Here is a 70,534-nt window from a genome sequence, read left to right as displayed (position 1 = left end):
GCGCAACTTTAAATAAATACAGACAACACGTTCTACTCAATTAAATGTTTTCTCCTACAACATCAGAGTGCAGCGCCACATTAAATACGTACTACAATGACAATAGTTTAAAGAGATTTGAAGCGTGTTTTATTTCAAAATGGAAATATGGTTTGGGGGGGGGGCGGAGCTTTGTGACGTCATATTTGAGGGGGGGGGGGTCTGACTTTTTGTGACGCCGTGTGACGAGGGGGTCGCGTGACGTCATTTATGGACGGCCCCCATAGCTCATAGGATTGCTCCAGTATAAATAAAGGTTCTCACGCGTATCGACCATCACCATCACTACACTCATCCCTTTGAGCGACGTCTAAATGCAAATTTTGATTCTGACATGCAATAACATAGGAATCGATTAAGAACGTGAGATGGAGATTTGAGACTTTCGGATTTATAGATTCCTCCTTGCCGCATCAAATACGATTCTATTTGAACAACTTTTATATGCTGATAGCCGCTTTCGCACCGGGGCAACAAGCACAGGTAATAATTTAACGACAAAAAAACTATTAAAGGCGACGTTTCTTTGATTTCCTCGAAAGGACCATTGCCCAAAACGTCGTCTTACCTGGTAAGATAAAAAAAGTTTATTTTCTATATTTTTAAAAGTAACTATTTTTTTACCGTTTCCTACACATTTCTGTACTGTTTGTTGTTTGCAACGTTTTGAACCCGTGCCCCATACTGCACATCTGCGAAAAAAAGAGCTTTATAGCTCCTCGGATTCTTCCATGCAGGATCAACACACATTCAGGTTCTGAGATATACAAAATAATACTGGTAAGGACGAAGTTGTAAACTGAGTGTATCAGCCTGCAATAGATTAATGTGTCCGTCCGTCCGTCCCCTTTCAATACTTTAACGAAGTGAAATCTCGTGCTGTTGGGGTGTAAAAATAAAATTGCGCAAAATTCCAATGTTCCTACCAGCCCACCCTGCAGGGACCTGTTAAAACTTTATTCTTTAAAAAAAAATTAACATTTAACTTTCGGCCACGAGAATTTGTTCGCGGGGCTGCCGCGGATTTCTAATCGCTGCCGCGGTGACGTCACCGCCTCCCGTGGCGACCGTTGCTAAGGCGACGAGCGTTTGAAGCCGGCCGAGGCGTCCTAGGCCCAAGAGCCTCTCCAAGTTCATATTTTGTAACGCATCAACTAAATTTTTCCGCCACCCCCCCCCCCCCCCGTCAGAGGTACTTTCACTTCTAAAGCATACCGGCAGCAGACGTCGCGGGATTAATCGCGCAATTAAACGCGCCAGCTTTTAACGTTTCGCGTCGGGAGTCGGGACTTGCGGCCTAGTACAGGCTTCTCTCGGCTCATGCTTTCCGTTACAAATAAAAAAAACTCTTAAACTGCTGCGATAAACATCTTCAACGACCCGATCCAAACATCTTCAATGTTTATCGTCTTAAACATTTTTTTTTTAGCAGTACGTGTTTTTTGTATCATTTGCATGGACTTTTGTTGTCTCCCTTCATATGAAGAAGCGCCTAACAACACGAAAACTCTGGACCACGACAACAAAGCGGTCCAGTGTTTTTAGTGTCTATCGTCTGTAACAAACACATCCCGGCTGTGACCGAGGGCGTCCTGGAATGCGGTTGATCCGCGTACATTATCGGGATAGTTGTTGGATGCACGCTCACCATGCATACCAGGTGCTGTAGGCTGCGTGGCTACGCGGAGGGAGGTGTAGCAGAAACGTCCATTGTACAGTACTGTAGTATATTCTTGGTTCTCTCGGTAAAGTCACCACGTAGAAGGGAAACATTGAAATAATAAAAATATAAAACAGTAAAATTCTCACGACGGTTCGACTTGCAACACCAAGCAATCATCATCAGGTGTGAAACATTTTCTTGCTGTGGTTTTCACACCTGATGATGATTGCTTTTGTTGCAGTCGAAACGTCGTGAGAATTTTATTGTTTTATATTTTTATTATTTTATTGTTTCCCTTCTACGTGACTTTACCGAAAGAACCAATAATATGAATCCCTGCAGTCACGAAAGCTTTAAATCAAAATTCAGTACTTTACTGTTCAGAGTGGTCCAGATGTCCTGTGACCCCCGATTAATTTACCCCAAACATATTTTCCCTTTGCATATTAACTTGTTTCAAATAAACCTTACATAAAACATTAAGTTTAGGATAATTAAATGGGGGTCAGAAGACATCTGTACAATATTTCTTCTTAATTATGAGTTTAATAATGGCTCCCCTTTTTGTTGAACCGTAAGACATTTAATAACGCCGACCGCATGGGCATTAAAAAAAAGTCCATTATGTTCCGAATTACGAATTGTTCGACTTACGAAAGGGTCTCAGGAACGAATTAGGTTTGTAAGCCCGTATACAATTTCAATTGTTATTGACAGGCTGTGTTGGTCCTCTGACGTTTTAGTGGTGGCAGCGTCGTCATCACCATCATCATCCTGATGACGACCCGATCCAAAGTGAGGAGTCCCCTGCAGAGGGTGCAGAGGAGCATCGACGACGTGAAGAAACGTCTCGACGCGCTCATCGCCGAGGAGCGAGACGGCGGACAGCGGAGCAGCGGCCCCGGCAACAGGGAGCTGGGACGGCGCTGCGAGGACCTCCGGGCGCACGCGGAGGGCGTCCGGCGGGAGCTCGCTGCGCTCGGAAAGGCGGACGAGCCGGCGCCCGTCTCCGATTACGACGGCAAGAAGGAGGAAGAGGGGCGGCGCCTGCAGCGGATCCTGGCGGAGCTGCGACAGCTGGCGCGGCGGTGTGCACCGCCCGACAGTCGTGAAGGCACCGAGAGCGAAGGAGAGGATGATGAAGAGGGAGAGGAAGGAGAGGATGATGATGATGAGGGAGAGGAAGGAGAGGATGATGATGATGAGGGAGAGGAAGGAGAGGATGATGAGGATGAAGATGATGATGAAGATGAAGAGGGGGAGGAGGTAAAGCAGGTGAAGGGGGCGTCGGTGCAACAGGCAGAGGAAGCGGAGGGTGGAGGAAGGCAGACGAGAGAGGTGCAACTTAAAACGTTTGTTGCTCTCAGCGACTTCACGTCGCAGGAGGCCGGCGACCTATCCTTCAGGAAGGGGGCGGTGCTGCTGGTGCTGAGGAAGAAGCCGGACGGGTGGTGGGAGGCACAGGACGAGCACGGCGCACGCGGGATGGTGCCCAGCACGTACCTGCAGCACCAGAAGCCGGGCAAAGATGAAGACGACGAAGAAGACCAGGATGATGACGAAGAGGATGACGAGGACGACGAGGAGTCGGTTCCTTCGAGCGAAGAGGAAGCCGGCAGCAGGCGACATGACACCTCGTCGGGGCGCGGCCTCAAAGCAGCTCTAGACGACACGAGCGCCAGCGCCGCTATGACAGCGATGGGCGCCGTCCCCCCGGGATTCCGCCCGTCCACACTGCACCGGCTGCTGCTGCTGCGCGGCGAGAGCGCGGACGAGTTCAGCACGCGCGGCCACCTCCTGCCACGCCTCGGCCCCTCGCAGCTCTCCTTCCGCGACCTGCAGTGGAGTGAGGAGCAGGGCGGCGTGAGGCCGCGGACGTGCCGAGTCAGCCGCACCTTTTACCTCGCCGGCGCCAAGGCCATCCCGCCGCCGGGACCCAGCGTGCAGGTGGCGAGCCTCCACGTGCGCGTGTGCCTGTTTGACGGGCGCCGCGTGCTGAGCAACGTGCACGCGGTGCGCGCCACGTGGCGGCCGCGCAACCCGGGCCGCTGGACCTTCTCTCCCCGCGTCGGCGGGCTGCTGCCGAGCCTCTTGGACGGCGAATTCTTTGCCCGCTCCGACAACGCCTCGCCCAATCTCGGGCTGCTGTTCGAGTTGGGCATCTCGTACGTAATGCGGTCGCACGCCGCCGCCACCGACACGTCACCGGCGGCAGAGCTGGAGCTCGGTGAGCTCAGCTGCGGCTGGGCCTTCATGCGGCTGTTCGCCGAAACCGGCCTGGCCATCGCCAGCAAGTCCTACGAGCTCGATGTGCACGGCGGCACCCCCTACGAGCGCGACGTCGAACTGGACCCCTCGGCCGCCGGCCGCGCCGGCGGCGCCCTCCGGCAGATCTTTTCCAACGCCAGGCCACGGCTGTTGGTGAGGGTGCGCACCCCGGCGGCGCCGCTGCGGCGGGCGCTGGACCGCCTGCCGCAGACGCTGGTGAGCTGCGTCTGCTACGTGTCGGTGCTCGTGATGTACCGGCAGCTGCTGGCCGGCGCGCTGCTCGAGGGTCGCGGCGACGAGACGGACGCCCGGCCGGTGGCCGACGACGTGCTGGCGTCGCTGGGCGAGCTCGTCGGGCTGCCCGACGTCATGGACGCGCTGCGCAGCGTGTGGGCCGAGCGGCGAGCGGGCCTGCGCCGGGCGGAGCGCGGAGACCGCCGCCTCATGGAGGAAACTTTTCGGCGGGCTCACCGCGACACGGCGCAGCTGCTGCTGCACCTGGCGAACCTCCCGCCGAACCGATGGGGCCACGGGCCGAACGAGGCCGAGAGGTGGATGGCGATCGGATCCATCCTGAGCCAGGGCCGCCAGGCGGGAGGCTCCCTGCTGGGACTGCTGTCGCCCGAGCTGCAACACGAGCCGTTTCACATCGACCAGGTGGCATTCTCGCTCACGAGGGACGCGCCGATTCATGCACGGGAGAGCGGTGGCGGCAGTGGCGGGGAGGTCGCCGATGCGGTTTAGACGGTCGTGTGGCGGACACCCGGATGAGATCTGGTGACTTGGACGCAGGGTTTTGTGGATGGAGATTGTGTGAGGCACCAAGCTACAGGGTACTGTAAAAGGCAGTTCTGCAAAATTGATTCTCTATACTATACGTATTGTTTAGGGGGGCAGAAAAAATCTACTCAGCTTGCCACACATAGTAATGTTCATCATGTCACCATAAAACTGATATTTTTAATTCGAGGTACTGGAATTTGGCCAAAGTCCAAAACTACATTTAACGTGATGACCTTCAATTAACTGCACTTGATAACCTGCTTTCATCACTGGCGGCTGCCTCGATTCGAACTCAATGTTTTTATCAATAAGTATTTGTTTTGCATTTTTCTCAGAATTTTATTCTAATTATGCTATCAGCATTGTGTTATGAGACGAAATAAATTTCAATCCAAAACTGTAGTAGCTAGTAGTGCATCACCCCGTATCAGAGAAAAACAACGCCAAGTATATGGGGTCACAGAACTACTGAAGTCACTTCCAGCAGACCTCTTTATCCACACTAGTGGCACAGCTTTCAATGCTAGGCAAATATTATTTGTTCCAGTAAATTGAACAAAAAAAATGTAATACTCAACAGCTGTAAGAAGCCAAATTAAGTGAAAACCAAACGTAATGTGATGGCAGTATTTTTGTGCAGTCATTGGAGGGTGGCGAGATAGTTAACAGGCGAGGTAGTTAACATACCGTCATGGTGGTGAGATTAATTACCTCTCCTGGTACGCAGGAGGTCGTGGGTTAGATCCTGACCCTGACACCGGTATATTTGGAGTTTGCGTGTCTCTCTCCCTGTGGTCGCCTGGATTTTTTTTCCGGGTCCTTCGGTTTTTCCCTCCACGTTTAGAATCAACGTCACGCGCTTAGAGTATTTGGCTGCTATAAAGTTACACATGATGATAAGCCGCTTCGTTGAGCTATTATATATGGCCAAATCACTTCTGAAAAAGAGAGCTGTATAGCTCAGTGGGCCTTACCTGGTAAAATAAACAATAGTTTATAGTTTATCAACTCGCCACACTTGAACGCCCAGGTTTTTTTGTAGGTGGCTATGAAACTCTGCTGGTTCAGTGCTCCTGATGCGTGAGCTGCCTGGCCGCGTCGCAAGTGGATTTTCTACACGGTTTTGAACGTTATCTCCCCACACGCGCTGGGTTTTCCTTTGGTTGTGTTCTTTCCTTTAACAGTTAGTGAAAAGGAACTCAATAATGTCCAAAGTCAATCCCTCCTGAAATTGAGTCTTGAAACTCAGCATTCTTGACATAGGCATTGATTGCCTCATCAGCTGTCACATTCGTGTGGGACCAGAAACTTGCCTGTGGGATTGTTGTCTTGGTACACAGTTTTCATTGCTGCCAGTTATCTAAATACAGGACCCTCCTGAAAATTACTCTTGAGGCTCAGGATGTTCTAGATATATCTGTATATACCACGTATGCTTTAAAGTCAATGTAGAAATGTTTTTGTCTCCAGAATATTGAAGCAAAATTGCGGTTTTAAAAATAATGCAATCCTATAAATTGATAATGGAACCCATGTATTTACGTTTTAAATAAAGTGTGTTATTTAAACTGTAACCCATGATTGTGTGATCCACTAAATCTTTAAGGTCAAGAGGTCATCACCGATGCCATTGATGTCACCACACTAAACCATTGTACAAACTACAGCCCAAAACCCACCCTCCGTGTAATACTCCCACAAGCTGGAAGATGGAGCTATAGCAACCATATCCGAAATCACCATCAGTCATGATCAATCCACTGCTTGATTAAGGCCTCCAAACCATTACCATCTTTCACAATCCGCTCTGTAATACTCCACCAAGCAAACCACTGCAAACCTACATGGCAGCAAAACGCACGCCAGTTTAGACGCTTCGCTGACCGACGGTGACCTTGTCTCTGAGAGGGGGGAGGAGGGAGCGAGGGAGGGAGGGAGCAGGTTTGCGGGGGTGGGGAAGGCCGGGCAACGGCTGCAGAGGCTCTCGGGGTTATTGAGCGGGCAAACGGAAAAGACCTGACGATCTAAAGGGACCGCCCGCCGTGCGGCACCAGCGGGGAGAAGTTGGGAGGGGGGAAGACGTTATTACCGCTAAGCTTCCTTTTGACCCAACCGCACCGCTCCTAACCGCGCCACGGCAAGCTTGGGGCGGTTTAATTTAGACTTCGCGATTCGGCCGTTTTTTTTTGTTTTGCTTACCCGTAATGACGGGAATTTCGTAATGCATTTCGAGTTGGAATGCTGTTGCAAACACGTCCGGATGGGTTGCCCCGAAGCGCAATGCATTTACAATTGCAGGCTGCGAGCGGTTTTGGGTAGAAGCCAGCGAAATTATTGGCGTTGAAAGTAGTAACAAAGCCGATTGGCTCAACCGCTGTAGGAAAAATACACGAGCGGTAACCTGCAGCGGGCGACCTCATCGCTGCCGCCTCTATGTTCGATCCGTACATCTACCGTGCACCTTCTACTCGCGGGCTACGGAACGCCTCGCTCCCAGCGATTTCGTTTTTCCTGAAAATCGCTATCTGCAGGGACATGAAAAAAAAAAGATGTTTCAGGAAAGTGGCGGGCGGCGTGGCTCAAAGGTCACAGCGCTGTGCTGGCACTGCAGGGACCCTGGATTTGAACCCAGGCAGTCGGACGTGATTAAGTGGGATTGTAAAGTGCGGTGAGTTGATGGTCTCAGCCTGGTTACCAATGACTGCGCACGAAAACAAAGAAAAAAGCCGTAACATTAAATTTAGTCCTGCACTTAACTTGGCAAAATTTCAGCTCTGAGAATGAAAAAAAATTCTGTTATGCCACAAACCTCTCTCACTCATATGCATGTGAAAAAAGACTGCCCACTATTGTGTCGACAAAGGTAACTGAATGGATCTGAAGTAGCTCTGTGATACCTACTTCCATGGGCCGTTTAGCTGAATTCCAGCTCTTTAAATAAAAATAATACTGTGATTATACCACCATGTGACATTCTCTCTGTAGCAAAGCGGGTGGACAAGTGCTGCCCCTATTGTGTGGATAAGAGGTTACTTGAAGGCCTCTCAGAGGTAGCGCTCCCCTGCGCGATATCTGAATGTATACTTTGTCTCGTGACATGACGTTGATAGTGCAATTGTGCTGCAATAAAAGCGTATTACAGCACTAACTGATTGGAACCTTCGTGACCTTGCCATCAAACCCAACACAACGATTACGCTGGGTGGTGGTCTTTAAGACTCGATCACCTGCAAGATAATCCCTTGTGCAAGGAGATATAACTACGAGACCTTGCCTGCTTGACTTGTAAAAAAAAAGCCCCACTTTTTCCTGCTTTAGAACGGTTGACGGGCCATCTTTCACAGCCGAGACTAACGACGGAGTGCCAGCCAAGCTAGATAAACACGCTCGATAGGGTGACCGCCTTGCAGATGGCAGCGATGAAATCAGTCGCTATATTGATCATTGCATCACAGGTCCACAATAAGATGGTAACGGCTTTGGGGAGACCTTCTAACGGCAGTGGACTGATCATGATTTAAACTGATGCAAGGCGCTTTGAGCGCTACGAGTGCAAAGGTGCCGTAAAAACAAACGGCAACAATAATAGCAGTAATAATCCTTTGTACGTGGTGAATATCGGATCACCGTACGTGGTGAATATCGGATCACCGCACGTGGGTCATCCGCACAGAGCCAGGCGGCATTTGGTTTGAAGCCAGATTTATGAGGTGTGTGTTTTTTTGTGTGGTCAGTGGATTCCACACTCTGCATCAGCACCGGGCTTAACCGCTGCTGAGATTCACAGTGCTCCGAATGTCAATGGTGTGTCTACAAAACCAACACGGTTACTGTTTAACACGTAGGGTTTCGCGACCAATATCATCCATAACAGGTTTTTTTTGGGTTAGATCGTGTAAACATACAAATCTGGCTGTCGCCTGATGAAGCCAGTTATAATTACTGGCGAAACGTCGTACTCAGATTGTAAATGTTGTGGCTTTGCTCTCCAACACACCGGTGTTGCTGTACTTGTAACGAATTGGCCACGTTCTGTTTACGTGACAAACCTTACTAATTGGCTGTGACGGGTGGTGGCGGGTTTAACGACACATTGATATATTTCCGTGATGCAACCCAAAAAAACCTGTATTATGGACAACACGGTCCTGTATTAAGTTTTATAAACACAGCGTTTGCTATGCAAGCGCAGTGCGCTAACCACCTCGCCGTCGCACCACCAATGTAGTTACGGAACTACATTATTGGATATGGGAATGGAGCTACGAGACCAGCACGCATCAGCCTCCTCTTGCGAGTGATGTCACAAGGGTCTTAAATGGCGTTGGCGCACTTCGGTAAATGTGAACAACACAAGTTACCGGCCTGCAAGTAGCGTGTTAATCAGTGTGTTGATTTCATGAACAAAATGCATTGAGGAAAATATTCGTCAGCCAAGTGCTTAAAATTTTAATCAACGATGACCGAGCAGATGAAAACCATCAAGCGCGACGATGACTACGACTGCTGCTCACTGAAAATTCAACGCGCGACCGATTATGATGAGATGGCATCACAGATGTCGACGAAAACGTTTGACAGCTGATGGCTTTAGCTGACTAAACTCAGATGGCGACCAGATGAAATCAACAGACTCAGACGCAACTAAAACTCTGCAGTTTTCTGTCAACACTGAAGGCTCCGACGAAAATAACAAATTGCTGGCTCGACTGACACCGGCGGTACTCAAACCGTCGACTCCGCGATAGCTGGCGCAGCGGCAAGCACGTCGACTGCCAGGCTGCGTGCGATATATCAGCCGAATTTAGCGCTTCCGTCCCTTCGGAAAGGAACAAGCCACAGAGCCGCTGTGTTCGGGGAGGACATATTTACGGTGGTTGCTGACTTTCGAGAGGGAGTGCCGATTATAAGAGGAAGCGGCAGTGGAAAATGTTTGGGTGAAATTAAAGCTCCCTTGTCTTGTTCATTAGACTCAGCATCCCACTCACTCTCCCCCCACACGCCCGCTCATTCTCACTCCCGACTTACCCACCCACTTCCCCACTTCGCTGGCTCACTCCCTCACCTACTCAATCTCTCACACACTCACCCCACCCACCCATTCACTCACTATGTCCCACCTGGTTGCTGACCCATTTCGCTTGCTCTCCCTCCCACGTGCTCACTAAACCAATCACTGACTCTCCAATCCGCTCAACTCACCCACTCACTCACCAACTCACTCGCTCACTCTCCCCACCTGCTCACTCACCCACGCTTCCATCTATTTACTCACCCAACCAATGGGTTACTCACTTACTCAGTCACCCACTCATCCATTCACCCACTCACTCGCTCTCCCACCTGCTCACTCACTCATCTGTCCTCTCATTCACCCACCCACCTGCTCACCCACTCACACTCTTCTCACACCTGCTTACTCACTCATCTGCCCTCTCTCGCACCCGCCTGCCCATGGAGAAACAGCGTAGGGCACTGGTGGGGGGGGGGGGGCCGCACCCCCCGCCTACCCCCCCCCCCCCAGTGCTCTCTACACACGGTGACGCGCGCGTTTGAAGCTGAAAGCGATACCGAGAAAAAACACAAGACATAAAATACTGACGTCATTCAGAGGCCCCGAACACAGCAGCTCACGCGTTATCACTGATCTCCATCGCACAGAACTCGCCAATCTCTCACACAGCATCCCCCTACACCGACATGTAAAGGGCAATGCGGCACAACCTCACGTATCCGACCGTCACACGTCCGCGCCGACCAATTAACCGGCCCACACCCGGTGCAGTATTGTTTGTGAGCGGTGTGACCGTCATGTGCTGTAGATGTTCACGAATCCAACGTTTTCACAAACACACAGCCACGGCTTCTGAATCTCGCGTACGTTTGCTTACCTCCAAAGCACGGCCAAGCAATTCCCTGTTGTTTACAGCAGTGCACACTTTTTTTTTTTTTTATTATCCTGCTAACCCCATCTGTGAGCAGCGCAATGCTTATTTTCAATTGACGTTCACAAATCCGACCCTTCTTCACATATCCGCCTATAACATAATTCCACAGCGAGTCGAATATATGCGACGTTGTACTCTTTTGATGAGATTCACTGACTTACGATAGGCTTGCTGTGGCAGGGTCGCCCAGAGGTGAGAGCGATGAGCCGGCACCTCTGTGAATCCTGGGTTCAAATCCAGGTTTCAGCTGCCTGTGGTTAAACCGGGGTCGCAAGTGTAGCGAGTTGACAGTTCTCAGCCCCGGTCACTAATGACTGCACACATTCAATTTGGTTCCGCAATTCATTGCGCAAAAACTCCAGCGCTGACGATTAAACACTCGTCACGTGACGAAGCCTCGCTCTCACATGATGAACGGGTGGGGAAAGTGCCGTGTGTGGACCGGAGACTCCTTGCAGAAGGGATCTCAGTCGGAGGTAGCTCTGTGGTATCCGCTTCCCCTCACGCCGAGGAGTACGCGCTTGCCCCACGAGAAATCCGAAGCGATTATTCGTCACGAGACACCGAAAGCACGGCCGTGGATAAAATCGGGGAACACATTAAAGAAAATATAGTTTTCAAGAATTATAAGCGTGACGGACGCGCACAACAGTGAAGCGTGCCGTCGTAATTTAACTGGAGGGCAGCAGCCCGTCCTCCAGACGGGGTTAATCTTTCCCCATCGGCTCAGCTGTTCTTCCCCTCGCTGGTATTTCCGCCGTTGGCTCTGCCCCCTCCGCTGTTGGCTGCTCCCAACACTCAGCAGACACCTGATGCTGCTCACGCAACACCGCTACCGGATACTGCATTGCGATATTAATACATACTTTAATACATTACTGCAATATATAATAATAATAAAATACAATCTTTGGAGGGGATTCTGTGTTATTTTACAAATTCCTAAAAATGTTTAAACCACCCATGGCAGGCAGAGACGTGCGTAGCTTACAGTGCAAATAGATTCCACTCATTCTCAATACGCTTCACTGCATCATTGCAATAAAAATAAATCACAGGTACCAAAGTCACCCACAATGCACCGCCAGATCTCGGAAGCTAAGCAGTGTTGAACAAAAAAAACTGTGCTTTGACGGGTAACCCCCATGCATAACAGGAGTTACAGGCTTCGGTGGCGATTCAAAGAATGGCAATTCTCCACGGAAAATACTGCCGATTGCAACAATCCTATCCGGCAAAGCTAATAGGTTCCAAGGATGGCGTTGTAGATTTCAGGCTAGCAGGGGAACAGATGCGTGTGTGTGTGTCTGCTGACTGTGTGAGCGTGTGCTGCTATGAATGTGTGTGTGCTTTGTGAATGTGTGCTGACTGAACAACTGTGTGAGTGTGTGCGACTCAGCCTAAAATGAATACCTGGTGCGGTGTGTAAACATCACCAGTTGGGAGTGGTGCTGGCCACCCACCCCCTCGTGTGCCGTGCCGGCCTTCATAAGTGCTCGCTAACAGCACTTGCCCTAACAGTCTGTAAAGACTACATGGGGGACATTTGGCTCTCTGTGTGAATGCATGTGCTGTGAATGTGTATGTATGTGTATGTGCAGACTGCGAATGTGTGTGCTCTGACTCTATGAATGTGTCTCCTGTGTGTGTTGACTGTACGTGTGTGAATGTATGTTTGCTGTGGCTGTGCATTGACCGGATGTGTGTGTGTGTTGACCGCATGTGTTCGATTTGTATATGCATTGACGGTACGTGTGCATATCTGTGCTGACCCGATATAGCGTTGGTGTCTCTTAGCCACATCTGAACACCTAGTTGGGGGGGGGGGGGGGTAGGGGGTGCCTGGACACCCACTACACCCATGGCGGCGAGAATTACCCAGGAAACTAGGGAACTACACAAATTTCTCACCCTCTCAACCCACTCGGTACGCAGCGCTCAAGCCTTGTAAAACGCAGAGATCGTTCCACGGCAACTGCGACACTTTCCCCACACGTCACGCCAAAACCTCCTTGCAAACCGACCCCACCCACCCGCCCTCCTCCTCCTGCTGCTGCTGCTGCTGCTGCTGCTGCCACCGCTACTGGTCAGTCCGGGTGACCCGCGTTTGACCCTTGCCCCCAGAGGGGCGCGCGAATCTGGCGCCGTGAACCTTGGAGCTGTAGACGTCCGGCAGGAGCGCAGCGAGCGCCTGGTCCAGCAGCACACCGGTGAGGCCCCACACTCTGTGACTGCCCCAGGCCGACGCCGCCGAAGCCGCCGACCCAGCCGACGACGTCGGCGCAGCGGAGGCAGCGTGGGGCGAGTGGCCCGTGCTGAAGAGCGGCAGCGTGTACGCGTAGCGGCCGCCGCGAGCGCGGAACCGCGTGTAGCCCTGGTGCGCGGGGTCGCACAGGTGGCGCAGAGAGACGAGGAACGCCTCCTCTACCTGCGAGGAGCAGGGCAGTAAGGGTGGAGGAGGGCGTGTGTGGTCGTTATCGTCGTCGTCGTCGTCACGATGAACACTGCCGTCGCTATCTTTTTGTTATTATCACTGCCATCTCCATCATCATCATCATCACCACCGTCGTCCCCATTGGGACCATCGCCATCATTAAAGTCGTCACAATCAGCAGCGAGGGGGGAAATTTAGCAGGGCCCCCCCCCTACATTTCATTCCTTGCAGCGGGGTCCATGCCAACCAAGCTACACCACCACCCCTATCCACTCTTAATTTTAAGTTAATTTATTTTTGTCAAGCGCCTTAGGATGCGATTGCATTTAGACACCAATTCAGAGAGTTCCCATTCTATCCCTCCGCGTGTGGAAAGAATAGGGCAAGGCCCGGACAAACGGGGGGGGAGAGAGAGAGAGAGCACTTCAATCCCACACTTGACAGACTCTGGTCATGCCTCGACAACACGCCTTGGGTTCTCCTCCTGGGGAAGGGGGTGGGGCAGGGGGGGGCGGTTAGAATTCACGTCGACACACCGAGCCAGATCCTACGGGAGCCTGGGTTCAAGATCCGGGTCACCACTTGGAGTAATTGGGTACCTTGTGCGTAGGAGGTCCCTTGCACTTTGTGGACGGGACCGACGTTTGTTAAAGTAGAGGCCAGGAAATCTCCAGAATGTCTACAAAGCAAACGTCGAACTGTCCAGGAATATTGGGGACCGTTTTTTTTTTTTGCGGTAACCATTTCGTAACACAGCCTCGTCAAAAAACAACTATTACACGCAAAACAAAAATGTAACCGTTATTGTTTCCCGTGATTTTGCAATTTGTGATTGAGCGAAGAGGTGGCGTGGTTGTTATTGGATAGATCGTGGCGGATGACAGAACCCTGTACTGTCTCATTGTTCAGCGTCTTCGGCGTGGGTTAGGCGGTTGCCTCACCTCGTCTGGGTTGGGATTCAATGCGTCCGGGTCAACTTCTCCCAGGTCCGCGAGCACCGGCCACACCAGCATTTTGCCCGTCTAATGAACCACGCACACCAAAGCACAGCGGCGCAAGCAAACTGGAATCGTCAACGACAACGACGACAGCAACAGCCGCTATTCGGCACTAAGTGGCAGTGACGTCACTACAGCGCTTGTGCCAGCGTAGATGTGGAAGGCTCGCTGCTGTCAGGTCACGGAACAGACCCAGGTGCTATGGGTTGACTGACAGGGATAGCTGGCAGATGCACCACCTGTGCTCCCCACTGTATGAATCACACATGCAACAACAACCGCCATTCGCCACTAAGTGGCTGTGACGTCACCACGGCGCTTGTGCCAGGCTATGTGCACGTTGAGGTCACGTGAAGTGTCGAACGCCCGCTGGCAGGAGGTCACGGGGCAGACCCAGGTGCCACACACTCATACTCACACACACGCACTCACACACACACGCACTCGCACACATGAACGCACACACGAATGCACACATGCACTCTCACACACACACACACAGCACCGCAAGTTTAATTGGCGGCCCCCCAAGCCCCGATGGGGAGCGGTGGTGAAGTGACAGCACACTGCGCTATGAACCTGGCGACCTGATCTTGATTCCCACTCATAGGCAACAAATATCTGAAACAGTTATATCGACTCAGCCTCAAATGACTTGGTGCATTGTGTAAACATCGCTGCTGGAGAGACAAAGGCGGCCGGGCGTGGTGCTGACCACCCACTCCCTCGTGTGCCGTGCCGGCCTTCGTGGGTGCGACTCGCTTAACAGCACTTGTCCCCAGACGAGCTTTGTGCGTTCGTGGCGTGTGTGTGTCGTACCACGTCTGGGACGGGGGTCAGAAGCCCCCACACGGAGTCAACGCTCACGTCCACCCCCAGCTCCTCCCGCGCCTCCCTCAACGCCGTCGCCACCGCATCCCGGTCCCCCTCTTCCTGTTTGCCGCCGGGGAAACTGGAAGATAACAAAAAAGACAAATATACCCGATGTAGCCACGCGGATGTAGAAAAATATTTTTTTTACGCGGGGAGATAAACGTGGGAAGATGCTGTCCGCATATTGCGGGTGCCACGGTGGCGAGATGTTACCTACCTCGCCTGGTATACAGGTCGTGGGTTTGATCCTGACCCTGACGCTTGTTTATTTGGAATTTGCGTGTCTCTCCCCGTGGTCACGTGGATTTTTCTCCGGGTCCTCCGGTTTTTCCCTCCACATTTATAATTAACATGCTTTAAGGGTATTTATTTGGCCGACATCATTTGTGGCCAGATCGCTTCAAAAAAAGAGCTATATAGCTCAGTGGGCCTTACCTGGTTAAAATAAAAATAGCAGCAGTACAGTATTTATCAGCGTTAGTGCGCCACCTAGTGGAGAGTAGTGGAATATTCATCAAATCTCTGTGGAATCTCTCTCTTCTGAAGAGCCATTGCCTGACGTTTTCTTTTAGGGCTGCTGCCAGTGCTGTATTACAGAAAAAAATTATCTGCTTATTTATTTTATTATTTATATTCTCCACAAGTACGCTCATGATTATTTTTGAGCCGTGTATTATGTCATTTTGCGTCGAACTAGGAGCCATATCGTTAAGAGACAGGTGGGTCTGCCTATAATATTGGTAGTTCATCAGCATTGATTCAAGCAAGCCTGACTGCTGATGAGACACTGTATGTCGAAACCAGTCCAGAGTTTGTCTTGAATGAATGCCGCTGAGATTATGTTTGAGAGGCAGACACGTGCAGGTTAGGTGTCTGTTTATTTATCTTTGTTCAACAGGGTTAGGTCACCATCTCGTGGCGATTGTTGGAATCAACACTAGCATCGCAAAGCCTGACTGTTGAGAAACTGAACATCAAAATCTGTCCGGACTTTTGCACTGAGCCCTGTGGCTAGCCTGTAATCCAGCACTGCGGAGGCGAGGGTTGGTTGATCACACGAATATTGGCATTGACTTGTCCCACGCCTCTGAATCAAAGGAAGCTGCGTGCATTACGAACTTGTAACTTTTTTAACCCGTGTGCTGCCAAAAATATGTGCGCCCTCCCAGAAGGCCGTATGTCCTGTAGGATGTGTAAATGCGTATTAGATCTTTTATTAATTCCTTGGTTCATCCGGTGCGTCTCAAGGCGCATTGGTGCGGTGACGGGCGCACACAGGGAGGCCAAGTCCTTCTCCTCCGTCTCCTCCTCACCAGACGTCCCCGCTATGCCGGCCGGGCATGGTGCGTGACCGCAGCGTGAGCAGCACGCTGGGCTCCCCGGCGTGCCGGCACAGTGACACCAGCACTGCGGCGTCGACACGGTTCCCCTGGGCCGGAGTCCACGTGGGGATGAGCGGCGGCGGCTGCTGCTGCTGCTGCTGCTGCCGCGAGGTCCCACGGTCCCTCCGGGCCAGCTCCCGTCGGCACCGCTCGCGGTTCGGCACGTCGAGGCACGATGCCACGAGGAGTTCCGCATCCTCCCGCGACAATGCCGTCCGTGCGGGACACCACGAGAAGGGGGGGCGGTGCCACGGCCCTGACGAAGGGGTGGAGCGGGGCGACGACGATTTGGAGGACGAGGGAACAATCTGCCCCGCAGGAAGTGGCGTGGCAAAGACGGTGCCGCTTAGGCAAGGCCGCAGGGTGCGCCCCAGGGCCGCAAGCCGCATCAACATCTCCCTGCGTTGCTCTGTCGCTCCGCTTCTGAGGGTTTGCTGCTTAATTCCAGAATCCCTCTTGCGAAGGTGGCAGCGTTCAGGTGCCCGTGATTCGGTTCTAGCAATGAAATAAAAAAACGCATTAAAAATACTTTGTGTTTATAAGGCATCCCTTAAACAATGCACATCAGAGTTGATTTGAAGCTTTCGCGACTGCAGGAATCCATACTCTTTGGTTCTTCCTACCTACGCGACTTTACCGAAAGAAGCAAAGAGTACACATCAAGAGTGGTATGCATATAAAGGGGGAAGGGATGAGTGCGAATCAACCAGGGAGAGAAAGACTAAATAGACCAGAGAGAGAAGGCCTTTTCAAACAGGTGGTGGGGTCTTAAGTATGGTCAAATAACACCCCCACAGCACATTGGGAAGCCCTCATACAGCAGTGGATTGACAAAAGGTCTGTACCAAGATCCCCGTTATAGCCTTAACAAACCGCTGATTCAAGTGCTGTTAACGAGCACCTATGAAGGCCAGCACGTCACACGAGAGGGGTGGGTGGCAGGCACCACGCACACCGCCTTTGTCACCAAAGTGGAGATGTTTACACACCACACTCTGTACTTATTTGAGACTTGAGTCGAACTAGGACAGGGAGGCACAGGACCGGTTGAGATATTCGTCACTGATATTGGGCGTGAGCGGGAATCGTACTCGGGTCGCCAGGTTCATATCAAAAGCGGTCATTCGCCACCAAGTGGCGGTGACATCTCGACGTCGCTTGTGCCAGGCCAGGTGCAACTCCGAGCCCACGCGGAATCGGAATCGCTACTGAGACTGGAGGAATCCGAGAGGCTACGAAGCTCTTTGCCCACACATGTCCAGTAAGTCACAGATGCCCAGTATGCGACAGGAGAGGTCACGGGACAGACCCAGGTTCCCGTTCGTTGACTTGAGGTGACTGGCGATTTGCACCACGTGTAACGCATGCACACGGGCGGCAGCAGCAGCAGCAGCCACATCTCGTTATGACATCGGGTGGCACGTGAGTGACATCGCCGACCTTTGACCGACATCACCCCCAAGCCACCCAAGCCAACCTTCACACACTTGTGCCGCTCCCAAGGTGCACGGCCGGGACCCTTGCTCCTAATAATCTGCGTCTTATCTCTGCGCGTGTCTTGGCTGTCCGTCCGCACGTGTGTGTGTTTGTCCATGTGTCTTTTATCTCGGTGTCTTGTTGTACACTATGTTAATTTCTGTCTCTCTCATGTTGTATCTGTGTCTCGGTGTATCTATCAGTAGTGTGCCACTCTCTGTTCATGGACTGTATTCTGTTTCTCTATCTCTACCTCTCCGTGTCTATCTTTTTATGTGTCTCTGTGCGTCTCTGTCTCTTACGGTCTCTCTAATACGTTTCTCTGTGGCTATTTCTCTCTTTGTCTCTGTGTGTATGCCTGCCTATTTTTGTGTAGACCCGTCTCTATTTCTCTTCGTGTACTATATATCTCTTTAGCTCTATCATGTCTCTCTGGGCCTGTCTCTCTCTCCCTCTCTCTGTCTTCCTCTGCATCTGTGTATGTCTCTGTCTCCGTGTGTGTCTCTCAAGTGTCTGTATATATCTCACCTCGTCTCCCATGTATGCCTCTTCGCAGACTTCGAAGAGAGCGTTTCACACTCGGTCGTCCTGCCAAAGATAAACAACAACAGCTGTCTGGCTGACAGCAGAGCACGTGCGTCCACATCGGAGGTTTCTCCTCCACATCTCAGGATCTTTCGAGTCGAAGGCACGTTATGATTTAGAACACGCCTGATTTTTGGCAGTGGGTGGTGGGTCAGGGCCCGATTAATCCATACTCTGCTGCACGTTCCGTCGTTTTCATGCAGGGGGGCGCTGTAAAGCTACGCGCACCCCCTGCATGAACGACGGAGTGGCAGGGACAGGCGATCGATCACGTTGGAATCGATCTTCAGACGGCGGTCTTCTCGCACTGCCAACAGCTCCACACGTCGCCTCATCTCCATCCCGCAATCCCCCGAACGGGTGAAAGTCCCGCATCGAACCGAGCCCCCCATCGAACCGAGCCCCCCAGCAAGGCCATCGTCTACTTAACGACGAGAGAAAATTCACACGAAATGTCGTTTTCAATGAAGTCTTCCAGATGTAAAATGATATAAGCTTTTTTTAACGATGAAATAAAATGATCTGATTCAAAACAATACAATTCAAAGATGTTTCGTTTTAAAACGTCCGAGATTTCCCTCTCTTCGACACCCTAACAACCTTCCACCTGGAAGACGAACAATATTACTTACGTGACTTTACCGAAAGAACCAAATAGTATGAATTCCTGCAGTCACGAAAGCTTCAAATATAAACAAATATCCCACCATCACCACCACCACCGTATAGACTTTAACAGACTGTTGGGACCGAGAACAGCACCTATGAAGGTGGTGTGGGTGACCAGCACCACGCCCGGCCGCCTTTGTCTCCCCCAGTGGCGATGTTTACTACACACCGCTACAACAGGTACTCGTTTGAGGCCGAGTCTACCTAGGGGGGAAGCCCAGGACCGGCACCCGGTGTTGGCCGCTACCCCCCCACCACCTCACACACACAAACACACGCGCGTGTGTCTGTGTAGGCTATCCCGGCTAAAGGATGACTCCCAAACGAGACAAAACCTCCACCACCACCGTCTCTGCACCCAGTGTCACCCTGCCCACCTCTTACAGTACTCTACTACTGTATGTGGAGTACAGTGCTATCAACTGTAGCGCACACCCACGTGGCGACCGCCAGGGGGCGCAATAGCTGCGCTTGGTTTACTCATTGCACGTCTGGCACGTTCGCCAGCTCGAACAGAGCCTCACTCTGCTGCTGCTGCTGATGAGACACTGAATGTCGAAACCGGCCCTTTGCCTATAAGCATCTGGGCAGTTCAATCTGGGCAGTTCAACAGAATTCGGTCAAGCAAAGCCCGTCTCTGCTGCCGATGAGACACTGAATGTCGAAGCCGGTCCTTTGCCTATAAACATCTGGGCAATTCGCCAGCATTTGTTAGAGCAAAGCCTGACTGCTGATGAGACACTGAATGTCCAAACCGGTCCTTTGCCTATAAACATCTGGGCAACTCGCCAGCATTTGTTAGAGCAAAGCCCGACTGCTGATGAGACACTGAATGTTGAAACTGGCGCAGAATTCATCCAGCAGTGGAATGAGCATGGCTGACGATGAGTAATACACCACCCAGGAAAATGCATTGTATATCATCATAAGGCATTGTGAGATTTTGATTTAAAGCTTTCGTGACTGCAGTAATTCATATTCTTAGCTCTTTCGGTAAAGTCAACGTGACTTTACCGAAAGAGCTAAGAATATGCATTGTGAGATGTCAATTGTTTCTTGCTGTGGTTGTCCCACCTGATGACGGGCGCTTGTGTTGCGCCAGAAACGTCGTGATTTAATTTATTTTATACCTACGTGACTTTACCGAAAGACCCAAAGAATATGAATTCCTGCAGTCACGAAAGCTTTAAGTCAAGATTGTGAGATGGCCTTTTTAACCGCGTGACATGTCCCGTTGTTTCTCGTACCTCGGTGAACATGGCACGTTGGGCCAACGTTGGTCCAAGGCTTTACAGAACTGATCGAGTGAGCCACGGGGAGACAGAAGACACAGACATTGACAAAAGGCTCGCCAAGAGACACGAAGAGACAAAAGACACCAAGAGAGACACAGGGAGATGATGCATCGATATACAAGAGGTGGCAGATATAGAACACGGCACAGAGACACAGATCGTGAGACATACAGGGAGACATCGACACAAATCACACGGGCACATACACAGAGAGACAGAAGGCACAAACACAGGAAACGCTGAGAAAATGTGCGGAGACATGGAGACATACACGGAGACATACACGGAGACATACATACACGGAGACATACACGGAGACATACATACACGGAGACACTTGCCAAACTCGCATCAATACGAGGCTGCTGTGCACTGCAATTACATTTCTCCCCCAATTTTAAAAGCGGGCCCAAGTGTCAGAAACTTGAGCGAGGGGGGTCAGCACCTGCTGAGTGTGTAAGGTCCCACACCACCACCGCTGACACGAAACGAGTAAGTGACACTGGTGACACTGATTTCCAAAGTTTTATTGCAAAATAAATACACTATGGTACAATCACACTCCACTATGTACAAACGCTCCTCCACAGCTCCCGCTGAACAAGGCACCATATGACTCGCAACCCACGACATATCCTCCTGCCATCCCTCCCTCCTCCTTCAGACAAGCAGAGCCACAGCCAAACTGACCAGTCAGACAACTAACTAGACCACCATCCAGCCAGTCAGACAGCCAACCTGACAGCCAATCAGACAGACAGATAATCAGACAGACAGACAGCCAGTCAGACAGCCAACCTGACAGCCAATCAGACAGACAGCCAACCTGACAGCCAACCAGACAGACAGCCAGTCAGACTGCCAACCTGACAGCCAATCAGACAGACAGATCAGACAGACAGCCAATCAGACAGAGAGACAGCCAGTCAGAGAGCCAACCTGACAGCCAATCAGACAGACAGCCAGTCAGACAACCAACCTGACATCCAATCAGACAGACAGCCAATCAGACAGACAGACAGACAGTCAGACAGCCAACCTGACAGCCAATCAGACAGACAGCTAGTCAGACAGACAGCCAGTCAGACAACCAATCGGACATTCAGCCTGGCCAGCACATGGCCAATATGACAACCAGACGGCAAACCTGGCAATCAGATTGGCAAGCTGAAAACCACATGTATCCAGACAGTCAGTCAGTCAAGCCTAAAAACCACAGCCAACTTGACAACTAAGCATCCAATGAAACAACCAGGCACAACACAACCAGGCAGCCAATATTACAGACAGCCAACTTGACAGGCAGCCAAACAGGCAATCTGACAATCAGATATTCAATCTGACAGGCCAACGTCCAATTTGACAGCTATACATATAAAATTTCAATCTGACAGGCAGCAAAAAAATCTGATACAATGCCAGACAACCAACAACATGTGACGGTCATACCCACCAGACCAACCAAACCAACACAATCACACTCGACAGTCAGACATCGCGACGGACAGACAGGCAAACTCTGCAGCGGAACTCGCGTAACGTGGCAACATAACCTTAATCCATTTACCCGTGCGCAGAACGATCCCCGTGCTCGTAGCAAGACAACCAAAGCTTCCAAAATAGACTTTGTTAATATATACTGTGTGTGTGTATATATACATTCTCTATAGAAGTCTGTGTACAATATTTCTTTTTTTTGTCTTCTCCCCGTCGTCGCCTTCTCGGCGCGTTTAGAAGAGCACGTTTCTCTCCTTTCCTTTCTCCCTCGCCACCGCCACCACCACCACCGTGCAACTCTTTCGCTGTCGTACAATTCGTTTCTAAGCCGCACATTCGACCGACGCACAACTGCCCCAGGCGACCGACAAAACCTATCCCCACCCACACACACACATCCCCCCCCAGTGCAATATTTGTGCGTGGTGTCATTTCCAGGAAGATGTTCACAAGCCGAGCCCGCCGCACGGAGGGCAACAACCCCGTTGCAACGCGCGCAGCGGCTCGCGCTCCGGTTAAATTCGCGCGCGGCTTCACGGTAATTTCCCCCCCATTTTCCCACGCACGCCTGCGTCTCAAATCTCCCGGGCGAGTCAAGACACGCGAAAATGGACTGCGCTACGTCGTGTGTGTGAAGAGTGCATTTTTACCTTTTGGTGTTTAAAAAAAAAAACACAATATATCTTTTTTTTAATATATATTGACCAAAACTTTTAAAAAGTTACCGTTTAGTTATTTCGGTAAAGTCACGTAGAAAAAAAGGATAATAGAACACGAGGTTTCGATTGCAACACGAGCAATCGTCATCAGGTGAGAACTGAATGTCAATTCAAACTGGGAGACATATATACAGAGACACACACACGGAGAGAGACACATTCACTCTCTCCGTGTCTGTCTCTCTCCGAGCTTGAATTTACATACAGTTCTCACCTGATGACGTTTGCTTGTGTTGCAATCGAAACGTCGTGTTCTATTGATTTTATTTTTTTCTTTCTACGTGACTTTACCGAGAGAACCAAAGAGTGATTCCTGCAGTCACGAAAGCTTCAAATCAAGATTGAAGTTCTCGTTTAAATTATTCCAAAGCACATTTCTTACGCAAAAGCATCGTCTTTCCTCCTGCATTTCTTCGAAGTAGAAAAGGAGATTATTCTTGCCGTTTTAGCAATTACGATAAAAGTGTATTTTTTATTTTCATATAAAGTTTCATTACACAAATTGGACTGTTGGGTTTCTCAGTGACAAGTGTCACATTTACAAAGAGCTCAATGGGGCCTTAAACCGATATAAACCGACTGACAAATGTTTATTAAAGGCTGTAGAACAAATTGGACCAAGGTTCAAGTTTATAGTCATCTCAGCAGATGCCACAAAGTTTCCCCGATTGCTCGAGGCGTGGAGGAGCGAATCTATGACCGCCGTGGGGCTCGAAACAGCTGTAGCAGTGCAACACGAACGCCGGTATTCAGATGTTTTTTTTAAATCTTAGCGGTGTGAATATTTTACTTCCCGGGGATTTGACGAGTTGTCGAGATTTAGGGGCTACGATTCAGATTTAGAAGAAATTATCGGGGTGTTGAATTTTGCTAATTTCCCCCAAAATACTAAAATGTGATATTGATGCTTCACTTGCAAAGGGTTCACACCATGCCTGCGACCACTAGAGGCGCTACAATTTAACGTACATCGTGAAAAAAAAAGAATGAATCTATCCTTGAATCAAATTGTGACACTGTACCACGGCAATGTATCACATGTCTACGGGGTAAAAAATAGCTCCAGCCCAAAAGCGATCTTTCAATTTTCTTGTCCAATATTAAACGACTTTATACGCAAGAGGCGAATTTTTACAAGGCCGAGTAGGTTTTTAGTTTCCTTGCTAAACCAACAGATGTTAGTTGACGGAGCCACTGTTATTCCATAGGGGGGGGGGGGTCTCTTGCTCTCCGAGGGTGGTAGCTGTGCACGTGGCCTGTAATCCAGCAACGTGGAGGGCGCGGGATGGCGGATCACCGCACATTGTAAAACTCGCTTCATGTGTGTGTTCGTCGAGGTGTCAATAACCCTGGCCCCGCCAAGAGAAGACAGTACAGCAAGTTGACCAATCGCCATCCGTTTCCATCTGTACCCAGATAACGTTTCCCCCTCGCACGTGTGGGTTTTATGCGAGTTTCTCCCGCACTCACTCATGGCTGACATCTTCATATATAGAGGGCCACAGAAGCTTGGGCAACTGTTGGTAGTGCCGGCTCATCGCCACGCTGCTGCTGCTGCCCATCTCGCTCGTCTGCGATTCCTCCTCGCCCGTCCGAGTCGTTCCCTCTCTCGTCGAGAGTGAGCGAATCCTGTGCGGTGGCGGCGCGTTACAACTGTATGTATGATTGTAAACGCGCAGACAGCTTTTGTGAATGGAAAAGCCACCCTGGATTGACATATCGGGAGATGTCCAACCCACCTAAACTCAGTGGCTCTCGAGGGGAAGGCATTGCCGTCGAGGGAAGCCACCAATGGCAGAGGTCTCACCCAATGCACTCGTGCTACAACCTGGACTTAAAAGATCGAGTAATTTTTTTGGTTTTCCTGCAAACAGAAACCGCCAAACTACGAAGATTTCCGGGGCCTAACGCAAGCGGAGGGCCGTTTAAGCGCAGGCTGAGAAGACTCCACCGCCACGGTCATTAACAATGCCGAATAGATCGTAGCGAGCTACCAAAATAAGTAAATATATCGACCTCCTCTCTGTATCTCTGCATTAAACTTTAAGTCTATTCGGCTTTTGTGAATTAGGCCACTGGGAAGACGCCAATTCGATTGACTAGATTGTTTTTATTGACTCATTTTTGGTCGATAACAGAGCCCCCCCCCCCCTCTACGCCACGCCGTGTGACGAGACTGATGATGACGTCACAACGCCCTTCCCATCACCTGCCGTCCAGCGGCACACGTGGGAGAGTTGAGACCTGTTCTTTTCCATGAATCGACTCGACGAACTGACAAACGGTTGGGTAATCGATTCCTTGGACAATCGGAGAGCTCGGTCTGGAAGGCCAACTGAGTTTTGAGTTTTCTCCGGAATAAGTCAACACATTCGTCAATAACCCCACTGTGGCCTTTAAAAGATATATAATAAGCGACATTTCGGGCATTGGCACTTCGTAGAACGTAAATCGAGAGGCCGGAGAGACAGAGTGGACAATAAGGTTTGGGGAGTTTACACTATGGGGCGCGATGAGAACGTTCATTGTTGAATGGTTTGTCGGACTCAAATAGCTACCGTGGGTGTAACTATTCATATGGCAATTTAAAACTGTTCATCAGGGAACATTTAAAAACATTTAATCAGGCCCCATGGTGGATCGGTTGTTGTCCTTCCCCCGCACCTCGAAATAGCGCAGTTGGCTACGTACGGTGCGAAAGAAGTTTAGCATACATAGTGCAATCTCCAACTCGATCTCTCTCAGGCCTCTCGAATTACATGCTAGTAAGGGCCATTATCCGAAAGGTTGTCAATTATATATTACTTTCTTTTAAGGCCACAGTGTTATTGGTTAATATGCCGAGTTGTTTTTTGTGTGCGTGTTCACCACTACCAACATAGCATCAGCAGCATCGCAAAATAATTTATACACGAATGGAATTGGTCAAACATTTTTCCCCGATGATGCAGGACCCCCCCCCGCCCCGAATCAGTTGTGAGACTAGACTGGATTTGCCTGGGTAAACAACCGGCATCTATTATTATATTTCTATGCTCAAAGAGGGATTTTGGTCGGCCTAGTGAATCTGTCCCAACCCCAAACTACTAACTACCCACCACCCACCACTACCACTGCTGTGCCCCCCCCACTACCCCCCCCGACTTCCACAACCCCCACCACTACCCAGACCATCCCCCCCCAGCCTGTGTCTGGGGGGGGGGATGGGGCAGGGCAACACAAAAACACAGAGAGAGGCGAGGCCTAAAAGGAAAGGCACAGAGCCGAAAGGAGGCAGGGGGAGCCTCCATGGAAAGGGGTGGGGCTTAAGCAGTAAGGGCGGGGCATTAGGAAGGGGGCAGGGTATGACAAGAAAGAGGTAGGGCATAACGGTGACGGGGGCGGGGCATAATGAGGAAGAGGGTGGGGCACAATGAGGAAGAGGGCGGGGCATAACGAGGAAGGGGCGGCGGCCACAGAGATTGAACGACCTTTGTTGATTTAGGTAATCTTTCTTCATTCGTATTGGCGTTTGAACAAGACAAAAAAAGAAGCCACAGGCTACAAATGTATATTTTTAAGGTAATAAAAAGCATAGAATCAAATATGTGCACGAGGCAGCAGCTTGGCTTTAGTGCTGCAGATGCAGCCACAGGCCAACTAGTTGTGTTTATTACTGCAATTGCACAATGTCACCTTAAAAAAAAAAACAAATTGCAAAAACATGGATTTTTATCTTTCTGCAGTAAAGGAAACGTTAAGTCATTTGCGTTTATAAGACGGTGCTTTTTAGCCATTGCCTATGGAAATGTGGCAGAGTGGTAGCAATCTACCCACGAAATTGAAATGTGGGCTGCAGAGAAAGCATTTTTCATCGACCTCACAAAAAATGAAAATGCCTACAGAGCCACAAGAGCTCACAATGGGCTTTTCTTGCTTCTGTCACGGCCACAATCCCACTGGGGAAATTAGGGGAAAGCCACCCGCAGCAGACCCCCGCAGCAGAATTTTTTCCGATTGTACAAAACGGCAGCTTTCCGAATAAAATCTCAAATCTGATCGCAGCTCCTCCCAAGTGGACAACTAGGGACACAGCCACTTCAGAGGTCACGCAAGTGTGTCCAAATGTCCCACTCAACGCACCGACCTCAAAGGGTCGGCGCACGAGCGGGACGTGGACGGGAGAGAGTTAAAAAGCCTTCTGATTGCCTATTCGGTAAGCGAACTGTTATATATCGTAAAGTACTGTGTTCACCGAGTGACCGACTCAATGACTGCATTAAGGAATGACTCGTCAGGTCTGCAACTTGCTTGCCAAGTTGCCGTAGTCCATCGCGGTTAATGCGTTGCTGGTGACAGTTTCCGCCAACGATTTCCACAACAATTTTCAATAGATCGTGGCCTTAATGATGACTCGAATCAACTGGAAATCATCACATTGTGTGTAAACCAGGGTCCTTTTTTTCACCAGTGTCCTAAGTTTTTGTAAAGAGCTCAGCTGTTAGACAAGGTCAATGTACAAGGCATTATCACTACCATCATCATCATCCTCATCACTCCTATGTCTTCCATCCTGTAAGCTCAAGTCGCATTCACTTTTGAGTTCTTAGTGACCGTCTCGTTTCTGCAAGCCCCCTGCAAATCCAACCCCCCTGCCCCCACCCTCCAATTACGGCTTAACATTTTAAGGGACAAGGTCAAAAGTCAGCGCACAATGTGTTGTCAAGACATCTGTTTAACTCAACTGACAAAAAGGAAAACTCGGGGTTACAGACTTGCATGTCATTCGCCGGCGCTGCCGCCACCACGACCGATTTCCAGTGTAATCACAGTGCGTTAGGAAATCCCACGATACACCACTGTTTCATGGCGTCTGCTGTACCGCGACCTCTACAGTTTTCCACAACAAAGAAATCCGACGTTATTTTTTAAAAGCTGTCGCGAACCACGAATTAACGTTGTACGAGGACAGCCGACGGCATGCCGGACATTAAGATTTTTCGAACATTTTTGGATTGAGTTGTGGGGCTTCCCAATAATTTCCACGTGCGCCACCCACCGACGGATCGACCGACCGTCACCAAACTTGATTGCACTTCACGGATGTCGTCGACATTAGTTCAGAACAGACAGCTCGAAACCTTCAAAGTGCACTTCTGTAACGCCGCTTCAAACACCACATCAGATGGGCTGACATAACAGATCATTATCCTTAGCTTTGTCTACAATACACTGTGCGCTCATCGTTATTTTCGGGGAGTGGGGGTGGGGGGGGAGGAGGGGGGCCCAATAAAAAAATAGGGACGGGAAAAAAAATCGAGACAGACCACAGTCGTGCCTTGAAGTCTCATCGCGCGCGCGACACACACACACATAAACGCGTGCTCAGCTTCTCAGAAGCATCATTAGATAGCGCACATTCCTTCCTCCGTTTGCGCGCACATTTCTCTCCGTTTCGTCTTCGGGAGGACGAGGAGGAGCGTTGCCTCCCCACACATGCAAAATAGGCACTCGCTTTCGCACCGTTTTACAGGTTCGCTTAAAAAAAAAAAACACAAACGACGATTTAAAAAACAAAAGAAAAAACGCAAAAAAATCAACGGCAGGTGGATTCCTAAAACGCGAACCCACCCGACGCGATCCACGACGACGACCCCGGCAGGTCGAGCGCGCCTGTTCCCCCCCCCCCCACCTCCCGCGCTCACAAACGCTAGCGTGGCTTTCTTCCTCCTCCCTCGTCGGTGTAAAAACGACGAAGACGACACTCGTCCAAGGCGCCGCCAAAGGTTTCATGAATCCCAAGTCAATTCGGTCCCAGCCCCGGATATCCTGGCGCAAAGAAAGACGCCACACGGTGCCCCCCACCCCCCCCCCCCCAAGACCCATGAACAAAATCCGGCACGCGAGTCCCATGGCTTCGGTTCCAACAGGCCGTGTTTTGAGGGCCCCTTCTAAGCGTACGACATCTAAGAAGAGGGGGAAAAACCCATGAAGCTGCATGGAGAACGGGTGGCGTAAAAGTGGCAGGTGGGAGCAACGTTGGTGTTTGCATCCCCAAACCCATCGGGACTTTTTTTTTATTATTTTTAGCACCAGGATTTTGTTAAGTCCTTGTCTGCAGGATGCTGAGGAGCCAAGGAGCAAGGGGGTAAAGGATGGCGGCTCAAGAGCTGGCGGTGAAAACGATCCACCCCTCCCCACCACTCTAACGAGTAGCAGACCAATGTCAATAGTGTCGCACGGTCTCCATCCGAACCATTTTACAAAAAAGTTTAGCGTTTAATTTTATTTTAATGTGAGAGGGAACTTCTGCCTCAAGAATGTTAAGTATCGTAATTGGGTTTTAACACCCCATATATACACCAACGCACACGTTCGCTGCGTGGCGTGGGTCCGTCTGATAGCGTGTAAAAACGAACAAAGGCAACAGAACGCCGACTCCATTACAAGGGCAACGGGTGCAATTGTTGACAAAATAATTGCGGGGCAAACATACTGCTCAACTGTTCCACAAAATCAGAACCAACTTGCAGCAGCATCGGATGAAATGACGCAACGAACTTTTTAAAGAAATAGTGGACCGATATGACTTCCGGCCCACGGGCCATAGGCTGTTCACCCCTGGTGTACACCAAAGCAGTCCTTTCAATTTAATTCTATCTTTAGCTCGTTCCCGTGACACAACGCAACAAATTCGCGCAAACAGCGCCGACGATCAAACACGCATCGTGCCAACCTCGTCCCTGCCCAGCCGTAACCCTGGCGCATTCACGTTCAACCCCGGCCCATGGACAAGGCGGCGGCTCTTCTAGTCCAGCCACGTGATGCGCAAACCGGATTCGCCAGGTGAGAGCACCAGCCCCGCCGCCCTGCAAGCACCCTCGTGGGCACCAAGGCCCTCCTCCGGGCTGCCTGAAAAACCCACGTGGTGGTTGGCGGCGTTGGTGGTGGTGGCTTCGCGGAACTTTCGTTCAGCTGCGCTCCCACCACTTACCCCACGTGACATTTTTGTCCATGGCGAGGCTTGTAACGGCATCTTAGAAAACAAAAATGAAAAACGGCAAAAATCTTTTTCACCAGGTTTTTTTTGTTTGTTGAAAAAACGGCGGCGACGGGCGGTGGCTTTCGTTTGTCCCTGCAGAACGCTTCCTCCAAATCCTTTTTTTTGTGTGCAGGGATTTATAAAAAATAAAATAAACAATGGACGTGCAGCAAACTTGCTTGAAATAGTCGAGAATGTTTTTTAACGATACTACAGAAATGAATCGTCGATGCAGGTGGGCGTCGTCATGTCGCTTTTGTCGATGATGACGTTGTAAAGAGGAGGCGTGGAGTCGCAGAGAGGGTAGAGGAGAGGAACAGCGGGATGGGGCGGGGGAAATTTATCGCCGTGTCTGTGCACTCACAAGCGTGCAACAATCACAGCAAAAACGCATTTCCCCGTTATTCACGAACTTCCTATCCGCGATTTTGGCTATCGCCGAATCTCTATCTGGAACCCTACACGACTGCTGCAATCGAGAGAGAAAAAAAGTAATGGGAGAAAGTGATGCGAGATAAAGCGGTGAGATTAAGCGATGACAAGAGTATTTCATGAGAGAAAATGATGAGAGATAAATCTAATGCATTTAATAGCTTATTCACAAATAACCAGGGAAGCACTGTATACAAGGTGTCAGCGCAGAGGAAAAATATACAAACTTGAGAAAGTAATAAACAATATCAATGGGAAATGTACGAATTGAAGATAAAAAAAATATGAAATGTCACGAGAGAGAGAACATAAAAAGTAGAGGAAACGAGAATGAAAACAATCGCATTTTTGATATGAAAATTTGAAAAAAAATGCAGGGTAGTTTTCTACTAATTTTTTTTACAATGTTTTCAAATTAATAAGTTAAACAGAGAAAATACGAATAACCGCCAAATGTGTAAAACTAAAGGGCACACAGATGACAAGAACCCTAGAGGGCGCCGCTGTAATCAGGGGTTCAAACCTGGGTTTTCAACCGACCGTGGTTTAAACCGGGTTCCACAAACTTCGTGAGTTGATGGTCAGCCCTGTAACCAATAGCTGCCAAATAAAACACATCACATGCAAATTGTGACGATCATTTTGGCAAATAAGCTTCAATCAGCGTGCATGGGAAAGTGCCCCCCCTCCTGGGTAGAAGTTAAATTAGCCACTCGAAGGATTTTTCAGATCTCTTCCGCAGCCCGTTCCCAGATAAGCTGAGCCCTAAAGGCAGCTCTGCCAGACTTCCAAACGGATTATTCATCCAATTACTTGATTCCAATAGCACTATTGGCAACATCAAGTAATCTATTCAACAACAACAAAAAATCGCATTAAAAATACAAACAAAAATTTCACCTAAAACACAAAAAAATATTAACCCTAAAGCTCGTCCAAATAAAATTAAATAGAATACATTTCTATTTGATGAAATGTTTCGTAACTCTGGGAGCAGTGAAGAGACACGGCGAGAGGGAAGGAGAGTTCAGTGGTACGTCAGTCTGAGAGGTGCAGAATTTGTTATTATTTTTCAACAACTCTGGAAAATGGAGACAAACGGAGGAGGGGGTTCAGTGGTACGTCAGTCCAGGAGCTGCTCTGATGGTCTTTTATGATTATTATAACAGTTTTTATTATAGTTATCTCACATCTCTGGTAATGGATAGAAACCAGGGGAGGGGAGGGAGGTGGGGAAGTGACCGGGAGGTACGGTTTTTGTGCTTTCTTTTCAGGACAGCTTTTTGTACGTGCATTGTCGCACACCAGCGTGTTGTTAAATGTTTCCTGCAGTAATGGTTATCTTCTGTTTTCTCGTAATTTACAGACTCAAATGATTGTTGCCTTTGGGCAAATGCCAATGAGTGTCCCCCATATTGTAAAGGTGAGTCCTCTTCATATACGAGGCTTCCAGAAACACTGATGTGCCAAAAAACGGTCTACGTTCTTCTCCATGTTTAAACGCTACCTATGGGAAGGGCCACATATCCTCAACTCTTTCAACTGGTGGTCTCGCGTAGTGGCCCTGGTAAGAATAGGGACATGGGGGGGGGGGGAGTTGGTGGTGTGCTGTGTCAATCTAGGGGGTGTCCAGTATTTTCTACCTTTAAATAGCAGCTCCGGCATTGTAGGAAGGTTTAGTGGTACCATCGGTCAGGTGGTAAGGTGGTGAGTTTTCTTATCAGCTCTGGTACTGAAGACAAGATGCATGAAAAGACACAGCGATAGTCGAGGCACAGGACAGGGAAGACACACGAGAGGGAGGGAGGGGGGCAGGAGGATCCGTGACTGGCGGTACGTCAGTCCGGGAGCGCTTTGATAGTGGTGGAGATACATGGCGGGGGGCGGGGGGGGGGAGACGTGTGCGAGGGGACACGGCGGGCTGGTGGATGTCAGTCCTGGAGAAGCGCTGAGTTTTGGCCGCAGCTCTCGATAGTGGTGGAGTTACACGGGGTGGAGGGCACGGCGCGAGGGCTGGTGGTACGTCAGTCCGGGAGGTGCTTGCGCGGGCTCCTGTGGGCTCGGCTCGAGCGGCGAATGTCGTGCTTGGCCTCCCGGCATGGCTGGCACACGAACACGTCCGGCACGTTGGACTTGCGGATCTTGGCGCAGTAGAGGTGCACCCAGGTACCGCACTCGCCGCACTCGATCATCGGCCGCCCGGCAAACGGCTTCATGCAGTAGCACGTGATGAGCTTCCACGACGCGTCGTCTGCTTTACGACGCCGGCGCCGTTGTTGGCAGTGGCGGCCCGGGGGGTTGAAGAGCCGGCGAGCGGGTGACCGGGTGGGAGGGAGAGCGGGCAGGCGATGAATCATGGCGGGTGGACGGCAAGGGGTCGTGCGGCGGATGAGCGGTGGTGGTGGTGGCGGCGGCGGCAGCGATGGGAGAGAATTGGGGAGAGGAGTGTGGGAGGGAAAAAAAGTAAATAAGATTAGTCATCACGCCAACGATGGTTACAGCTGAAGGTTTTTTCGGTTGTGCTGTTCATTGCTCGCCCAACTTCCCTTCGGGTTGTACCAGCACCACACCGCCCAACAGCCGCTTTCTCGTCACTCTTCTATCGGCCATTTCCACGGTCACCCTCCCACGAGCTTCGCGCCTTGTCCAAACTCCGCCAACGTCGAGAGCTCGTTCTACCCCTCCTCGACCACACCGAGTCGCCTACCGCCGCCGCATGACGACCACCCCCGCATCCGACTTTCCCCCGCACTACTCGTCCTTCCCGAAGACCCTCCCCCCCCACCCCGTCGTCATCCCTTACCCCACAGCCTCGCTACGTCCGAGAAAAGCGCGATATTCCCCATCATGCAGTTCTGCAGCCTGTCCTCCTACAACGCGGCGGCAAGTAGTTGTCTTCCTGACGAACGCCGCGTCACGGAAAGATCGCGTTATAATAATAAACGATGTAGATGTAGACTAAAGCACAGCCCACGATCACACGCGAGATGCATACGCAGTTCGAACAAAAACTGAGGCGCACGCGTGGGTGGCCATCGACAAGAATCCAGCAGCATCCCGCCTTGTGCGATGCTATGCCGAGGCAGCCGTACGACCGCTTATTCCTACCAGCGCAACGTAGTTTCCGTTCGCTCGATCGTGTTATATCCAATTCACATCGGCGTTATAAAAAAATTGTATCCCCCCCCCCCCCACCCCCAAAACATTAATCGTGCTGTATCCAATTCGTGTTGAGAAAACCACACACGTTTACAGGAGAACTGATGGTACCAGTAGTGCTGTCAGTCGCTGCCCCGCTTTTACATTACAGACCCTTGGCATTGCGTTCAGCAACGCTGATCAAAACAAACAGACCAGCCGACATCCCCGCCAGCCGAGAGAAATTCCCCATTATACGCCACCAAGTTCAAAGAGGCCGCGCTTTCCACATTTGTTTTGAGGCGGTCGATAGACTGGGGGTGGCTATGCGTAGAGGCGCTGGTCCTCTGCGTAACTGGGATTTAATGTTAATCCACTCAAGCACAGCAAGTTCCCTCCCCCCCCCCCCCACCCACCACAGGCGCCTGGAACACATTTTACTGAACATCTCTGAAATACTGGACGTGTGAAAAAGAGCTTTGTAGCTCAACGGATTGCTCCAGTATTAATAAATATTCTGATTCAGATTTTGTTCCTCGAAACGGGAACTGTGCCATAGCATGCACAGGTGCAAGGCTGTCTATGAATCCACTGCCGGACAAAATGGCCTGGCGCACGCACGTGCATGCACACGCACGCACGTGCATGCACACGCACGCACGTGCATGCACACGCACGCACGTGCATGCACACGCACAGACTCACTTTCACACACACACAACAATGACAAAGGCCCCCCCCCCCCCCCCCCCCGTATAGCCTAAACAGACTGTGGAGCAAGTGCTGTTAGCGAGCACCTATGAAGGCAGGCAGGGCACGCGAAGGGGGTGGGTGGCCAACACCACGCCCGGTCACCTTTGTCTCCCTCGTGGTGATGTTTACACACTGTACCAGTATCTCATTTGAGGTCGGGTCGACCTAGCCCACGGCCGGTTCAGATAATTGTCACCGGTGTTGGCCGTGAGCGGGAACCGAAGTCGGGTCGCCGGGTTCGTAGTGCAGCGCGCTAACCCACTGCGCTACCACTACCGCTCCCCCACACACACAAACACACGAATATTAAATTTCACAATCGTTTACCAATCCACTGCTGGATTTTGTTTTTCACAAACGGCCCCAGCACCTCGATTGCCGTCATTAATCAGCAACGCGAGCCCCACGGTCTTCCTCCTCGACGTGACACACACGGAGCCCTCTGTTCTTACCGGAGTCCACCATAATGTCTTCGTCGTCCTGGTCCCGGTAAGCCTTCACCTTCGACTTCTTGCCGCACGCCCTCAGCCCCGGCATTTTCCTCGCCAACGACGTCCTCGTTGTCGCCGCCTCTGTCCTCTTGGGCACCGCCCTCACCTCGTCGTAATCGACGTCGTCGAGATCGTCGTCGTCGTCGTCGTCAAAGTCCTCATCGTTCTCATCAAAGTCCTCGTCGCCGCCGTCTTCGTCGGCGTCCTCTCGTCTGGCGACTCGCGGCAGCCGGAGCCCGCAGGATCGCTCGCGCGCCAGGATGGCCTCGATCTCTCCGTCCGTGTCGAGTTCCGAGGTCGATTCGGCGCCAGCGCCTCCATCCCGGCCGGCGACGTCGCCCTCTTCGCCGGCATCGTCGTCAGCGACCGGCTCCGTTTTGATGGCCTGAGCCAGCGCGGCGGCCGCCGCCGACGCAAACGCTTTGGCCGCGGCCATCTTCTTCTCGTCCTTGGCCGCCGCCGCCGCCGCCGACGTCGTCTTTGCGGTTGCACTGGCGGCCGCCGCTTGTGCCGCCGCAGCTGCCGCCTTCAGCGTCTTCGCCTTCTCGGCCTTCTTCTTCTTCTTGCTCTTCTTGACCTTCTGCTTGACGGGCGACATGGACAGTCGCGCCTGCGACTTGTGCTTCTTGACCGCCGGGAAGTGGCGGGCATTGCTGCCGCTGCTGCTGTTGCTGCCATTGTTGTTGTTGCTTCCGCCGCCTCCCAAGCCTCCTCCTCCTCCACCTACACCGGCTCCTCCGCCCCCTCCTCCTCCATTGCGGTGGTTGTGATGGTGGTTGCGGTGGTTACGGTGGTGGCGGTGGTGGTTGCGATGATGGTGGTGCCTGCGGTGAGCAAGCGAGCCGTCCGCCTTCGCACGACGGACGCCATCGCCGCCCTTTCTGCCGCCGCTGGCCCCGTTGCTCGAGGGCTGCGTCGCGGGGGGCCCGGGGCCGTGCCCCTGGCCCTGCCCCTTGCCCACGGACAGCTTGGGCTTCTTGGGGGCGCTGCCCTCGTGGGTTTGGGGGCCGGGGGAGCGGGCCGACGTCCAGCTGTCCCCGTCCAGAGAGCTGTCCGTGGTGCTGACGCTCAGGGCCGCGTTCACGCTCCCACCCTGGGGAGAAAAAAAAAGGCGCCGCTCGTTCCCTCAGCCCACTCGCAAAGCCTCCCTTTCCAGGCGACGAGAACAAATGGCTCAGTTCCGTCGGTATCCTTTGTAAAGTCTCTCTTGTTCGTTATGCCCGTCTCAGAGGAAAGGTCTGTAATTTGTATCCTGTCCCATCTCGTCGTGTCATTTTTGTCCCGTCCATCTCGTTGCGTCTTTTTCATTCGTAATATCTGCATTGTTTGGAAAGTACATATTGTCTTCTGTTTGATATATATCTATATAGCCTGTCTCATTTGTTCTGTATAGTCCACGTCATTTATTCATCAGCCTAAAGCTACGTCATATAATTTGCATGCACAGTGCTTTGAAATACGTGTAAACAATTGATTCTTAAACACACACACACAATTCAACGAGACATATCACTGGCACAAGAATCGATGTTAAATTGCCGAATCATTGCATCACTGGCAGTCAATCGGGGAGGTGCTGGCAGATGCTCACTTCGTCGGGGTGTGGGATGTAGCCAGCGTAAGCCAACACAAACGTGCAGAACTGGTTGAAGTCCTCCACTGTGCGATGACGCTTGGTCATAATGGAAGTCTGCGAACAAGAACAAAAAGCGTAAACACAAATCGGCAAATGACTCCAGCTTCCAATCCATGTTTTTTTTTATCCGAGTGTCGTTTATTGTAAGACCACAGTACACAGAATATTCGCTTTGGGTTCTGATTTGGCAAAATAGCGGCCGGCGCTTGCTTTTTTTTTTATTTGTGTTCGACCAAACAGAAGTTTGAAAATAAAAGTCAAGCCGAAATTTTGGAACGTGGCCAGCATCAGCCCGCGGTTGAGGAAGGGAGTGCAAAGGGTGGAGTCATCAGTTGTGAGTTGGATCAAGTGGGCGGGGTCCCATGACTGGTTTCAGAGATCATCTGCCACTGATGTTAGCCGTGGCCCGGGAATCGAACTCGGGTAGCTTGTTTTTAAAGTGCAGCGGGATAATACACTTCGCCACGAACTCCACCCACTCCAAACCTATGGATATGGCCACAATATTAAACTCTTTCGCAAATCACCAGGTTTCCTAAAGAATGGAGGCCAGATATAAAATATTATTCCAGTGTCTGCTTTTGCACCAATTACATGTGCGATATAAAGTATTCCTACGCAAATTGGATTGCAAGATGGTAAGAATTTTGAAAATAAAGTTCCGAATCTCAATGCTCCATTTCATATTTTAATTGCCCAAATCATTATATTAAGTTTGCGAGCTTTCCAAGGCCCATGTTTAAGCTTTACATCTACACTGTCCGTAACGGCACTTCATTATCACCAGGAATGACAATTTAGTTATTATTCCTGAGGATGATGAAGATGATGACGACAATGATGACGATAACATGAAAACAGTCATAGCGACGATGAGACCGTCACTGCTGCTGTCCCGTACCTTGTAATAAGGAGCTTCGCATTACCACCAGCGGCTCAACTGCAAGTACTGTACTGTGACCTTTGCCTTTGGGGAGATATATGATGAACCCGCATGGACAGAATCAAAAATATAAATATATCGAATGGACACGTAATGGGACTGAAGATCCGTTTGGCCTTGAGATATTGCTGTGAATTAACAGGGGTGGCTATACAAACATTACCCTCCAGATTGCCTTAATCTCTTACATCACCTCCAACATAACTTACAAAATCACGTTAACATTTATTTATTCTATTCGGGTTATTTAATTAATTTAATATGATGTATAACTATTTCTACAAAAGTGTATTGAGATACATCGTGCACAGTAATTTACAGTGGCAAAATTGTTAACACACTGGATTTGCAATCCAGGGATCATTGATTCAATCTCAAGGCGCGGCGGTTGTAATAATGGTGAAAGTTTCTTAAATCTTCCCACCTCTGTCCATCCAGAAGTATACATTGGTTGAACCCGCAGAGTTAGTTGATCGGCAGGTCGCGCATGGTGGGGAAAAGTGTGGGTATTCCCACCCCCTTCCAAAAAGGGTCTGGCCGGCGTGGAACAGCGGACCAAAAATACCCTCTACACTGATGATCTAAGATCTCTCTGCGGTGGAGGCTCTCCTGCCAGCAGTGCTGTGCGCAAGCCATTGCAGGGCTGCACATTTACCATTCATGCATCTTATAATTAATATAGAATATGATTACAGCTATATTCTGTCATACGTTGAAAACAGCAAAGTGTTTTTTTTATTAAATTGAAAGTGCGATGCTCTACACATTAACAGCTCATTAAAATAAAACACGTTGCCAGGCTGTGATAATTTAAAGAACTGTAATGTAATGTTTTGTTATATTGCAGAACCAGAAAATTACAACATCTTGGGGAGGCCTTCATCCAGCAGTAGACTGATTATGGCTGCTGATAATGATGATGAATATACGATTTCAAATCCAATTTAATCTGATTTACAGCATCAGCACCACTGAGACTGCCATCACCAGATCAATTCAGCACCATCATTCTCTCAAACAAAACATACTTCACTATCATGAGATCTACCTCCATCTTAATCATCAGCACCATCACCACTGTAACCATGACGATCACAAGACCACCACCCTCTATCCCCATCTACAACACCACTACCAGATCGTGACCATCTCCTTCATCACCTTCACCACTGCCTGTGACCACCACCAACCCCTGGACATATATCCTATCGCCTCCACAATGAAAGGTAACACCAACCACGACCATTTGTATCATCACGACCACCATGACCACTACCTCCATTACCTCCACAACAGAATCTCCATGACTGCCTCCTCCTTGGCTATCACCATTGTCATCACAACTACCTCCACCAAATAATATCACCACAATAACCATCACATCCATTATCACCAATGCGAATACGCTGGTTCATAATCCTGGAACTCCCTAGTAAGCAGCATTGTGGGAAGGGGAAACTGAAACTAAACCAAACTTTTAATTTTACCAGGTAAAGCCCACTTGAGCTGGTTCGCTCTTTTTCAGAAGCAACCTGGCCACATATGACAACTCAACGAAGTAGCTTATCATGTGAAAATGTATAGCAGCCAAACACTCTAAACACATCTTGATTCTAAATGTGGAGGGAAAAACGGGAGTACCCGGAGAGAAATCCACGCGACCACTGGGAGAACATGAATACTCCAAGTGTACAGGCGTTAGGGTCAGGATGGAACCCACGACCTCCTATGTACCAGGCGAGGGGGCTAACACAGCAGTTCAAGGGGACGGCCCAGCACCACCACCTTCTCAGCACAACTCGGGATGGGAAACAAATGCTGGATTACTGTCGATGGCCACATCTCGAAGAAGAATAAAATAAAAATCGGTCATCCCCAATATTGTAACCACAACTTCCAATATAGTCAGCGCAATTTTCAACTCTCATCGATCAACTACCGCAACTTACACCACTGCCACCTCCACACCTCCGATTAGCACGGTTGGCTACATATGGTGCAAGAGAAGTTCAACATACATACAATCACCATTACATCCATAGTCGTCACCAACACCACTAACTTGACCACTTTTAACACCGCCCACAAATTTCCCCTTATCGCCACCTCGATGACAACGGTAACCTTCATATCACCCAACTCATCCGACACCAACACCAGAATAGCTGTCACATGCATTTCATCTACCATGGCCACCACCTTCATCAATTCCATCTTTTCCACGAACACAATAGCTATTCCATCCTTATCACCACCAACACATTCATTATCTTAATTACCAACCACCAATTTAACCATCACCACTAAGATTCATTATCACCTCCCATCAACACCACGTTGACACCCCTAACCACCTCGATCACCTCTATCACCACTACAATAACCATGACATTCTCGTCAACATCACCACCGTTACTACATCAATCATCTTCACTACCAACATCAAGCCTTCCATCATCACAAATGATAATCTCCACCATTATTACGAACAACACATACCACCACCATATAATTATAACAACCAACACATCCATTACCACTACCTCCAAACACCACGGCCTTCATCCCCACCACCTGCATTACAAACACCACCAATCTGATGACCACCTTCATCATAAAAGACGAAGATCCCCCATATAGCCTGAACAGACTGTTGGAGCAAGTGCTGTTAGCGAGCACCTATGAAGGCTGGCATGACTCACGAGGGGGTGGGTGGTCAACACCACGCCCAGCCGCCTTTGTCTCCCCAGTGGTGATATTTTACACACCAGGTACTCATTTGAGGGTGAGTTAACCTAAGGGAGGCCCAGGACCGGTTCAGATAATCATCACTGCTGTTGGCCGTGTGCGAGAATCGAACCCGGATCGCTGGGTTCATAGCGCAGTGCACTAACCGCTAGACACAACCTTCGTCACTAATACTTTCAACACATACATGTATTACCATCACCATCTTGACCACCATTAACATGACTCCCTCCATCATTAACGTTACGACGACTACCTTCATCGCCAACACCTCCACCACCTCAATGACCACCATCTCCATCAGAACCACGACTTACTTTACCACCATGACCACTAATCCCATCATTAACACCTCCATCAGCAATTACACCACCACCACGACCAGAACCTCTATCACCACCACCACATCCATCACCACCATGACATTTAGCTCCATTAACCATCACTCGCTACATCACCACCATTAATTCCATCACCATTATCAACCACCTCTGTCACCACCACCGCCATCTACATCACTATCTCTCCTTCATCACCATGGTCAATGTTATCGCCACCATGATTACCACCACTACCTCCATCATCACCACCATCACTGCCTTCATCACCATGACCTCCAACGCCATCGCCACTGTGACCATCATCAACTACCAACCTCATCACCGTAATGACCACCACTACTACCACCACCACCACCTCCTCCACTTTGATTTTTACCACTATGTCTCCCGCTTCCACCATCATGACCACCACCACCACCAACCTCCACTATCGCCATCATCACCACCATCATCACTCACCGCCACATCACCGCTACCACCATCACCGCACAACCAAAGAACTTTTCAGACAACTCGCACACCAATATCTTTCATGCATTCGTTTTCAATCCGACATCCCAATAAACCGAGGCGTTAACGGAGTTGCCGATGGTGGTGGTTGGTGGCGGTGAGGAAGTAGTTCTGGATCCAACACGAACACCACCACTAACCACCATGAATCCACTGCTGGATGAAGAAGGCCTCACCAAATCCGCCCTTACCGCTCGCACAGTTCTACTACGACGCGCAACAACGACAGTCCCGTCAGTCGCCAAAGCACCTTTAACTACCCAACCCACCCCGACTGAATACCGAGGAGAAACAAACAAACAAAACAACAAAAACAGAATACTCCGCAACACTCACCTCGCCGTCCATGGCAGAACATGTGTCCGATCCTGCAAGAGACACGGAGAGAGTAGGAGACGGGACGGGGAAGTGGAGAGAGAGAGAGAAACGCGCAGTGAGACACCAGGGAGCTCGATCGCCATGCCCTGCCTCAAACCAGACCCCAACGGGGCCCGGGGGTCGAGACTACTCCGGGCTCGCTCACCCCCCCCCACACACCGACACCGACCCCGGACTCCACCACCCCCCCCGGGGGGCTGAGGCGACTTTCCCCGGGCGGGCCGCCTCAGGCGAGGCCGAGGTCGCGGTCCCCCCCCCCCCCAGTCAGGGCCGCGCGGGTGACGATTCGGAATGGAGTCGCGCAAACGGCGACTCGGGATTTCTGTTGTTGTTGTTATTGTTGTTGTTTTATCTCGCACGGGCAGAAGAGAGGCGGCGACTTGTCTCTCTCGCGTCGCATTTAGCCGCCCTGTCGGGTACGGCGGCGGCGGCGGCGGTAGGAGGAGGAGGCGAGGGGACACGAGAGGCGGCGGAGAGACGCGGGGAGGAGAGAGGGGAGAGACGCGGGGAGGAGAAGCGCCACCCACGGTGTATGGTGGACCGCGGCTAAGGAGACGAAATCAAAAGGTCGGGGTCCCCTGAGGAGCCTGGACATAGCGGTCTGAACCCCCGTCTCTATGAGTCGAGACCCTTGGTAGCCAGCACCCCTCCTCCTCCTCCTTCCCGGATCCTTAGGATGGGCCAGGTCTAGCAGCCGCGAGCTCCGAGAACCTGCTGCTGCTGTTGCTGCTGCTGTACATGGTGGAAGGGGGAGGGATGTCTGGTCGTCGAGGTCGAGGGGAGCAGATAAAGGAGCCGAGAAGAGCCAGGACCACCACCACCACCCCCCCCCCAATCCACCCCGCACCGACAGCCAGGAGGCCGCGGCTTCCCGAGAGGTCCGCGGGCCGCCGCTGGGAATCCTCGGCGGCGACTGCCGCCACGCGCCGTGCAAGCGACGGGTCCCCGTGAGCCCGAGATGCCCCTCGCAGTCGAGACCTCCACCACCAACACCACCACCACCACCCCACCACTACCCCACCACCACTACCACCACCCCACCACTACCACCCACACCACCACCACCACCAACACCCCCCAACACCACCACCACCACCCCACCACCACCACCCACACCACCACCACCGAGAACCAGGACCGAGGATCCCACCCCAAGAGCCAGAAGCGATCGTCGACCACCGTGAGCCGCGGCCTACGAAACAGCGAACACGGCGGCGGCGGCAGCGGCGGCGTGGGGGTCCACGAGCCGGGAGCCATGATGAGCCTGGAACCCAATCCCGGCTACAGAGTGCCTGCGATTACCGAGAAGCCAGGAGGCATACGTAGAAGGCTGAGCCGAGGGGATTACACACCTACACCCCCTTCCCCTTCGTCCCCTTTGACAGCCGGAATCCCGAGAGCCACCGACGTTGTTGTCGAACCCTACCCAAGTCGGGATCGCCCGAGACACGAGACGCAGCAGCCAAGGGGGGGTGGTGGGGGTGGTTGCGGCGCCCACTTCGGCGAGCCGGAACCCCGCGAGTCGACCCCCCCCCCACCACCTCACCCCTCTCTCTGTGGGACTTGACGACGGCTCACACACAGATAGACACGCGAGAGAGGCGGAGGGAAGGATCGAGAGAGGGGAACGCACCGGAGGAGAAGCCCGAAGACATGCTGATGATGGCCGCGAGCTGCGAGTCCGGGGTGCGGCGAGGTCTCGGGGAGGAGGCCGCGCGGCGAGCGGATCGGAGCGCGGCGGAGGGGACGGAGCTGACGGTCTCCCCCGCCTCCTGCTCCGCCTCCTCCAGATCCCCCTCCTCCTCTCTCCTCCAGCCACTCTCCCTCCGTGTGCACTCCTCACCGCTTCGCTCTTCCTCAAGCTCCTCCTCTCCTCCAGCTCCTCCTCTAGCTCCTCCTCTCCTCCTTCAGCTCCTCCTCTCCTCCTCCAGCTCCTCCTCTCCTCCTCCAGCTCCTCCTCTCTCCTCCAGCTCCTCCTCTCCTCCTTCAGCTCCTCCTCTCTCCTTCAGCTCCTCCTCTCCTCCTTCAGCTCCTCCTCTCCTCCTCCAGCTCCTCCTCTCTCCTTCAGCTCCTCCTCTCTCCTCCAGCTCCTCCTTCAGCTCCTCCAGCTCCTCTCTCCTTCAGCTCCTCCTCTCCTCCTCCAGCTCCTCCTCTCTCCTCCAGCTCCTCCTTCAGCTCCTCCTCTCTCCTCCAGCTCCTCCTCTCCTCCTTCAGCTCCTCCTCTCCTCCTTCAGCTCCTCCTCTCCTCCTCCAGCTCCTCCTCTCCTCCTCCAGCTCCTCCTCTCTCCTCCAGCTCCTCCTCTCCTCCTTCAGCTCCTCCTCTCTCCTTCAGCTCCTCCTCTCTCCTTCAGCTCCTACTCTCTCCTCCAGCTCCTCCTCTCCTCCTTCAGCTCCTCCTCTCCTCCTTCAGCTCCTCCTCTCTCCTCCAGGTCCTCCTCTCTCCTTCAGCTCCTCCTCTCTCCTTCAGCTCCTCTCTCCTTCAGCTCCTCCTCTCTCCTTCAGCTCCTCCTCTCCTCCTTCAGCTCCTCCTCGCCTCCTCCAGCTCCTCCTCTCTCCTTCAGCTACTCCTCTCCTCCTTCAGCTCCTCCTCCAGCTCCTGTCCTCTCCTCCAGCTCCTCCTCTCCTCCTCTCTCCTTCAGCTCCTCCTCTCCTCCTCCAGCTCCTCCTCGCCTCCTCCAGCTCCTCCTCTCCTCCTTCAGCTCCTCTCTCCTTCAGCTCATCCTCTCTCCTCCAGCTCCTCCTCTCTCCTTCAGCTCCTCCTCTCCTCCTTCAGCTCCTCCTCTCTCCTCCAGCTCCTCCTCTCTCCTTCAGCTCCTCCTCTCTCCTTCAGCTCCTCCTCTCCTCCTTCAGCTCCTCCTCTCCTCCTTCAGCTCCTCCTCTCTCCTCCAGCTCCTCCTCTCTCCTTCAGCTCCTCCTCTCCTCCTTCAGCTCCTCCTCTCTCCTTCAGCTCCTCCTCTCCTTCTTCAGCTCCTTCAGCTCCTCCTCCAGCTCCTGTCCTCTCCTCCAGCTCCTCCTCTCTCCTCCAGCTCCTCCTCTCCTCCTTGAGCTCCTCCTTCAGCTCCTCCAGCTCCTCCTCCAGCTCCTGTCCTCTCCTCCAGCTCCTCCTCTCCTCCTCTCTCCTTCAGCTCCTCCTCTCTCCTTCAGCTCCTCCTCTCCTCCTTCAGCTCCTCCCCCTCTCCTTCAGCTCCTCCTCTCCTCCTCCAGCTCATTTTTTTACGATCAGAGGAAACAAGAAGATGCTCGGTGTAGTCGGCACTTTGCTTCGTTCATCATTTAGGTTTTTTTAATGCTTTGCTTTATGTAACCCCCCCCCTCCCCTTTTTAAATGAAAGATTTAACAAAATATTTATCGCACTGCTCTCCTTACCCCTTCCCGCTCTCTCTCTACCCCCCTCTCTCTCTGCCCCCCTCTCTCTCTACCCCCTCTCTATCCTACTCCATGTCGCTCTCGCTCTCTCTCGCTCACTCTCTCTCTCGCTCTCTCTCACTCTCCCTCTTGATCTTTTTTTATATAACTACGACAATTGCTGCATCTGCACGCAGCCCTCCTCACAGTCAAACGGCCTCCGACGGGTAGCTCATATCTGCATGCAGCGCTCTCCGTCATCTGCCACCGAGCACACGGCCTCCTCCAGCGCCCACTGCTCCTTGAAGGCCGGCACGGCGTGGGTCAGCCGCGCATGGCGGAACTCCAGCCACACCCTGGCTCCGACCAGAGTGCGGAAGATGCCCAGGCTGCTGGCCGGACGTTTCTCCTCCAGGGCCACCTTCCTCGCCCTGTATATGGCGAGCTTGGCGTAGCCAAAGAGCACGTTGACCAGCCCCTGAAGATGTTGGGGTCCGTCGACCTTCGGGTATCCAAAGATGAGGACCGTCGGGGAGAATTGGAGGCTGAACCTTAGGAGGATGTTTCTCAGGACCTTGAACAGCGAGTCCAGGCTCTTGCACTCCACGTATTGGTGCGCCGTCTCCACTTTACCGCAGAACCGGCACTCCGGGGACGTGTCGGTGAAGCGCGCCAGGGAGGCGTTGGTGGTGACGGTGCCGTGGGCGATGCTCCAGCTGAGCGTATCCCAGCTTCGCTCTTCCTCCAGCTCCTCCTCTCTCCTCCAGCTCCTCTCCCTCTGCCTACTCTCACCGCTTTGCTCTTCCTCCAGCTCACCTTTCCTCTTCCAGCTTCTCTCCTCTTTTCCAGTTCGCCTCTTCCCTCCTCCTCCTCCTCCAGCACGATCCCTCTCTCCAGCTCCTCTACCTCGTTCTCTACTTCCCCCTCCCCGGCTCCTCTTCCCCCCCCCTCTTCCTTCTCTCCGCCACCAGCTCCTCCTTTCTCTCATTTTTTACGATCAGAGGAAACAAGAAGATGCTCGGTGTAGTCGGCACTTTGCTTCGTTCATCATTTCGTTTTTTTAATGCTTTGCTTTATGTAACCCCCCCTCTCTCTCTCTACCCCTCTCTTCCTACTCCATGTCGCTCTCTCTCTCACTCTCTCGCTCTCTTTTTTATAACTACGACAAGTGCTGCATCTGCACGCAGCCCTCCTCCCCTCTGCTCAATTCTCTCCGCCTCCGATCTCCCTCTTTTTTAACTCTCACTTTTCCCGCCCTTCCCCTCTCTCTCCTACTTTCCACCTTCTCCTCCATGGCCGCCTCCTTTCACTGCTCACCTCCGCTTCTCTCTCTCTTTTGCCCCTCCTTTCTCCCTCCCTCTTCTCCCGCTCCTCCTCTTTCCCCACCTCAGCCCGTGCCTCCTACTAAGTCTGTCAATCCTGATGGGTGGTGATCTTAACTCCTGCTGACGATTGTTGAAACTTCCACTGCTGCTGTTCTACTGCACCTGATATAAGGGGCCGTCAATAAATGACGTCACGCACCTAGGGGGTGGGGGTCAGACATTTGTGACGATGTGTGACGAGGGGGGGGAGGTTTGAGAAATGTGACGTCACATCAAAATGAGCAACTTTAAATAAATATAGACAACACGTTCTACTTAATTAAATAGACTTTTTAATAAATGTTTTCTCCAACATCAGAGTGCAGCACCACATTAAATACGTACTACAATGACAATAGTTCAAAGATAATTGAAGCATGTTTTATTTTTGGGGGGGGGGGGGCAGAGCTTTGTGACGTCATATTTGATGGGGGGGTCTGACTTTTTGTGACGCCGTGTGATGAGAGGGGGGGGGTCAAAAATCGTCCAAAATCGCGTGACGTCATTTATGGATGGCCCCTTAAAAAAAACCTCTAGCCGTGTCTCCTGCTGCCGTGCTTCTTCCTACTCCTCGTCCCTTCTGCCTCCTGCTTTCTGATGTTGCTCTTACAAACTCTGGTTTCAACTTGACCCTCCCGCGACTGCTGCTCTTCATCCAGATGCTCGGCTGCTGCTCCTCGTGGTGCTACTGATGCTATATCTGCTGCTATATCCTGTGCCCTGCAAGCTTCTGCAACTGCACTCAAAAGACGTGCAGTGGCGTAGTAGCGTAAGTTGGTTGGCATTCGCCCTGGTGTAATGAATGAAAACAATGGGTACAAGTTTCTACCTCTCCGCACGTCCAGCCAGCGGTATAAATGGGTTCACCGCGGTTATAGGGGCCGTCCATAAATGACGTCACGCGATTTTGGACGATTTTTGACCGTCGTCACATGGCGTCACAAAAAGTCAGATCCCGCATCAAATATGACGTCACAAAGCTCTGCCCCCCCCCCCCCCCCCCGAAAAAATATAAAAACATGCTTCAAATCGCTTTAAACTATTGTCATTGTAGTGCGTATTATTGGTAGGAAACGTAGTGGACTGGAAGCCCAACCGGGATTAATTCACAGGAGGCAGGGGATTAATTGTGTATGTCTGTGGATGTCTGTCTACGTGGGAGGGGTGGGGCTGGGTGGAGAGGGGAGGGTAGGGAGGGGCTGGGTGGGGAGGGGCTGGGTGGGGAGGAGAGGGTGGGGAGGGTGGGGGGTTGGAGGGGTGGGGCTGGGTGGGGAGGGTGAGGCGGGGTGGGGGGTGGGAGGGGTGGGGCTGGGTAGGGCAGGGCAGGGTGGGGAGGGGCTGGTCACCCCGTGATGCCCTTATAAAACTCAACATTGAACCTACTCACGCCAGCTTGTGCCCGCCCTCAGTCAGGCATATTTGCGGAATACACCACGTGGTGCCGCCGTTGACCCTGGCCACTGACCGAGCAACCCAACGTTCCTACCAGCCCCGTCCACAGGAATGTGTTAATGTGGCGCTGCACTCTGATGTTGTAGGAGAAAACATTTATTAAAAAGTCTAATTAAGTAGAACGTGTTATCTATATTTATTTAAAGTTGCGCATTTTGATGTGACGTCACATTTCTCAACCCCCCCCCCTCATCACACATCGTTACAAATGTCTGACCCCCCCCCCCTCCAGGTGCGTGACGTCATTTATGGACGGCCCCATACCGCAGTCCATCGGCAAGGGTCGTCTGGTGGGGCGTTGTTGTGGATCATTGTTCTTCATTAATTTGTCTGATGCGGGTAGGCACTTTCGCCGAAAATACATCATCAGTGTGTGAGGGCCGCCGCACATTTGACACCATTGGAGTTTGACGGCACGATGGGGGGGGGGGGGGGGGTTCTCACATGTTGTTGTGTATTGTGGGGGGCCACACGTCAAGAGCCACACGAAAGGCCACCAGGGGCTGCCAGTGGTGAAGTCAATACGAGAGCCTTGTGTGTGATGTAATACACGACCACCTCTCCTCCAAGACATCCCGGCTAACGTGCAACCCAATGGCGCAGTGGAAACACTGCGGGGGGGGGGGGGGCGTCCATAAATGACGTCACGCACCTGGGGGGGTCAGACATTTGTGACGATGTGTGACGTGGGGGGGTGAGAAATGTGACGTCACATCAAGATGCACAACTTTAAATAAATATAGACAACACGTTGGACTTAATTAAATATACTTTTTAATAAATGTTTTCTCCTACAACATCAGAGTGCAGCGGCACATGTGACGCCGTGTGACGATGGGGGGGGGGGGTCATAAATCGTCCAAAATCGCGTGACGTCATTTGTGGACGTTTCCCTTCTGCCCTCACAGTAAGAAGTACCTGGGTTCGATTCCCAGCTCGGGCGTCTTTGTACCTGGTTCTTGTACTCTCTCTCTCCCCCCCGCCCAGTATTCTAATTCCCTGTTTCCTCTGGCTTCTGCGATTCCCTCCCAAAGCTAAACAAAAAAGCCCACCCATACAATGGAACGAGGATTGGCCAAACATCCCAATTCTGAAAAATCCCCTCCACATTGCTCAAATGGGATTACACGCAGCAACAACATCACTCCCGAGCTGCGAACACGTGGCAGGACCCTCGTGAAAAAGAGTCTTGAGACTCGGTGAGAATTTGCTGGGTAAATACAGACTAGTCCCTGACTTACGATGGAGATGCGTTACAACGACCCCATCGTAAGTCGAAAATATCGTAAGTCGAAGATGGCCTAGCCTACCCAGGAGTCTTAAAGAATGGTGATAATTTAGCAAAACAAAGCAACTTACAGTACCGTACTGTATAAACTATATACTCTATGTATTAATTACAATACTGTATTGCACAGTAAAATTTAAAGTAAAAAAACAAGGTAAATTCTTAGCCTACCTATATGAACTGCAATTTCATAGAAAGTTTTTTTCAGGAAACAATCCTATCTGCTATAAAAACGTTTAACATGCATTGAACGTATGTATCGTATCGTGGTAACGCTAAAATTAAATTGCTAAAGCTATGTATCATACATGTATTGAACGTATCGTAAAGTATCATGTTCTACTGTTACCAATATTCTCTCCGTCGTCTGCATACTTGAACGATGTTTAGGTTGTTGATGGCTACATTAACTTAGTTGTCGGAAGAGGAGGATGGCGATGATAAAGTTACAGTATCGTACCTCGTACGCTGCTGCGTTTGCCTGCCGCGCGAAATTAGAATTATTTTACAATTTTGTCATATCGCTATCGCCGTCGTAAGATCGAAATATCGTAAGTCGGGGACCATCGTAAGTCGGGGACTACCTGTATATGGCATTGTTTGGCATAGATAAGTATGTTACCAGCCGGGGTCAGAGTCCATTCAAATAACGCCTTCATGTAAAGTTTCCACCTACTCTTTATGCAACAATGATCCCCAAACCCCTGTATCGTTAGCAGCAATTTGGGGCAAGTGCTGTTAGCGAGGGATTCGTGTCTCGAGCACCACACCCGGTCGCGTTTGTCAGGGAACAAGACAAGGAGGGACGGAGAGAGATAGAGGAAAGGAGAGACGGAGAGAGATAGAGACAGCGAGATACAGCAAGAGATAGCGAGCGACAGCGAGAGACAGAGGGAGATACAGAGTGAGACAGAAACATTTTTCAGTTTAATTTATTTGGTATAGCCCTGTGAGCCATTCGGCTCTTGAATCGGGTGCAACCGCAACAAACCAAAAACACGAACAAGAAAACATTTTAAAGTGACTATGTGACTGTGCAAACAGAAAATCCAGGAAAAAAACAGCAAAATATTCCTGAAAAAGCACCATACACCAACGTTGTATGCAAAAATCCCAGTGGGATGCAAGTCAAACAACAACAACCATAAGACAACTTAGATTAAGGCCATCAGTCTAACGCCCTACTACAACAAACATGGGCAAACCAAAAAACTTTTCGAAATCACCAAAATAAAGCCATAAAAGCAATGTAAGGGAGATGAAGAGTGAGACAGAGACAGAGGGAGATACAGAGTGAGACAGAGGGAGATACAGAGTGAGACAGAGGGAGATACAGAGTGAGAGAGAGACAGATACAGAGTGAGACAGCGACAGATACAGAGTGAGACAGAGACAGGTACAGAGTGAGACAGAGACAGATACAGAGTGAGACAGAGAGGGAGATACAGAGTGAGACAGAGGCAGAGGGAGATACAGAGTGAGACAGAGAGGGAGATACGGAGTGAGACAGAGACAGAGGGAGATACAGAGTGAGACAGAGACAGATGGGGATACAGAGTGAGACAGAGACAGAGGGAGATACAGAGTGAGACAGACAGATACAGAGTGAGACAGAAACAGATACAGAGTGAGACAGAGGGAGATACAGAGTGAGACAGAGGGAGATACAGAGTGAGACAGAGAGGGAGATAGGGAGTGAAACAGAGACAGAGGGAGCTACAGAGTGAGACAGAGACAGATACAGAGTGAGACAGAGACAGATACAGAGTGAGACAGAGGGAGATACAGAGTGAGACAGAGACAGAGGGAGATACAGAGTGAGACAGAGACAGATACAGAGTGAGACAGATACAGAGTGAGACAGAGACAGGTACAGAGTGAGACAGATCCAGAGTGAGACAGAGAGGGAGATACAGAGTGAGACAGAGGGAGATACAGAGTGAGACAGAGGGAGATACAGAGTGAGACAGAGACAGATACAGAGTGAGACAGACAGATACAGAGTGAGACAGAGACAGATACAGAGTGAAACAGAGACAGATACAGAGTGAGACAGAGACAGAGGGAGATACAGAGTGAGACAGAAACAGATACAGAGTGAGACAGAGGGAGATACAGAGTGAGACAGAGACAGAGGGAGCTACAGAGTGAGACAGAGGGAGATACAGTGAGACAGAGACAGATACAAAGTGAGACAGATACAGAGTGAGACAGAGGGAGATACAGAGTGAGACAGAGACAGATACAGAGTGAGACAGAGACAGATACAGAGTGAGACAGAGGGAGATACAGAGTGAGACAGATGGAGATACAGAGTGAGACAGAGGGAGATACGGAGTGAGACAGAGACAGAGGGAGTTACAGAGTGAGACAGAGACAGAGGGAGATACAGAGTGAGACAGAGACAGATACAGAGTGAGACAGAGACAGATACAGAGTGAGACAGAGACAGAGACAGATACAGAGTGAGACAGATACAGAGTGAGGCAGAGACAGAGGGAGATACAGAGTGAGACAGAGAGGGAGATACGGAGTGAGACAGAGACAGAGGGAGATACTGAGTGAGACAGAGACAGAGGGAGATACAGAGTGAGACAGAGACAGAGGGAGATACAGAGTGAGACAGAGACAGAGGGAGATACAGAGTGAGACAGAGACAGAGGGGGCTACAGAGTGAGACAGAGGGAGATACAGAGTGAGACAGAGGGAGATACGGAGTGAGACAGAGATAGATACAGAGTGAGACAGAGACAGATACAGAGTGAGACAGAGACAGATAGAGTGAGGCAGAGACAGAGGGAGATACAGAGACAGAGGGAGATACAGAGTAAGACAGAGACAGATACAGAGTGAGACAGAGGGAGATACAGAGTGAGACAGACTTTTGACTTTTAAACAACTTGATTTGCCGCCAGCAGTAACAGCACTGGAGGCGATTTCGATATGAAATACACAAAGTCACCAGCAACACAAATGAAAATAAACGCTACAAATCCACGCGCTGTTGCGCTAAAAAGCACCGCGCACAACACGAAATAAAAGTCACGTGGTGGTTGTGGTGGTCATTCACACACGCCACGTTGACGAGCGAGCGCTTCAGAAGGTGAACACGTGGGGTGGTGCCGTCCACGCTGGTACAGAGAGGGGCTTGTCCGGCTCCCCAGCGTTAGAACAAGACGCGCTGCACATCACCGACACGTGTGTGTGGTACGTGGCGTGCTCCAGACGGAGCCGCGCCTTGAGCAGGCCCCTGAACACTGGAAGCAGCACAGAGCAGCCGTCAGTGTCACCCTGCAGCGTCTTGTTCCTCGTTCTGTACACCGCCATCCTCGCCTGAGCACAGGCGAAGTTGGCGAGGTCATGGCGCTTGTTAGCCAGCTAAGGCACCACCCCATATTCGAAGCTGCTGTTGTAGAAGGGCACCCCCAGTTTCCTGAAGATGTCCCCCAAAAGGCAGAGTGAGACAGCGACGGAGAGAGACAAGAGACAGCGAGAGCCGGGGAGAGCGAGCGGCGGCGAGCAGAGAAACACGCCGAACTCACGGGTGTTGAATGCGAAGAGTTTCAGAATAAAGAACAAGACGATCAATAGTTCAACCGGGAACTATTGATAGGCTGCTGCGCGAGGCTACGTGGTGGGTACAGCAGAGTGCAGTGCAGCTACATCCATTGGTTGTACTGTGCGCCGATGCTCCCACGTTACGTGTCGCCTGCTTTCGCCAAACCGCGCTGACTAGCGTGGTGAAGTATGTTCGAAATATCCGCCTTGACCCGCCATGGTCAGGCAGCATCTCACCGCAGTGGATTGAGTGTTGCGCGTTAAAACTCCATTTAGGCTGAGGGTCATGGGCCACTGGCAGGACAGCACCATCAGCATCATCACAATCGTTCAATAGAGGTCCGCTAAATTGGTAACGCATAGTGAGCGCCAGTGCGCTAACCGAAGCGCCTCCCCCGCCTCCCCCTGTACAGCTGTCACTCGTCAAAGTGTTCTTCATTTGCAAGGCCCCAGCGGGCACGTGGGCGGGCCACTGGTGCTGCAAGGGTGGGAAAAACCCGACAAATCGGTTACTGGTTTTAATGGAATTAAACCCGATTTTGCCGATTAAAACCTGCTTTTATTATCGGCGTCTCGTGCACACTTCAATCCTGCTCCTCGTCGTCTTCGTCGTCGCTCTGGCCGCTGGACTCGGCGTTGTTTGTCGCCTTCGTCGGGCAGTCGGGTAGTCGTTAGAACGCGTTGAGGTTCGACTCGACGAAGACGAGCTTCTCGACTTGTGTCGGGCGCCAGGCCGTTCCTCAACTTGGAATGGATGAATCCCAGCGTCGAGAAGTTTCGCTCAGACGCAGCGGCGGCGGCGGCGGTCGACGTGGCCACGCTGAACAGTTTGATGGCTGATCTTCTGGATCTTGCGGGATAGTCGCCTCCGACGAGTGGCGAACTGACGACGAAGGCCCCGGGCGAGGGCCGAACGCACCGCGTGGCTCCGGGGGCCCCCGCTGAGCCCGGGCCACGGGCCCGAACGCCGCTAACGGGGTGCGTGCGATGAGAAATCCCGACTTAACTTTAATAAAAACGGATTTGGGCAGGACCCAGGTGCTCCGGTTTTATATAAAAACCGATTAAAAACCCGAATGAATAAAACCGGGCCGTGCCGGCCTTGCTTGACTGGTGGCATTTAGTGCGGCCCCATCGACAACACACGACGATTGACAACACCACCCAGCATCAGCAGCAATAGCAGCGTGCTGCTGTCAAACCCTCAACGGTTTCTAATGTGGTGGCGGCCCCTCTCACACCGACGACGTCTTATCGGCGAAAGTGCCCCCATCACCACCCCCCCCCTCTGGAAATTAGCCAAGAACACTGGCCGAGAAGGGCCACCGCATCGAAGATAAAGGCGCAGCCCCTGCAATCGCTCGCCTCAAACCACAGCTGGAGGAAGTGACCTCAAGAGGACCGCTTAACGTATTGTCAGGTGACGACTCGTCGTTTAAAAAAAAAAGTATTCATAACAAAACAACAAGCACCATACGGCTCATTATGCAACTTAAACTAGTTCTATTGCTCATGCCGCTGCGTTGGCAGTGGCTGAACAACAACAACGACAACGCATTCGTCAGTAACAACACCGGGTGTGGCCTTAAAATAAACATATTAATAGTAGGCGACGTTTCGGGCAATGTCCTTTCTCGATGGCACGTCATTATGCGAATAACAATCGTGGTCGCGTGATTAACGATGTGCGCGTCATTGTGACTCACCCACACATCGTCATGTCGATGACGCGGTGTTTTTTTTTTCCCTTGCTCCTGGCAGGCTTCCTGATTGGTCGCTGGAGCCTTTGGGGGGGGTGTCTCCTCCGCCCCGCAACCCCGCCCCCACTCGCTCTGACCCCGACCCCGCCCCCCAGCTGGTCTCGGTGATTTCCGCATCTGTTGAGGGCCGGCGTGAGTAGCCGTCGCCGCCGCCGCCGGGTTCCACAGTGACAATCCTCGTCGTGGTATGTACCAACTCTGGCGCAACTACTCACTCTAGTCATGTACGCGCTCACCCCTGTGTGTGTGTGTACTACACTCGCCTGGGTGTGCGTGTGCGTAAGGATCGTCGAGTTTGTGTGATACCAATTAAAGCTGCTGTTACAGGCGGGAGAATATATGTATTTGCTGATAAACCAATAAAGAGTCCCCCCCCCCTCCCCCCTATATAGCCTCATCAGATTGTTGGGGCAAATGTTGTGAAGCAGTAACACCTATGAAGGCCGGCACGGCACACGAGGTCGTAGGAGTTCAACACCACGCCCGGCTAACTTTGCGAAACACCAGTGGTGATGTTTTACACACCGCACCAGACGTTGTTTTTTTTTAGGCTTAGCCGACCTAGGGGTGGCCCGGGACCAGTTCAAATACTCGTGTTCACAGTTATTCTTGGTCCTGATCGGGAATGTAACTCAGCTCGCCGGCTTCGTAGCGCAGTGCGCTAACCACTGCGCCACCGTTCCCCGTTGTGCCGATACAGAGACGCGCGCACACACAAAGGCGCGAATCGTGTACGGTGCTAACGTACTAACTAGCGGATTTTACTTACCACGTGCTAATTGTGGGATGGTGTAGCAGTGCAGGTTGACTTCTTTGGGGGGCAAGCGTGCGACTTCTGTGTACGTGACAAACCTTACTAGTTGGCTGTGTCGGGTGGTGGCGGGTTTAACGACGCATAATTTTTACACGATCTAACCACACACCCCCCCCCCCCCCAAAAAAAAAAAACCCGCTTCTCTTGTGGATGATGCTGTTGAGCACAACGAATCACGCAACTCACAAAGCACGACCAAATACTTCGACGACAGGTGTGGTGGCTGTTTGTTTCATACAGTACGTCTGAGGTAAGAAAGAAGGGAGTTCGGAAAATTAAATGTGGAACTGACCACGGGGTCGATATGGAGGACCCATCATCCCTCATCCACAGCCAGCGCCTCGTCAATCTTGATTGTCAAGTTTTCGTGACTGCAAGGAAAACCATACTCTCTTTGGTTCTTTCGGTAAATTCGCGTAGGTGTGGGGAAAACTAAAATAATACGTCGCGACGTTTCGATCGCAACACAAGCAATCGTCATCAGGCAGAAAGACGCGTGATTTGTTGTTGTTATTTTTTTCTCCCACCTACGCGACTTTACCAAAATAACAGAAGAGCATTGGCACAGGCTCTGTCTGCTTCTGCGCTCACGAATGGCTGTTCCTCTACCCGTCCACAAAATGGTGTTCCGTCATTCACTGAACGGAAATAGATATTCTTTCGCGTGCGTGAACGAAACCAGAGTGAGAACTGCTGTTATGACTCTGTCGGTCATCACCTCCTCCTCCACACCTTTGCCCCAACACCACCCACACACAAAGACAAAGATTTCCCGTATAGCCTTAGTGAGCAACTTATGAAGGCTCACACGGCACGCTTGAGGGGGGTGAATGGCCAACACCACGCCCGGCCGCGATTTGTCTCCCCAGTGCTGATGTTCTACACACCGCACCAGGTGCTCATTTGGGGCCGAGTCGACCTAGGCGAGGCCCAGGACCGATTCAGATAATCGTCATTTGTGTCGGCCATGAGCGTGAACCGAACTCGGGTCACCAAGTTCGTAGTGCGGCGCGCTAACCGCTACACCACCGCTCCCCAAACCCTCGGCACAGCACACATGGACAGCCCCACCGCGTCTGTGCCCCTGCTAGATGAGGGTCCCTTTTACCCCCCACCCCGCTTCGTTGCAGGTCTTGGAGGGGGGGGGAGGGGATAATTATCAAGCCATACTTCACCACGCTGGTCCATGCGAGCAAGCATGGGGCGCTGATGTGACGAGACGTTAACTACCTTACCTGGTATGCAGGAGCTTGTGGGTTCCATCCTGACACTGACGCCCTGAGATGTTTTTGGAGTTTGCGCGTGTGTCTCTCTCTCTCTCTCCCCGCGGTCGTGTGGATTTTTATCCGGGTCCTCCGGGTTTTCCCTCCATAATTAGAATCGCCATCACGCATTCAGAGTATTTTGGCTGCTCTACATTTCCACGTGACGACAAGCCACTTTTGTTGAGCTATCATTTACGGCCCAGGTCGCTTGTGAAAAAAAGAGCCGTAGGGCTCGCTGGGGCCTTACCTGTTAAATAAAAATAGTGTCATAGTTGTCATCGACGTGGGAGCATACAAATGATGTTGCTGTCCCTCAGCAGCCTAGTACTACTTGCTACGACTGTACCAACAACAAGACTCTAGTGAGTGCGTTGTGGTCACCCATCCAAGCGGTGTCGATCACTGCTTTAGCTTCTGACGAAGTCGGGCACATTTTGAGCGATTTGACCATCGGCTTTCATGGCAACATAATTTGAGTTGACGGTCGTAACAGCCCACGACGCCGTTGTTTTACAACTCGCTTCAGCGATTTCAGTCCAGTTAGCGAGCTCATTCGCACACACAATAGACTGTGTGTGCGTGCGTGTGTACTCTATTGATGGTAAGAGCAGCGATACAGGACCAAATACGGCGGCACCGCAGCGGATTGTTGAATCCATCTGCGCGGTGATTTCAGTGTTTGAAATGCGGTTTGTGGGGATTCTTCTCACCGGCGTGGTGAAGTATGGTCAAAACACCAACCCCCCCCCCCCCCGCATGACCGGCAACTGCCTGGGGGAGTTGGTCCTTCATCCAGCAGTGGATTCACAAAGGAGCTGGTTATTATGTTATTTTTTGTAACCTTAACTGTTGAAATGTACTGTACAGCACTGAAACTGAAAATTTGATAGTTTCATTAATATAAAGCTAAAGAGAAAACAACAGAGATCCCCCCCTCCACTTACCATGTAGCCTACACAGGCTTGTGGGGCAAGTGTTGTACGTAGCGCCCATTCAGGCGGGCAGCTACGCTTAACACAAGAGGGGTGGAGGGGGGGTGTCACCTCTATCTTCACAAAGCTGACTTTTATACTCTTTGGTTCTCTCGGTAAAGTCACGTAGGTAGAAATAAAATAGAACAAATCACGACGTTTCGATCGCGACACAAGCAATCTTCATCAGGTGGAACAACCACAGCAAGGCAATGCTGAGGTAGGTGAGAGAGCTGCCGTGGCAATAGGTTATATAGGTAAGAGAAAGGGGGGAGGCAAGGGGGGGGGGGGAGAGAGAGAGGGGAGGGGGTTGCTTGACTTTACCGAAAGAACCAAAGAGTATGGATTCTTGCACTCACAAAAGCTTCAAATCAAGACTGATTTTTATTTGTTTTACTTATACCGCACCGGGACTCCATTTAAGTCTGATTCTACCAATGGGGGAGTGGGGTGCGTGATGTCCTAAGACAAGTTCAGATGATTAACGCAACTGATGTTGTCCTTGCGAGAGCCAGGGCCGGTTTGACACGAGCGCGCAAACAGCACGTGACGGCTGCTCAAAGGTGGTGGTGCTGCTGCTGGTGGTGATATAATCGCTGCAGCGGTGGCATTTGCTCTCAGTTTGAGCCCCCACCACCACCTCCACTGGACTGAGTCGGCGTTTCTCTGTGTTTTGTGTTTGTCGTCTTGGTGTGCTGTATGTGTGCTTGTGATTTCTCTTTATGTGATGCAGGTCTGTGTGTGTGTTGTACGTGTGTGGAGTGTACGTGCAGTGTTTTCTCCAGGGGGTTCTGGGTGTATGCTGTGTGCTGCGTGTATGTGTTGTCGTGTGTGTGTGTGGCTGGGTCATATAGCCCGCATGCCCAGCCACCGCATGCCGAAACAGCTTTTGTTCGGCCGGATCGAGGGGCTAAACAGGCGCGGCACGGGCTAGAGAAGAGATGGATTGATGTGGTACAGGAGGACGTGGAGCTGAGTGGACTTGTCGATGACTGGTACCAGCGGTGTCAAGATCGGCCTCTGTGGAGGAGGCTCGTGAAGGACGCTACTGGGCAGTTGGAGGCAGTCGCCCTCCAACAACAACGGAGGGCGGAGGAGCGACGCTCACAACAACGAGCTCTAACCCCAAAAGCACAGCAGGTTGGCACAGTAGGGGGCACAGGTGGTGCATCAGCCAGTCATCTCAGTCAGTCGACCCGTGGCACTTTGGTCTGCCCCGTGACCTCCTGCCAGCGGGCGTTCGACACTGCACGTGGCCTCAAGGTGCACATGGCCTGGCACAAGCGTCGTGGTGACGTCACCGCCACTTAGTGGCGAATGGCGGTTGTTGTTGTGTGTGGGGAGTGGTAGTGTAGCGGTTGGCGTGCTGCACTACGAACCCAAGGGGCCCGAGTTTGATTCCCGCTCACGGCCACCAACACCAGTTAACGATTATCTGAAACGGTCCTAGGCCTCCCCTAGGTCGACTCATCCTCAAATTAGTAACTGGTACGGTTTGTAAACAACACCACTAGGGAAACAAAGGCGGTCGTGCGTTGTGTTGGCCACCCACCCCCTCGTGTGCCATACCGGCCTTCGTAGGTGCTCGCTAACAGAACTTGCCTCAACAGTCTGTTAAGGCTATTTGGGGGAGCTTTGTCTTGGGGTGGTGGTAGGGTAGTGGTTAGCGCACTGCACTATGAACCTGGCGCCCCGAGTTAAAATTCCCACGACCATGACCATCTTAAATGGTTATTATCTGAATTGGGCCTGGGCTTCTTTCTCTAGGTCGACTCAGCCATAAATGAGTGGTGCCTAGCGCGGTTTGACCATCGACACTGGGGGAGACAAAGGCGTGGTGCTGGTCATACCCCCTACTCCTGTGCCGTGCCGGCCTTCGTAGGTACTCGCTCGCAGCACTTGCCCCAACAGCCTGTGAATGCTTCATGGGGAATCCTTCTAGCTTTTGTTACCAAATACAGGCCGAAAGGCCCAAAAACGTTAAGCGGGCCAGCGAACAAACGGCACCATCAGACTTGTAATCTAGGTAAGAGTTAATGACGCGTCTCTTGAAAAAAAAAACCTCTCTTTGAATTGGGCAAGGTTATGAAAACTTCGGGGGGGGGGGGGGTGTGGGAAAGAGATGATGGGAGAGAGAATTCCCAAATGATGGAGTAGATAAAGGATTTTTTTGGGGTTAGAGCTCGTAAAGACAAATGGGTTGTTAAGCCACACGGCAAGTTCGTAAGGTTTGTCACGTAAAAACAAAATGTGCCAATTCGTTACTACTTGAGCACACCGGAGTGTTGGAGAATAAACCCGCAACATTTACAACAACAAAAAAACCATTAAAATCACGACTAATATTGGTCGCAAAAACGCCCCTGCGTTAAATGTATGGGTTAGCGTGGGGAAAGAAACGGGAAGAGAGGTGCGAGTGCGCGAGAGCGCTTCACGCCGGTGCGCTAAATTGTGTCGCCACGGTCTCGCGGCCGCGAATTCGCTCGCTTGTGGCAAATGTTTTGTTGCGCGCGATTTGTGCGATTCAGCAATGGCAGGGGTCTGCGTGTTAACTTGTAAAACCCAGTGCCACTCGTTATCACCGTATTCACACTTGGAACGATTCCACTTTGTCGAAGCATTTTTCAGCCGTGCGTTGCGTCAATACAAATTAATATCCCTTCTCCCCGCCGCCGCCGTCGATTAATTAAACCCATCCACCAGTCCACACTGACGAGTGCGGTGAGTATGGTCAAACAACTCCCATGAACCCACACGTTATGGGGAGGCCTTCTTCCAGTGATGGATTGACATCGGGGGGCGGGGGGGGGGCTGTAAATTATGACTTTGTATTACTTAAAAGTTGAGGATGCTGCCGTGGGGTAATGCTTAGTACCGTACACCGGACTTGTGATCCACGGGCTCCACTCAGTCTCCCGGCGTGGCAGTTTGAAACAATTGGGCAAACTTCCAAAATAACCCCCCGACCGCTTCTGCCCAAGGCGTCTGCCTGGCAGGGAAGTGGAGGCCACTTCCGGCAGCAGTGGCGTGTGAGCATCGAATTGCAGCGCTGCGCTTTTACCTTTTCATGAAGTAAAAAAAAAACCCATAAAGTCACCCGTCTCATCCTCGCATCTCGTTTTTTTGTGTTTAGTTTGTGGCAGGTGGTTCGCTACGTACGGTACCAAAGAAGTTCAACAAACTTGCATACATACCCATTCCTTACCTCCTTGTGACGGGGTGGGAGGCCTTCCTCCAACATTGGATTTATCAAGGCTGCTGCTGATGCTTACAATAGATTAGCCCATCCCCTACCCCCAACGTCTCTTCAACCCTTTGCTCTTGCCATGGTCTTCGACGGAAGCGTCACGGCGAGCGGCGGTTGCGAAACGAAACGGAAAATGGGGCTCGCGTGACAAAATTTTGTCCCCTCGTGGCAAAATGACATTTTCTTTTGCAGGCCTCTGTACCGGGCAAGGGCGACTCCGTGGCGTATCGTCTCTCACGGCGACCGTCCGCTGTTCTCCGCAGACCGCCGCTGCCTCCTGTTCGCCCGGCCCGTCTCGTTTCTCTCGTCCTTCCCGAGTCCTCCGCGTGTCACGTTCGGCACGTCGGCGTACCCTCCACCGCTCGCGCTCCTCTCGTCCACGGCCCAAAGCTCAACGCACGACCGCAGCCTGCACTGGGCCCATTGCTTCGTGTTGAAACCAAAGGACAATTCGTTGTTCGTATATTACGTACGTACGTACGTAGAACTTCTCTCGCACCGTTCGTATGCAACCGTGCTAATCGGAGGGTGCGCCACCGCCGGCAGAAAATACCTCGCACTGCCAGAGTGAGCGCGAGAGAACCTCGGCAAGGAGGTAAGTTGGCCTACTCTTCCACGCTTAAATAGCGTCAATACGGTCACACCAGTTGTTGAAGCAAAGTCGACGGTGATGAGGCCGGGCGCACGCCGCGGGCTGTGACGGTACGCGCCGTACGGAATCCACGCGCGACAGCCGAAGGCGGTGATTTCCGTTGCGCTTCTCTGCAACCCAACTTAAGCGGCATCGTTTAAAAAGCGTTCGGCTCGCAAAGCAAATTTGCGCTTCATGTAAGGGAGGTCCGAGAGTGGCTTCTGTAATTTATATGTAACGTAAATATATACGTATATTTTTAATCGCTACTGTTGCAAACGCGGTGCCGTAGATGGCGCCTTCATTGTCCACTTGCTCGAATTGACAAGCAACCGTTGCTGCCCAAAGCCACCGCTGGTAACCCAATTCAAATAGAGCGGCTGTCAAGAGGCGAGGAGTTAAATAACAGAGGGTGTGTAAACGTTGTGGGGAGTAGGTTTACAATCGTGGGATTGAAAGTCGTCCGGGAAGGCGTTTGTACAATGCGCCGTCAACGTTGTAATAAAAACAAAAAATCCACAAACAACGAGGTGAGGCGGCAACATCGCAGCAACGCCCACGCCAGGCTGGCTGCACTTTTGAGGCTCGAAACAAGATAACAAAAAAAACAACCGACGTGACCCTAAACCCACCGCCCTCGAGGTAGCGCCGCCAACGCCGCGTCACGACCTCCTCCTACGCGGCGGCCGCCCTCGTTGACCCCGTCCAACCCAGCGATCGTCGACCGCGATGGCCGGTGGCGGCGAGGTGCCGGGGCGGGCGTGGTACCCTGACTCCGGGGTCTCCTGGTGGGCGGCGGCGTCGGCGGCGGCGCTGGGCACTGCGGGGCCCAACGCGAGCGAGTGCCACCTGGCGCAGGCGCTCAAGGTGGTGTGCGCCAACGGCTCCATCGCGTGGATCTCCACCGTGTTCGGGGAGTGCGCGAGCAACGGGCGCGACGTCGCCAGCGTCGCCCTCGGGCTGCTCTCCCTGCTCTGCTTCCTCTTCGCCTCCGTGCCGTGAGTTTGCGCGCGCGCGTTGTGTGCGTACGTGCGTGTCGACTCGGGCATCAATTGAGTACCCGGTGCGGTGTGTTGTAAACGTCGCCGGTGGGGAGACAAAGGCGGCCGGGCGCGGTGCTGGCCACCCACGACCCTCGTGTGCCGTGCCGGCCTCATTAGGTATTCGCTCACAGCACTTGGGGGGCCGTCCATAGATGACGTCACGCGATTTTGGACGATTTTTGACCCCCCCCCCCCCCTCTTCACACGGCGTCACAAAAAGTCAGATCCCCCCTGAGATATGACGTCACAAAGCTCTGCAGCTCTGCTCCCCCCCCCCAACCATATTTCCATTTTGAAAATAAAACAAGCTTCAAATCGCTTTAAACTATTGTCATTGGAGTGCGTATTTAATGTGGCGCTGCACTCTGATGTTGTAGGAGTGTTGTTACAACAACTCTATATTTATTTAAAGTTGCGCATTTCTCAAACCCCCCCCCCCCCTCGTCACACATCGTCACAAATGTCTGACTCCCCCCCCCCCCCCCCCCAGGTGCGTGACGTCATTTATGGACAGCCCCTTGTCCCAGCTGTCTGTCATGCGTGCACGTCTCCCCACTTAACTCAAGTCGACAATCCAGTGTGGGCCCCATTGTAAGCCTTTGGGCGAAATAAAATAATTTACCCAGAAGTGTTGACAAATCCATCCTCTGAACCTGTCAGCGCTGCTCTACCACGCAGAAAAAAGTAGCCATCTGTGCCGTGCGGGCAGCAAAGGACGGCGCGGAAAAAAAACCTGTTGTTGTGCTGTACTCCTACGCTCCCACATCTGCACACCCTGGGGTGAGATGGCGTGGCATAGTCTGTTCAAATCACCGACTCTCACTCAATCCACACGTGCGTGGGGTAGGCTCTCGTCTAACAGTTGACTGCAAAGTGCCTACGAGTGTATCATCTACGAACACGGATAAGAGGATCCGCCCCGGCGGAGTCCCACTGTTTCCGCAAACGTCGTGCCTGCGTGGCTCGATTGGGTATACGCGTGGGTGTGTGTGCGCGTGTGCACGGCGCAGTAGGGGGGCATGTGTGATGCCAGTCATCTCAGTCAGTCAACCCGTGGCACCTGCAGGGTCTGTCCCGTGACCTACTGCCAGCAGCAAGCCTTTGATACTTAATGCGGCCTCGGGAGTGCCGTGGCGGCGTCACCGCCGCTTAGTGGCGAATGGTGGCTGCTGATGTTGTTGTTCGGTGCGAATGCGTGTTTACAGGCAGCTGTACGAGTCGTATCGGACGGGCCGAGCCGACGAGGCCCTCTCCATCTGGTTCCTCCTGTGTTGGCTCTTGGGCGACACCTCGAATCTCATTGGCTGCTTCCTGGCCAATCAGCTCTCGCTGCAGGTCGGCGATTTAACACACAACAATATAACTACAGTAGAGAGTAAGGCATACAAAGGCATGCATATGCCCGGAATTTAGCCAATGTTTTTTTATCCCATTTAGCACTTTTTTTATCGCCAAGTTTTGGGACAATCCTTCGATCAATTTGTTCAGTTTTTCGCGAAAAGCAACACAACATTTTAAACAAAAATGTAATTAGTATTGGATCATCTTGACCAGTTAGCGCAGGGGTGGCGAACGTCCGGCCCACGGGCCGTATAAGGCCCGAAAATTAATTAGTCTGTTCCAGCCATCACATTAGGGGTGAGTTAATTAAATGTTTGACCAAATATAATGGGCTAATTTTTAAGTTGATAATATTGTATGGCCCGCAAATGATGTTATATAACTATCCAAATGGCCCTTGGCAGAAAAAAGGTTCTCCACCCCTGATATTAGCGCATCCATAATAGAGGTTTTTTTGGGTTAGATCGCGTAAATATATGTGTCGTTAAACCCGCCAACACCCGACACACAGCCAATGAGCGAGGTTTGTCACGTAAACAGAACGTGCCAATTCGCTATTAGTACAGCACACCGGTATGTTGGAGAACAAAGCCACTACATTTACAATCTGAGTACGACGTTTTGCCAATAATTACAACCGGCATCATCAGGCGGCAGCCAGATTTGTGGAGAAGTCCTCCTGTTTCGTTCCTTAAATAGAGGGGCAGATGTGGTGACATCACTGTTGAGCCCTTCACGTGCGAAGTAGGGGAGGGGGGGGGGGTTAATGAATAATATAAATTACAATGGGTATCCACTACCGCGTGCCCTCGTTACGTACAGATGGAGAGTAAGCCAATGCATTAATGATATCTGCCTTACAAAGTATTAAAAACTAGGCTCGTAACTACGTGGTGATTCGTGGCCATTAAAATAGATTTTTTTACGTGGGTTTGTCTGGGTCCGCCGAGTTCACCCCACGAAGCCAAACACGAGTGCGTGGAATTGGCCAAACATCCCCCAGAGCTTCTGTAAAATAATCTCGAGTCTCCTTTGAGTCCTTCCCGTGTGAACGAAGGACTTGACTGTTATCAATACATTCATAATAGAGGTTTGGCCAGTAATTACAACATATATAGAGGCGTAGATGTGGTGACCACGCTAGGGGGGGGGGGGGTTACTGAGTCAACGTACATTATGCATGTGCATTATGCGAGCCCTATGATCTTGTCCTTCCTGTCTATTGTGTGTATGAAAATAGCCGTACCAACGGCAATCCCTTTGCAGTACGGTGCCCTTTATAGGCATGCATTTAAATAATGTATTATTTGATTATTCGCTTCCACGCAGCACTAAGGCGGTAGCTATCCGAACGGTTTAAATTTTCTTTATTTCTTTAAATTTCGATAGATTCTCTAATTAGTCTTGGACCAAATGTAGCTAGTTTTGCACAGAACTTCAACATTATCAAAATCAGCTGAGTGTCCTTGTTGGCACGCGTGTTCTGCTACTGCTGAACACAATCTAATCCAGAAATCTCTTTTATGGATGATATTGGTCACGAAAGCCTACGTGTTAAACTATCAATACATTTTGATTTAAAGCTTTCGTGACTGCAGGAATTCATATTCTTGGTTCTTTCGGTAAAGTCACGTTGAAGGGAAGCAATAAAATAACAAAAATATAAAACAATAAAATTCTCACGACGTTTCGACTGCAACACAAGCAATCATTATCAGGTGTGAAAACCACAGCAAGAAAAACTGCCACTTTTTTCAAATTTTTCTTGCTGTGGTTTTCACACCTAACGATGATTGCTTGTGTTGCAGTCGAAACGTCGTGATAATTTTATCGTTTTATATTTGTATTATTTTATTGTTTCCCTTCTACGTGACTTTACCGAAAGAACCAAGAATATCAATACGTTATTTAACATATACCCACGTAGATGGAGCCGTGAAATCAGCCCGTATGCTGCAGGTGCTTAAGTGGATTATTATCATCCACGGGTGGATCTTGAGATGTGCCGGCGGATTGGGGAGGCTGTCATCCAGCAGTGGGTTGACCATGGCTCATGATGATGATGATGATGTGAAATTAATTAAAAAGGTGGGGCGTCCCAGTTACCACCATCGAGGTTATAAGGAAGTTCCCAGTAAACATCCATATGTTGGGCCAACGTCGGTGTGTCGTTGGAACCGTTGGGTCATCGTCCGGACCAACGGGGACTGTGTTTACAGACGCACACCATGCCTCTCACCCTCCCCGCCTTCACCAACTCGCACTGACCAGCGTAGCGGTGGGTCGGGTCTGACGAGCCCTTGTTGCCCTGCGTGTTTAACAGAAGTACACTGCCATCTACTACGTCTGCATGGACATGGTGATGATCCTCCAGTACCTCTACTACAAGCGACGAAACCAAGGTCCGAGTGAGTGAACGCTACGTGGCTCGGTGATGGTGCCACAGCGCACGCGACGTTGCACCAACAGTGCACGCGACGGTGCAGCCGAGTTCACGTGTGACGATGCAGCCGCAGCATATACGCGCGACGATGCAGCCGCAGCGCACGCGCAACAATACCAAGCGACGACATTCCCAAGCGGTAATGCGTTTTGCAGCTTGTTGCAGAGGTTCACAGTTGGAACCCGAGCGGGCGCCCTGGTTAATGTTTACCCACAATAAACGGGTGTTGGTGGATCACACGAATGTTGAGAAACTCCCTTGCCGTGGGCGTCGAGGAGGTGCCATACCCTCCCTGGCTTGCCGATTAGCACGGTCGGCTACGCAAGGTGCAAAATAAGTTAAACGTACATTTGCCAGGAGAAGGCGGTAAAGTGCGGACTATCATATCATGTCCTTTCCATTCGGGGAAAGTTACCCTATCGCGTGCGTGAGTTTTCTCCGGGTCCTTCAGGTTCCACCCACGTGTTTAAACCCTCATTAATTGAACATATTTGCCATGCACAAGAATAAAATTTCCTAAATACATTCTAATAAACATAGGACCGCAGAGCTTAGACAATCGTTGGTTCCTCGGCGATTGTGAGGTGCAATTTACATGAACGGACGACGCTAGGTATAAAAACTAACATCATTAAGTCAGAATCTGAATAGACTGGAGGAGTCCTATGAGCTTTAAAGCTCTTTCTCACAGATGTCCGAGTAAGTACCACATGCACTGGAATTGGGGGGCCCACATATCTTTCAGCCGCCCAAGAGCCCAGATGGATATACATTTTTTTTGGCTGTCCGATTAATGTTGTGGGCGTGTTTTCCCGCCAATGTCATCCACCAGCTTCCCTGAGCGTGAATGCGATGGGCGTGGCCTGCATCCTGGGAGGCACGGGATTGGTCGGTCTGCTCGGACGTTCGCCCAGTCAGGCGCTGGCAACGGGCCGCTTGGGGAGAAGCCTGCTGTCGTCAAAGTCGTACGTGGACGTACGTACGCACGCATGCACGCACGTGCCAACATGCATGCATGTGCCAGCACATGCGTGTTAACACACAGATGCGCGTGCGTAAACGTAGCCTTAAATGAGCCCCCGGTGCAGTGTGTAAACATCGGCACTGGCGAGACAAAAGCGGCCGGGTGTGGCGCTGGCCACCCACCGCCCACGTGTGCCATGTCGGCCTTCATAGGTGCTGCTACTCGCCGAAACAGCGCTCGCCCCCTACTGTCTGTTCGAGCCTACTCGGTGGGGGGGGGGAATCGTCGTCTTTGTGTGCGTGCGTGAGCAGCCCGCGATCGTCATCGGCTACACGTCGGGTTCCATCTCCTGCCTCTTCTACCTGGGATCTCGCCTGCCACAGATCCACAAAAACGTAAGCAAGCGGTGTGCTTTGGAGTTCCACGCACGCCACCACGTGACACCACCACGTGACGCCACCACGCACGCCACCACGCACGCCACCACGTGACGCCACCACGTGACACCACCACGTGACACCACCACGCCACCACGTGACACCACCACGTGACACCACCACGCACGCCACCACGCACGCCACCACGTGACACCACCACGCACACCACCACGTGACGCCACCACGTGACGCCACCACGTGACACCACCACGCACGCCACCACGTGACACCACCACGTGACGCCATCACGTGACACCACCACGTGACACCACCACGCACACCACCACGTGACGCCACCACGTGACACCACCACGTGACGCCACTACGTGACACCACCACGCACGCCACCACGCACACCACCACGTGACACCACCACGTGACACCACCACGTGACGCCACCACGTGACACCACCACGTGACGCCATCACGTGACACCACCACGTGACACCACCACGCACGCCACCACGCACGCCACCACGCACACCACCACGTGACACCACCACGTGACACCACCACGTGACACCACCACGCACGCCACCACGCACGCCACCACGCACACCACCACGTGACACCACCACGTGACACCACCACGTAACACCACCACGTGACACCACCACGCACGCCACCACGCACACCACCACGTGACACCACCACGTGACACCACCACGTGACACCACCACGTGACACCACCACGCACACCACCACGCACGGCACCACGCACACCACCACGTGACACCACCACGTGACACCACCACGTGACACCACCACGCACGCCACCACGTGACACCACCACGTGACACCACCACGTGACACCACCACGCACACCACCACATGACACCACCACGTGACACCACCACGCACACCACCACATGACGCCACCACGTCACACCACCACGTGACACCACCACGTGACACCACCACGTGACACCACCACGCACGCCACCACGTGACACCACCACGTGACACCACCACGTGACACCACCACGCACGCCACCACGGCGCTTTTCTAGAGCAAGGGTCAACAAACATCAACGAGAAGGGCCATTTTTTTCGAATTCTGTAAAAAAAAACACAAATATTTTAAGGGCCTCAATGCACGTGAATACGAGACCGCGGTTCTTAATAAATAACGTCACAAAAAACAGTCCTTATTTGAGCCAGCCATGTGGAGCTCCAGAGCCGCAGGTTGCCAACCCCTGCCCATGGTGAACTGGACTTCAGTGATATAAAGCTTTCGTGACTGCAGGGATTCATATTCTTGGTTCTTTCGGTAAAGTCACGTAGAAGGGAAGCAATAAAATAATAAACCATTTCAGGTCTTAATTGATTGTTCACGCTTACGGTGGCTTTCAGACCGCATCTATTATTTTCGTCTCCCCCCTCCTCTTTTCCGAACATAGATGGACTCGTCCATCTGAACAAACTGTCAAATCGCTCTCCGTGGTGCTAACGTTAAAAAAAAAACGCCACTTTTTTCAAATTTTCTTGCTGTGGTTTTCACACCTGATGATGATTGCTTGTGTTGCAGTCGAAACGTCGTGAGAATTTTATTGTTTTATATTTTTATTATTTTATTGTTTCCCTTCTACGTGGTGACTTTACCGAAAGAACTAAGAATATGAACTTCCGTGGTCAGGGGTCGGCAGCCAAAGTAATAAGAAGAACCATTTTCTTTCGACTTTCAAGAGCCGCAGGTTGCGGACCCGCAGTCTAGGGCTAGAAACCGGTAGTGGGGTTCATCCGCACTCCTGCCAGTTGGACTGTGGCTATGCTCGTCATGTATGTGTAGTGTCAGCGAGTCGGAGACGAGGTTTGCAGAGGGCACCCTCTTGATTGAACACACACGATCTCGCCTGCACACACTCTGTACTCGCTAGCCCATGACACAACACTAGCCGTCTAGCATCGGCGGCGCTGACCGAGACGGCTAACGGGCTGTCTAGCAATGTCGAGCGAAGACCGCGGCGACGATGGCGACGAGACGACGGCAACGACGAGACGATCCAATCCCCAAACCGGCAGCCTCGAGCTCGCGCTTTCGGCCCCTTTTATCCTACCAGCGTGGCCTGGCTCTGCCCTGGCTGCGCCTCCTTTCTCGAACCCACTAGCAGGTTCCAGGGGCTTCCAGATGGGGCCCTCTGCGACCCTTGCCCCAGTTCATCCACCCTGCCGACACACACACCCGTGTATATGCTCACCGACGTGTGTACTTTTTGTCCACCGCAGTTGCCGCTCCTTAGCACCAGCCGGCGTTATTACACTACATATGTATGTGTGTTGAGGTTCTTTCGCACAATACCGTGCAAATCGGAGTTGTGTACCACCTAACTCCAGTCTACCAGCGGCCAGGAAAATCTTCAGTGAGAAATTTTTATAGTAAAAAATTTTAATTCAACTTGTAACGAGCCACCGCACACATTGTTCGGGAAAGACAGCCGTACACCGTTACGCCGCCGCCAAATGTCTCCCCAGGCTCTGTGGTCCTCACCGAGTGTTTTCCGTGCGGGAGGAAACCCGAGCACCCAGAGAAAACCCACGCACGCGAGGGGGTTAACCACCACACAAACTCCGGTCAGCCGCGCAGCAGCGACTTTTGGCTGGCGATCAAACAAAGACGGTCACTGCATCGCCCGCTTTCAGATGCGCTTCTACGGCCATCTGAAGCGCTCTTCCTTCCGGTATTAGAAAGCCACTGGAGCGATGCACTTTTAACTCGTCTAGATTGACAAACTCATTTCTTTAAATCTCCTTTTTGTGTTTAGTTTTTTTGCCCTTACCTCCGATTAGCATGGGTGGCTCTGCCCGGTGCAAAAGAAATTCAACATGCATACGTACACACGGATAGAGTCCACACTTGCCATTCTACCTTGTCCTGACAAGCTAAGGTTACAGCACCTCCTCGATGCGCACGGGAAGGGCGTTTCACAACATCTGCTTGATCCGCCAACCCTCGTTTCTGTCTCCGCCATGCTGGATTACGTAGCCACCACCACTACCACCGCCGCCCGGCAAAATTCATCCCCGGCGATCGGTGCGTCGCCCTCCATGCCGTCCCCCCCCACCTCCACACCCTCACACCCCCCGTGCGTGCAGTACAAGCGGCACTCCACGCAGGGCGTGTCGTACATGCTGTTCGCGCTAACCGTGTTGGGCAACCTGACGTACGGGCTCAGCGTGCTGCTCAAGAACCCGGACGAGGGCGACACTCAAGGCTGCTACTTCCTGCGCCACCTGCCTTGGCTCGTGGGCAGCCTGGGCACGCTCGGCCTCGACACTTGTGTATCCTCGCCTGCAATAGAGCGCGGTGGAAACCGTACCGTGGTGCTTTTTCACCGCGAATTAGTTTTTTTTATTGGGGGGAAATTCTTCCTGCCCCCCCCCCCCACACCACTCCCGCCCTCACCCCCCTTACCTCACCGATTTCATCATTGAGCGTAAACCGTCGCGTGAACTCCGGTCGTACTCGCAGCGGCGGCGGGTGGGGGCTTTTGGCTGGGCATCGAACGATGATGGTCACGCCGCGTTCAGATGCGCTTCTGCGGCCGTCTGGGACACTCTTCCTTCCGATAGCAAGTGGGAAGCCACTTTCT

At 51.7% G+C, this 70,534-nt stretch overlaps 4 protein-coding genes across 13 annotated transcripts in view; 2 read left to right on the top strand and 2 right to left on the bottom strand.

The window, feature by feature from the left end:
• The first annotated feature begins 1,107 nt into the window (after window positions 1–1,107).
• Window positions 1,108–6,327, top strand: NPHP1 (nephrocystin 1). Of its 2 annotated transcripts, none has more exons than XM_032968323.2 (2): window positions 1,108–1,231; window positions 2,446–6,327. In XM_032968323.2, the coding sequence occupies exon 2, from the start codon at window positions 2,480–2,482 to the stop codon at window positions 4,712–4,714; it is 2,235 nt and encodes a 744-aa protein (XP_032824214.1). In that variant the 5' UTR covers window positions 1,108–1,231; window positions 2,446–2,479; the 3' UTR covers window positions 4,715–6,327. The 2 variants fall into 2 exon arrangements, with proteins under 2 accessions (XP_032824214.1, XP_032824213.2); XM_032968322.2 differs by lacking the exon at window positions 1,108–1,231 and adding an exon at window positions 1,245–1,885.
• A 6,419-nt stretch (window positions 6,328–12,746) lies between these two features.
• Window positions 12,747–25,745, bottom strand: LOC116950502 (mitochondrial coenzyme A diphosphatase NUDT8). 4 transcript variants are annotated; one of them, XM_076072900.1, is made up of 6 exons: window positions 19,496–25,745; window positions 18,393–18,452; window positions 16,320–16,883; window positions 14,953–15,085; window positions 14,077–14,157; window positions 12,747–13,129 (listed from the first exon to the last, which is right to left on the bottom strand). In XM_076072900.1, exons 3-6 carry the CDS (start codon window positions 16,781–16,783, stop codon window positions 12,782–12,784), a joined length of 1,026 nt encoding a protein of 341 aa, XP_075929015.1. In that variant the 5' UTR covers window positions 16,784–16,883; window positions 18,393–18,452; window positions 19,496–25,745; the 3' UTR covers window positions 12,747–12,781. The 4 variants fall into 4 exon arrangements, with proteins under 4 accessions (XP_075929015.1, XP_075929013.1, XP_032824216.1 ...); XM_076072898.1 differs by lacking the exon at window positions 19,496–25,745 and adding an exon at window positions 19,082–19,489; XM_032968325.2 differs by lacking the exon at window positions 19,496–25,745 and adding an exon at window positions 19,212–19,489.
• A 472-nt stretch (window positions 25,746–26,217) lies between these two features.
• LOC116950503 (uncharacterized) lies at window positions 26,218–43,080 on the bottom strand. Of its 2 annotated transcripts, none has more exons than XM_032968327.2 (5): window positions 42,654–43,080; window positions 40,979–41,010; window positions 36,056–36,154; window positions 34,426–35,557; window positions 26,218–32,333 (listed from the first exon to the last, which is right to left on the bottom strand). In XM_032968327.2, exons 1-5 carry the CDS (start codon window positions 42,673–42,675, stop codon window positions 32,107–32,109), a joined length of 1,512 nt encoding a protein of 503 aa, XP_032824218.1. In that variant the 5' UTR covers window positions 42,676–43,080; the 3' UTR covers window positions 26,218–32,106. The 2 variants fall into 2 exon arrangements, with proteins under 2 accessions (XP_032824218.1, XP_075929012.1); XM_076072897.1 differs by having other exon boundaries at window positions 26,218–32,336; window positions 42,654–43,078.
• Window positions 43,081–53,859: 10,779 nt separating this feature from the next.
• Window positions 53,860–70,534, top strand: part of SLC66A1 (solute carrier family 66 member 1) — a 19,847-nt gene continuing 3,172 nt past the window's right edge. The window contains exons 1-8 of one of the 5 annotated variants that reach the window (XM_076072895.1): window positions 53,860–53,973; window positions 60,278–60,680; window positions 61,431–61,714; window positions 62,965–63,094; window positions 65,424–65,508; window positions 66,376–66,518; window positions 66,819–66,902; window positions 70,038–70,223. In XM_076072895.1, the coding sequence (XP_075929010.1) occupies window positions 61,446–61,714; window positions 62,965–63,094; window positions 65,424–65,508; window positions 66,376–66,518; window positions 66,819–66,902; window positions 70,038–70,223 (897 nt within the window). In that variant the 5' untranslated portion in view covers window positions 53,860–53,973; window positions 60,278–60,680; window positions 61,431–61,445. Of the gene's footprint in view, window positions 53,974–60,277; window positions 61,715–62,964; window positions 63,095–65,423; window positions 65,509–66,375; window positions 66,519–66,818; window positions 66,903–70,037; window positions 70,224–70,534 lie in introns of all 5 variants that reach the window. The other 4 variants (XM_076072893.1, XM_076072894.1, XM_032968328.2 and 1 more) reach the window with 4 other exon arrangements.

This window comes from Petromyzon marinus, chromosome 39 (assembly GCF_048934315.1).
Source record: "Petromyzon marinus isolate PM22_M1 ecotype Great Lakes invasive population chromosome 39, UKy_Petmar_22M1.pri1.0, whole genome shotgun sequence".
Classification (NCBI taxonomy): Eukaryota; Metazoa; Chordata; class Hyperoartia; order Petromyzontiformes; family Petromyzontidae; genus Petromyzon; species Petromyzon marinus.
The sequence above is the reverse complement of the archived record's forward strand: the minus strand, read 5'-3'. Positions and strand labels throughout refer to the sequence as shown.

Excerpts from the sequence above, each read along its gene's own strand:
- LOC116950502 (XM_076072900.1), bottom strand. The coding sequence starts at position 16,783 with ATGTTGATGCGGCTTGCGGCCCTGGGGCGCACCCTGCGGCCTTGCCTA. Across the intron at positions 15,086-16,319 it reads CGGCATAGCGGGGACGTCTG|TTTCCCCGGCGGCAAACAGG; the intron begins GTGAGGAGGAGA and ends GTTATCTTCCAG. Across the intron at positions 13,130-14,076 it reads TGAATCCCAACCCAGACGAG|GTAGAGGAGGCGTTCCTCGT; the intron begins GTGAGGCAACCG and ends TGCTCCTCGCAG.
- LOC116950503 (XM_076072897.1), bottom strand. The coding sequence starts at position 42,675 with ATGTCTTCGGGCTTCTCCTCCG. Across the intron at positions 41,011-42,653 it reads GTCTTCGGGCTTCTCCTCCG|GATCGGACACATGTTCTGCC; the intron begins GTGCGTTCCCCT and ends TGTCTCTTGCAG. Across the intron at positions 35,558-36,055 it reads ACATCCCACACCCCGACGAA|GGTGGGAGCGTGAACGCGGC; the intron begins GTGAGCATCTGC and ends TTTTCTCCCCAG.
- NPHP1 (XM_032968323.2), top strand. The coding sequence starts at position 2,480 with ATGACGACCCGATCCAAAGTGAGGAGTCCCCTGCAGAGGGTGCAGAGG.